At 37.0% G+C, this 72,089-nt stretch overlaps 1 protein-coding gene across 1 annotated transcript; it reads right to left on the bottom strand.

The window, feature by feature from the left end:
• Nucleotides 1-41,121: 41,121 nt before the first annotated feature.
• LOC107607115 (uncharacterized) lies at nt 41,122-41,835 on the bottom strand. Its single transcript, XM_016309097.1, has 3 exons — nt 41,413-41,835; nt 41,283-41,330; nt 41,122-41,145 (listed from the first exon to the last, which is right to left on the bottom strand). The coding sequence occupies exons 1-3, from the start codon at nt 41,833-41,835 to the stop codon at nt 41,122-41,124; spliced, it is 495 nt and encodes a 164-aa protein (XP_016164583.1).
• Between the last annotated feature and the right edge of the window lie 30,254 nt (nt 41,836-72,089).

Here is a 72,089-nt window from a genome sequence, read left to right as displayed (position 1 = left end):
GGATGCATTCCCCCACTTTATAGCCTCTAATATGTGTTTTCTGGGCTGCAAACTGGGTCAGAAACAGCCCAGAATTCGCTGGTTGCGAATTCAAACACGCTGATTTTCGTTATTACGATGCGGCCGCGTGGAGCACACGTTCACAACACCTAGCGTCAGGGAAACTATGGCATATTATATATCAAATCGAAGCTCCAGACGTTAGCTTTCCAACGCAACTGGAACCGCATCATTTGGACCTCTATAGCTAAAGTTATAGCCATTTGAGTGCGAAGAGGTCAGGCTGGACAGCTTTGTAGTTCCTTCAACTTCTTATATTCCTTCCACTTTTGCATGCTTTCTTTCCATCTCTGAGCCATTCCTGGCCTGTAATCTCTGAAATCACTTAACACACATTTCAAGGCATCTAATGGTAATAAGAGAGGATTAAACATAGAGAACTTAAGGCCAAAGAAGCATGTTTTCAATCAAAGCACATAATTAGGAAGGCAAATATAAAACCATGCAAATAGTATGAATAAGTGGGTAAAGAGTTGATAAAATCTACTAAATTAAGCACAAGATAAACCATAAAATAGTGGTTTATCAACCTCCCCAAACTTAAACATTAGCATGTCCTCATGCTAAGCTCAAGAGAAGCTATAAAGGAATGAAGAGGAAAGTAAGAATGTATGAAATGCAACCTATCTATATGAATCTAACTATACGCAGAATGTTTCTACCTACTCGGTTAAAAAGTACATAAATTCTCCAAGAATAAATATGAACTGGATTTCACTAATTCAAATCATAAAAATGAAGTACAAATAGACTTGTAAGAAGATAGCTCATGAAAGCAGAGAACATAGAATTAAGCACTGAACCCTCACTGGTAGTGTATATCACTCTAGTCTCTCAAGTGTATAGGGTAATTCACTCTACTCTTCTCTATTCATGCTTTCTAAAACTTTGTTCTTCATCTAACCAATCAACAAAAATTTAATGTACCAATGCAAACATCATGAGGTCTTTTCAAGGTTGTAATGGGGCTGAGGTAAAGGTAAGGGTACATGTATGGCCAAGTGAGCTATAATATAAATCTTTGACTAACCTAAACTCTCACCTAATATACATATACTCTATATACTGTTAAATTCATGTCTAGCTACCCATAATTCCCACTTTTGTATGATTCCCATACTCATGTACCAAATTTTTGATATTTCTTTACTTTTATCACATGTGCATTGATCTTTTTTTTTTATTATTAACTTAGCATTGGGGTAATTTTGTCCCCTTATTTATTTATTGAATTTTTTTTTTGGATTTTTTATAGAGAAATAAACATAACTTATCAATGCACATGGATTTTTCATTATTTTTCTATTTTGGTTTTTTTTTTTTTTTGAGTAGGTTCCCAAATTCTCAATATTCAAATAAATTAGAAACATGATACATTCCCTTATCAACCCATGTTCCCACAATTTCCCCACACTTAGTTGATGCACAATCTCTATCTTAAGCTAACCAAAGATTCAATTGGGGGTATTTAATTTATTTTTCTGCTTAAGGCTAGTGATGTGGTAAAATATAGAATAAATGGGATTAAAAGGCTCAAGGTGGCTAACAAAGGTGATGTAAAGGGTAGGCTTATTTGGGATAAGTGAGCTAAAATCAAATAATGGCCTCAATCATATGCAAACATGTATATACACTAAATAATGGACATATAGAATGAAACAAAGTAAAGATAACAATTATAGAGAAGTAAACACACAAGAATAAAAATTTATGGTTAAATAATGTAACCATGTAAATGAGCTCAAAATCTCACAGGTTGTGTGTTCTTTAGCTCAAAAACCATGTTCCAAATACAACTTCCAAACAAGTTTTAACATTAAAAATTTTTTTTCAATTTAAATTAGTGAAATTTTTCAAAAATAGAGTCCTAAAAAGAAATTTATTACTTTAACCAAGTAGTAACTAAATGCATAAAATCAAATAAACATGCAATCAAATATGCAAATGCAGCAATTAATAAAGAAATTAAAATATTGGTGTTGATAAGAAAATACTAACCCATGGAGATCGGTATCGACCTCCCCACACTTAAAGATTGCACCGTCCTTGGTGCATGCTAAGATGTGCAAGTGGACGGGTGGCTTCAACTGATGCTTTTCTCTATAGATGGTGCAGATTGACTTGCCTGTCTCCCCATGGAAACGTCTTCCGGTTCTCTTCCGAGTGGCCATCTTGAAAGAAAAAAAGGAAGAAAAGTAACCCAGAAATAAAGATAAGAAAATAAATGAAGTATGGGTGGGTTAATGCCAAATGATAAGGGTCTCATTTACATGGAAGCTTCAACATGTACGTGAGAAAATAATAGAAGCCATGGCATACCAGTGGTACAAAATTTGCAACAATGGGGGAGAGAGTGTGGGTAAGGAGAGATAATATAATCTCATGTCAATGTAAAAGTAATACAGGTATAAAAGATTGGCATTGATATAAATAATATTACCTATCCAAAATAAAATAAGTCACTAAGCACCCAAAATAATTCAAGAGAAGATGCAACAGTTAAATAAGAAAATTTAACACCAACGGTAAAATAATAAATTTAGAAAAGAAAAATAAAAATATGCACAAAATTAAAATGCAATGAATGAAATATGCAAATAAATTAAATGAAATAGAATGGAAGTGAAGAGGGATGAAGAAGAAGAAAGTAAGAAAAGGACGAAGAAAGAATAAGAAAAGATAGAAAAATTAGGATTAGAGAAGAAAAGATAAGAAAATTGGCACTAATCTGGATAGGTTGTGCGACGCTGGCGACGCGGTCGCGTGGGTGACGTGGTCGCGTGGTGCACAATAAGTTCAGGCGACGCGGACGCGTGGGTCACGCGATCGCGTGACCGGATTTGTGCGATTGGCCCGAGTGCAGCCTCGCGGTCGCACAACTCTCTATTTGAAACTTGGTATTGCCAAAATCCAGGGTGACGCGGTCGTGTGGTCGACGCGATCGCATGAGTGGCTATCATGGGGATATGACGCAGACGCGTGAGCCATGCATCCACGTGGTAAGGCGTGTGCGTCTAGCGCCAGTCTAGCATCACTCCAGCTCATCTTTCGGCCATGCACCCTTTTGACGTCGATTTTCAGGTCATGCGGCCGCGTGGGTGACACGGTCGCTTGGGAGGCCAATGTTCCCACCTGACGCGGACGCGTCAGCAACGCGGTTGCGTGGGGTCAAATTATGCTAAAGGCGCGCCTCCAGCCACGCTCACGCGTGACTTTCTATTCGTTTTCTTTTCTTCCCATTGCACTGGTGACGCGGACACGTCAGCGACGCTGCCGCGTCGCGTGCGTGCATTTTTTTTATCTGAAAAAAAATGCAGAATGCAATGTTAATATGAATGTGATGCAAAACTCTAGGTTCAGTATAATAAAATAAAATAAAACTCAAAAACAAATAAAACTAAATAAAAATGAAAAAGGAACGATCATACCATGGTGGGTTGTCTCCCACCTAGCACTTTTAGTTAAAGTCCTTAAGTTGGACACTTGGTGAGTTCCCTGTTATGGTGGCTTGTGCTTGAATTCATCCAGAAATCTCCACCAATGTTTGGAATGCCAACAGTCTCTGGGATCCCAAACAAGGCACGTAAAGCCTTTAAGCAGCTTCAAACAGATTCTTAGGCTCCCAAGGTGTTGGATGTCAGAACAGACTCCAGGATCCCAAACCTTGCTATTGCACCCGTCTTCTTGTTGATCATCATGATTCCATCCGGGTGGCAAGCAATCTGAATTCTCACTAAAGCGGCCAAACAACTTCCTAGACCCATTCAGTTGAGCTCTACACCAACCTCTGCGTTTAAACTTAAAGCTTCCAATCATAATGAACCTTGCAGGACAATTCTTACCACTGGCCATCTTCCTCTTACTCTTTATGCCACAAAGAGCTCTAAGTTGACCATCCGTCTCCAGTAGCCCATATTCAAGTGGAATTAGAAAGCTAAGGGATATGAATTTTACCCACTTGAATGTTGTGTTGGAAGGTAATGGCCTTGGGAGGGGCGTTTCTAATGAACTTGCAAGCTCCACTCCCTTGTGCTCTTTTCTGACAACTTCCACCTCTTTGCAAGCTTCTTTAATATCAACCTCTTCCTCTTGGTAGTTTTCTTCCAATTTAATCTCTTCTTCATTACTTACCAAGGACATGGGAGGTTGTGCTTCTTCTTCTTAAATCTCCATCTCTGGATTAACCTCTTCCAAGTCTTCAACTATGATATGCTTTGGAGGTTGTACAACCTCCTCAGCATCAAATGCAACCGTCTTGGAAGGAGGCTCTGTGACCTGACTTTCCCATGGAGGTTCAGCATCTCCTAAGTCTGTAACCACTTCTTCCTCTTCAATAATTACAGCTTCCTCCACTTGTTCCAGTACAAAGTTATGCTCCGTACTGTCCACTAGAGTTTCTAGTATCTCCTTCATGCTACGTTCTTCATTAGATTGTCCACATGAAGCCATGGGGTTCCTTGAGTGTCCGAACGTCGGGAAGCTAATTGATTTATCGCTTGATCCAGTTGGTGAAGGGTTGCATTAAATTTTTCCACTATTTCCTTGAGAAGATCCGTTGAATCTTGTTCCGCTTGGGTATCATAAGTAGGATCATAGTGCTCTTGGATTGATGGATATGTAGATGGTGTATACTGAGGTGGTGGTTCTATATATGGTTCATACGGTTCATAGGTTGGTTGGTATGGTGGTTGAGGGTTAGGGTCATATGGAGGTGAATGGCGGAAAGGGGCTTGTGAGTATGGCGGTCCAAAGTCATGTTGAGGAAAGAGTTTATAGGCATATGGTGGCGGTTGTTGATAGTCCATTGGAGGTGGTTGTTGTCATGAGGGTTGATCAAATCCTTGTGGCTCCTCCCATCTTTGATTGTTCCAACCTTGATGCCTGTTCTCATTGTAATTTCTTCTTCCTGCAACATAATTGTAACTAGAATCATAGCTAAAGGGGTGAGAGTTCATAGTAGCAAATAAAAATTAAAAACAAAAATAAAAACAAATTTAAATTAAAAGGTTATTTAAATTTTGAATTTGAAAATTAAATTTTGAAATTTGAATTTTAAATTTTGAAATTTGAAATTTTGAAATTTTGAATTTTAAATTTTTGAAATTTGAATTTTTTGAAATTTGAAATTTGAAAAATTTTTAGATTTGAATTTTGAAAATTTTTAAATTTGAATTTTGAAATTTGATTTTTGAAATAAGATAAGATAAGATTTTGAAAAAGATATGATTTTTGAAAAAGATTTCAATTTTGAAATTTAAAACTAAGATAAGATTTTAAAATCAAAATCTGAAATTTTTTTTTAATGGAAATTTCGAAAATTAAATAAAAATAAAGAGAAAAGATATTTTTGAATTAAATGAGGAAAGAGAAAAACAATAAAATGACACCAAACTTAAAATTTTTAGATCAAAACGAAGAAAACAACTAAGAACAACTTGAAGGTCAAGATGAACACGAAGAACAACTTGAAGATCAAGATGAACACCAAGAAAAAATTTTTTGAAAAATTTTTAATAACTAAATAAAAACCAATAACCTCTTAATTTATGAAAAACCAAAAATAAAAACAAAAATAAAAACAAATAAACAAGCAAAAAGTAAATATTTACAATAACCAATAATAAGGCACACGTTTGCAATTCCCCGGCAAAATCGACGTCAAAAGGGTGCATGGCCGAAAGATGAGCTAGAGTGATGCTGGACTGGCGCTAGACGCACAGACCTTACCACGCGAACACGTGCCCCACGTGTCCACGTCATATCCCAATATTGGTCAACCACGCGATCGCGTCCCCCACGCGACCGCGTCACCCTAAAATTTGGCAATATGAGCTTCAAACAGAAAGTTACGCGACCGCGTGGATGACGCGTCCGCGTCATTTCATTGAAGCGCTATCTGACCGCGTCACTCACGCGTCCGCGTCACAAGCGGCGCACAGAATATCCAGATCAGCCAATTTTCTTATCTTTTCTTCTCTAATCCTAATTCTTCTATCTTTTCTTCTTTCTTCTTTCTTACTTACTTCTTCTTCCTTTCTTTCCCTTCTCATTCCTTTTCACCTTCATTCTATTTTACTTAATTTATTTTCATATTTCATTCATTGCATTTTAATTTAGTGCATATTTTTCTTTTCTTTTCTAAAATCATTATTTTTCCCTTGGCGTTAATTTTCTTATTTAACTGCTGTATCTTCTCTTGAATTATTTTGGGTGCTTAGTGACTTATTTTATTTTGGATAGGTAATATTATTTATATCAATGCCAATCTTTTATACCTGTATTACTTTTACATTGACATGAATTTATATTATCTCTCCTTACCCACACTCTCTCCCCCATTGTTGCAAATTTTGTACCACTGGTATGCCATGGCTTCTATTATTTTCTCACGTACATGTTGAAGCTTCCATGTAAATGAGACCCTTATCATTTGGCATTAACCCACCCATACTTCATTTAGTTTTATATCTTTATTTCTGGGTTACTTTTCTTCCCTTTTTTCTTTCAGGATGGCCACCCGGAAGAGAACCGAAAGACGTTTCCATGGGGAGACAGGCAAGTCAATCTGCACAATCTATAGAGAAAAGCATCAGTTGAAGCCACCCGTCCACTTGCACATCTTAGCATGCACCAAGGACGGTGCAATCTTTAAGTGTGGGGAGGTCGATACCGATCTCCATGGGTTAGTATTTTCTTATCAACACCAATATTTTAATTTCTTTGTTAATTGCTGCATTTGCATATTTGATTGCATGTTTATTTGATTTTGTGCATTTAGTTACTACTTGGTTAAAGTAATAAATTTCTTTTTAGGACTATATTTTTGAAAAATTTCACTAATTTAAATTGAAAAAAAAAATTTTCTTTATGTTAAAACTTGTTTGGAAGTTGTATTTGGAACATGGTTTTTGAGCTAAAGAACACACAACCTGTGAGATTTTGAGCTCATTTACATGGTTACATTATTTAACCATAAATTTTTATTCTTGTGTGTTTACTTCTCTATAATTGTTATCTTTACTTTGTTTCATTCTATATGTCCATTATTTAGTGTATCTACATGTTTGCATATGATTGAGGCCATTATTTGATTTTAGCTCACTTATCCCAAATAAGCCTACCCTTTACATCACCTTTGTTAGCCACCTTGAGCCTTTTAATCCCATTTATTCTATATTTTACCACATCACTAGCCTTAAGCAGAAAAATAAATTAAATACCCCAATTGAATCTTTGGTTAGCTTAAGATAGATATTGTGCATCAACTAAGTGTGGGGAAATTGTGGGAACATGGGTTGATAAGGGAATGTATCATGTTTCTAATTTATTTGAATATTGGGAATTTGGGAACCTACTCAAAAAAAAAAAAAAAACCCAAAATAGAAAAATAATGAAAAATCCATGTGCATTGATAAGTTATGTTTATTTCTCTATTAAAAAATCCAAAAAAAAATTCAATAAATAAATAAGGGGACAAAATTACCCCAATGCTAAGTTAATAATAAAAAAAAAGATCAATGCACATGTGATAAAAGTAAAGAAATATCGAAAATTTGGTACATGAGTATGGGAATCATACAAAAGTGGGAATTATGGGTAGCTAGACATGAATTTAACAGTATATAGAGTATATGTATATTAAGTGAGAGTTTAGGTTAGTCAAAGATTCATATTATAGCTCACTTGGCCATACATGTACCCTTACCTTTACCTCAGCCCCATTACAACCTTGAAAAGACCTCATGATGTTTGCATTGGTACATTAAATTTTTGTTGATTGGTTAGATGAAGAACAAAGTTTTAGAAAGCATGAATAGAGAAGAGTAGAGTGAATTACCCTATACACTTGAGAGACTAGAGTGATATACACTACCAGTGAGGGTTCAGTGCTTAATTCTATGTTCTCTGCTTTCATGAGCTATCTTCTAACAAGTCTATTTGTACTTCATTTTTATGATTTGAATTAGTGAAATCCAGTTCATATTTATTCTTGGAGAATTTATGTACTTTTTAACCGAGTAGGTAGAAACATTCTGCATATAGTTAGATTCATATAGATAGGTTGTATTTCATACATTCTTACTTTCCTCTTCATTCCTTTATAGCTTCTCTTGAGCTTAGCATGAGGACATGCTAATGTTTAAGTTTGGGGAGGTTGATAAACCACTATTTTATGGTTTATCTTGTGCTTAATTTAGTGGATTTTATCAACTCTTTACCCACTTATTCATACTATTTGCATGGTTTTACATTTGCCTTCCTAATTATCTGCTTTGATTGAAAACATGCTTCTTTGGCCTTAAGTTCTCTATGTTTAATCCTCTCTTATTACCATTAGATGCCTTGAAATGTGTGTTAAGTAATTTCAGAGATTATAGGCTAGGAATGGCTCAGAGATAGAAAGAAAGCATGCAAAAGTGGAAGGAATACAAGAAGTTGAAGGAACTACAAAGCTGTCCAGCCTGACCTCTTCGCACTCAAACGGCTATAACTTTAGCTATAGAGGTCCAAATGATGCGGCTCCAGTTGCGTTGGAAAGCTAACGTCTGGAGTTTCGATTTGATATATAATATGCCATAGTTTCCCTGAGACTAGGTGTCGCGAACGCGTGCTCCACGCCGCCACATTGTAATAACGAAAATCAGCGTGTTTGAATTCGCAACCAGCGAATTCTGGGCTGTTTCTGACCCAGTTTGCAGCCCAGAAAACACATATTAGAGGCTATAAAGTGGGGGAATGCATCCATTCATAATCAGACTTTTCATAATTCACTTTTTATAGGATTTAGATGTAGTTTTTAGAGAGAGAGGTTCTCTCCTCTCTCTTAGGATTAGGATTTAGGATTTCTCTTAGTTTTAGGAGTGCCTCTCAATCCCAGGTTCAATGTTCTTTTACTTTATATTTATCTCTTACTTTCAGATACTTTGATGCTTATATTAGTTATGTTACCTATTTGGCTTATGCTACATTCATGTTATGATTTTCTTAATTAATATTATTTGAGGTATTTCAGATTTAATATTGCTTTGCTTTATTTATATTGATGCTTTTAATTTAATTTAGAATTTTACCTCTTGGCTTTGGTTGAGTCATTGGAGACACTTGAGTTATCAAACTCATTGTTGATTGAAAATTGGAATTCTTCAAGAGGAAGAGGTTGATATTAAAGAAGCTTGCAAAGAGGTGGAAGTTGTCAGAAAAGAGCACAAGGGAGTGGAGCTTGCAAGTTCATTAGAAACGCCCCTCCCAAGGCCATTACCTTCCAACACAACATTCAAGTGGGTAAAATTCATATCCCTTAGCTTTCTAATTCCACTTGAATATGGGCTACTGGAGACGGATGGTCAACTTAGAGCTCTTTGTGGCATAAAGAGTAAGAGGAAGATGGCCAGTGGTAAGAATTGTCCTGCAAGGTTCATTATGATTGGAAGCTTTAAGTTTAAACGCAGAGGTTGGTGTAGAGCTCAACTGAATGGGTCTAGGAAGTTGTTTGGCTGCTTTAGTGAGAATTCAGATTGCTTGCCACCCGGATGGAATCATGATGATCAACAAGAAGACGGGTGCAATAGCAAGGTTTGGGATCCTGGAGTCTGTTCTGACATCCAACACCCTGGGAGCCTAAGAATCTGTTTGAAGCTGCTTAAAGGCTTTACGTGCCTTGTTTGGGATCCCAGAGACTGTTGGCATTCCAAACATTGGTGGAGATTTCTGGATGAATTCAAGCACAAGCCACCATAACAGGGAACTCACCAAGTGTCCAACTTAAGGACTTTAACTAAAAGTGCTAGGTGGGAGACAACCCACCATGGTATGATCGTTCCTTTTTCATTTTTATTTAGTTTTATTTGTTTTTGAGTTTTATTTTATTTTATTATACTGAACCTAGAGTTTTGCATCACATTCATATTAACATTGCATTCTGCATTTTTTTTCAGATAAAAAAAATGCACGCACGCGACGCGGCAGCGTCGCTGACGTGTCCGCGTCACCAGTGCAATGGGAAGAAAAGAAAACGAATAGAAAGTCACGCGTGAGCGTGGCTGGAGGCGCGCCTTTAGCATAATTTGACCCCACGCAACCGCGTTGCTGACGCGTCCGCGTCAGGTGGGAACATTGGCCTCCCAAGCGACCGTGTCACCCACGCGACCGCATGACCTGAAAATCGACGTCAAAAGGGTGCATGGCCGAAAGATGAGCTGGAGTGATGCTAGACTGGCGCTAGACGCACACGCCTTACCACGTGGATGCATGGCTCACGCGTCTGCGTCATATCCCCATGATAGCCACTCATTCGATCGCGTCGACCACACGACCGCGTCACCCTGGATTTTGGCAATACCAAGTTTCGAACAGAGAGTTGTGCGACCGCGAGGCTGCACTCGGGCCAATCGCACAAATCCGGTCACGCGATCGCGTGACCCACGCGTCCGCGTCGCCTGAACTTATTGTGCACCACGCGACCACGTCACCCACGCGACCGCGTCGCCAGCGTCGCACAACCTATCCAGATTAGTGCCAATTTTCTTATCTTTTCTTCTCTAATCCTAATTTTTCTATCTTTTCTTATTCTTTCTTCGTCCTTTTCTTACTTTCTTCTTCTTCATCCCTCTTCACTTCCATTCTATTTCATTTAATTTATTTGCATATTTCATTCATTGCATTTTAATTTTGTGCATATTTTTATTTTTCTTTTCTAAATTTATTATTTTACCGTTGGTGTTAAATTTTCTTATTTAACTGTTGCATCTTCTCTTGAATTATTTTGGGTGCTTAGTGACTTATTTTATTTTGGATAGGTAATATTATTTATATCAATGCCAATCTTTTATACCTGTATTACTTTTACATTGACATGAATTTATATTATCTCTCCTTACCCACACTCTCTCCCCCATTGTTGCAAATTTTGTACCACTGGTATGCCATGGCTTCTATTATTTTCTCACGTACATGTTGAAGCTTCCATGTAAATGAGACCCTTATCATTTGGCATTAACCCACCCATACTTCATTTATTTTCTTATCTTTATTTCTGGGTTACTTTTCTTCCCTTTTTTCTTTCAAGATGGCCACTCGGAAGAGAACCGGAAGACGTTTCCATGGGGAGACAGGCAAGTCAATCTGCACCATCTATAGAGAAAAGCATCAGTTGAAGCCACCCGTCCACTTGCACATCTTAGCATGCACCAAGGACGATGCAATCTTTAAGTGTGGGGAGGTCGATACCGATCTCCATGGGTTAGTATTTTCTTATCAACACCAATATTTTAATTTCTTTATTAATTGCTGCATTTGCATATTTGATTGCATGTTTATTTGATTTTATGCATTTAGTTACTACTTGGTTAAAGTAATAAATTTCTTTTTAGGACTCTATTTTTGAAAAATTTCACTAATTTAAATTGAAAAAAAAATTTTAATGTTAAAACTTGTTTGGAAGTTGTATTTGGAACATGGTTTTTGAGCTAAAGAACACACAACCTGTGAGATTTTGAGCTCATTTACATGGTTACATTATTTAACCATAAATTTTTATTCTTGTGTGTTTACTTCTCTATAATTGTTATCTTTACTTTGTTTCATTCTATATGTCCATTATTTAGTGTATATACATGTTTGCATATGATTGAGGCCATTATTTGATTTTAGCTCACTTATCCCAAATAAGCCTACCCTTTACATCACCTTTGTTAGCCACCTTGAGCCTTTTAATCCCATTTATTCTATATTTTACCACATCACTAGCCTTAAGCAGAAAAATAAATTAAATACCCCAATTGAATCTTTGGTTAGCTTAAGATAGAGATTGTGCATCAACTAAGTGTGGGGAAATTGTGGGAACATGGGTTGATAAGGGAATGTATCATGTTTCTAATTTATTTGAATATTGAGAATTTGGGAACCTACTCAAAAAAAAAAAAAAAAAAAAACCAAAATAGAAAAATAATGAAAAATCCATGTGCATTGATAAGTTATGTTTATTTCTCTATAAAAAATCCAAAAAAAAAATTCAATAAATAAATAAGGGGACAAAATTACCCCAATGCTAAGTTAATAATAAAAAAAAAGATCAATACACATGTGATAAAAGTAAAGAAATATCAAAAATTTGGTACATGAGTATGGGAATCATACAAAAGTAGGAATTATGGGTAGCTAGACATGAATTTAACAGTATATAGAGTATATGTATATTAGGTGAGAGTTTAGGTTAGTCAAAGATTTATATTATAGCTCACTTGGCCATACATGTACCCTTACCTTTACCTCAGCCCCATTACAACCTTGAAAAGACCTCATGATGTTTGCATTGGTACATTAAATTTTTGTTGATTGGTTAGATGAAGAACAAAGTTTTAGAAAGCATGAATAGAGAAGAGTAGAGTGAATTACCCTATACACTTGAGAGACTAGAGTGATATACACTACCAGTGAGGGTTCAGTGCTTAATTCTATGTTCTCTGCTTTCATGAGCTATCTTCTTACAAGTCTATTTGTACTTCATTTTTATGATTTGAATTAGTGAAATCCAGTTCATATTTATTCTTGGAGAATTTATGTACTTTTTAACCGAGTAGGTAGAAACATTCTGCGTATAGTTAGATTCATATAGATAGGTTGCATTTCATACATTCTTACTTTCCTCTTCATTCCTTTATAGCTTCTCTTGAGCTTAGCATGAGGACATGCTAATGTTTAAGTTTGGGGAGGTTGATAAACCACTATTTTATGGTTTATCTTGTGCTTAATTTAGTAGATTTTATCAACTCTTTACCCACTTATTCATACTATTTGCATGGTTTTATATTTGCCTTCCTAATTATGTGCTTTGATTGAAAACATGCTTCTTTGGCCTTAAGTTCTCTATGTTTAATCCTCTCTTATTACCATTAGATGCCTTGAAATGTGTGTTAAGTGATTTCAGAGATTACAGGCCAGGAATGGCTCAGAGATGGAAAGAAAGCATGCAAAAGTGGAAGGAATATAAGAAGTTGAAGGAACTACAAAACCGTCCAGCCTGACCTCTTCGCACTCAAACGGCTATAACTTTAGCTATAGAGGTCCAAATGATGCGGCTCCAGTTGCGTTGGAAAGCTAACGTCTGGAGCTTCGATTTGATATATAATATGCCATAGTTTCCCTGAGACTAGGTGTCGCGAACGCGTGCTCCACGCCGCCACATTGTAATAACGAAAATCAGCGTGTTTGAATTCGCAACCAGCGAATTCTGGGCTGTTTCTGACCCAGTTTGCAGCCCAGAAAACACATATTAGAGGCTATAAAGTGGGGGAATGCATCCATTCATAATCAGACTTTTCATAATTCACTTTTTATAGGATTTAGATGTAGTTTTTAGAGAGAGAGGTTCTCTCCTCTCTCTTAGGATTAGGATTTAGGATTTCTCTTAGTTTTAGGAGTGCCTCTCAATCCCAAGTTCAATGTTCTTTTACTTTATATTTATCTCTTACTTTCAGATACTTTGATGCTTATATTAGTTATGTTACCTATTTGGCTTATGCTACATTCATGTTATGATTTTCTTAATTAATATTATTTGAGGTATTTCAGATTTAATATTGCTTTGCTTTATTTATATTGATGCTTTTAATTTAATTTAGAATTTTACCTCTTGGCTTTGGTTGAGTCATTGGAGACACTTGAGTTATCAAACTCATTGTTGATTGAAAATTGGAATTCTTCAAGAGGAAGAGGTTGATATTAAAGAAGCTTGCAAAGAGGTGGAAGTTGTCAGAAAAGAGCACAAGGGAGTGGAGCTTGCAAGTTCATTAGAAACGCCCCTCCCAAGGCCATTACCTTCCAACACAACATTCAAGTGGGTAAAATTCATATCCCTTAGCTTTCTAATTCCACTTGAATATGGGCTACTGGAGACGGATGGTCAACTTAAAGCTCTTTGTGGCATAAAGAGTAAGAGGAAGATGGCCAGTGGTAAGAATTGTCCTGCAAGGTTCATTATGATTGGAAGCTTTAAGTTTAAACGCAGAGGTTAGTGTAGAGCTCAACTGAATGGGTCTAGGAAGTTGTTTGGCCGCTTTAGTGAGAATTCAGATTGCTTGCCACCCGGATGGAATCATGATGATCAACAAGAAGACGGGTGCAATAGCAAGGTTTGGGATCCTGGAGTCTGTTCTGACATCCAACACCCTGGGAGCCTAAGAATCTGTTTGAAGCTGCTCAAAGGCTTTACGTGCCTTGTTTGGGATCCCAGAGACTGTTGGCATTCCAAATATTGGTGCAAATTTCTGGATGAATTTAAGCACAAGCCACCATAACAGGGAACTCACCAAATGTCCAACTTAAGGACTTTAACTAAAAGTGCTAGGTGGGAGACAACCCACCATGGTATGATCGTTCCTTTTTCAATTTTATTTAGTTTTATTTGTTTTTGAGTTTTATTTTATTTTATTATACTGAACCTAGAGTTTTGCATCACATTCATATTAACATTGCATTCTGCATTTTTTTTCAGATAAAAAAAAAACGCACGCACGCGACGCGGCAGCGTCGCTGACGCGTCCGCGTCACCAGTGCAATGGGAAGAAAAGAAAACGAACAGAAAGTCACGCGAGAGCGTGGCTGGAGGCGCGCCTTTAGCATAATTTGACCCCACGCAACCGCGTTGCTGACGCATCCGCGTCAGGTGGGAACATTGGCCTCCCACGCGACCGCGTCACCCACGCGACCGCGTCACCCACGCGGCCGCATGACCTGATAATCGACGTCAAAAGGGTGCATGGCCGAAAGATGAGCTGGAGTGATGCTAGACTGGCGCTAGACGCACACGCCTTACCACGTGGATGCATGGCTCATGCGTCTGCGTCATATCCCCATGATGGCCACTCACGCGATTGCGTCGACCACGCGACCGCGTCACCCTGGATTTTGGCAATACCAAGTTTCGAACAGAGAGTTGTGCGACCGCGAGGCTGCACTCGGGCCAATCGCACAAATCCGGTCACGCGATCGCGTGACCCACGCGTCCTCGTCGCCTGACCTTTTTGTGCACCACGCGACCGCGTCACCCACGCGACCGCGTCACCCACGCGACCGCGTCACCCACGCGACCGCGTCACCCACGCGACCGCGTCGCCAGCGTCGCACAACCTATCCAGATTAGTGCCAATTTTCTTATCTTTTCTTCGCTAATCCTAATTTTTCTATCTTTTCTTATTCTTTCTTCGTCCTTTTCTTACTTTCTTCTTCTTCATCCCTCTTCACTTCCATTCTATTTCATTTAATTTATTTGCATATTTCATTCATTGCATTTTAATTTTATGCATATTTTTATTTTTCTTTTCTAAATTTATTATTTTACTGTTGGTGTTAAATTTTCTTATTTAACTGTTGCATCTTCTCTTGAATTATTTTGGGTGCTTAGTGACTTATTTTATTTTGGATAGGTAATATTATTTATATCAATGCCAATCTTTTATACCTGTATTACTTTTACATTGACATGAATTTATATTATCTCTCCTTACCCACACTCTCTCCCCCATTGTTGCAAATTTTGTACCACTGGTATGCCATGGCTTCTATTATTTTCTCACGTACATGTTGAAGCTTCCATGTAAATGAGACCCTTATCATTTGGCATTAACCCACCCATACTTCATTTAGTTTTATATCTTTATTTCTGGGTTACTTTTCTTCCCTTTTTTCTTTCAGGATGGCCACCCGGAAGAGAACCGAAAGACGTTTCCATGGGGAGACAGGCAAGTCAATCTGCACAATCTATAGAGAAAAGCATCAGTTGAAGCCACCCGTCCACTTGCACATCTTAGCATGCACCAAGGACGGTGCAATCTTTAAGTGTGGGGAGGTCGATACCGATCTCCATGGGTTAGTATTTTCTTATCAACACCAATATTTTAATTTCTTTATTAATTGCTGCATTTGCATATTTGATTGCATGTTTATTTGATTTTGTGTATTTAGTTACTACTTGGTTAAAGTAATAAATTTCTTTTTAGGACTCTATTTTTGAAAAATTTCACTAATTTAAATTGAAAAAAAAAATTTTTAATGTTAAAACTTGTTTGAAAGTTGTATTTGGAACATGGTTTTTGAGCTAAAGAACACACAACCTGTGAGATTTTGAGCTCATTTACATGGTTACATTATTTAACCATAAATTTTTATTCTTGTGTGTTTACTTCTCTATAATTGTTATCTTTACTTTGTTTCATTCTATATGTCCATTATTTAGTGTATCTACATGTTTGCATATGATTGAGGCCATTATTTGATTTTAGCTCACTTATCCCAAATAAGCCTACCCTTTACATCACCTTTGTTAGCCACCTTGAGCCTTTTAATCCCATTTATTCTATATTTTACCACATCACTAGCCTTAAGCAGAAAAATAAATTAAATACCCCAATTGAATCTTTGGTTAGCTTAAGATAGAGATTGTGCATCAACTAAGTGTGGGAAAATTGTGCGAACATGGGTTGATAAGGGAATGTATCATGTTTCTAATTTATTTGAATATTGGGAATTTGGGAACCTACTCAAAAAAAAAAAAAAAAACCAAAATAGAAAAATAATAAAAAATCCATGTGCATTGATAAGTTATGTTTATTTCTCTATAAAAAAAATCCAAAAAAAATTTCAATAAATAAATAAGGGGACAAAATTACCCCAATGCTAAGTTAATAAAAAAAAAAGATCAATGCACATGTGATAAAAGTAAAGAAATATCGAAAATTTGGTACATGAGTATGGGAATCATACAAAAGTGGGAATTATGGGTAGCTAGACCTGAATTTAACAGTATATAGAGTATATGTATATTAGGTGAGAGTTTAGGTTAGTCAAAGATTCATATTATAGCTCACTTGGCCATACATGTACCCTTACCTTTACCTCAGCCCCATTACAACCTTGAAAAGACCTCATGATGTTTGCATTGGTACATTAAATTTTTGTTGATTGGTTAGATGAAGAAAAAAGTTTTAGAAAGCATGAATAGAGAAGAGTAGAGTGAATTACCCTATACACTTGAGAAACTAGAGTGATATACACTACCAGTGAGGGTTCAATGCTTAATTCTTTGTTCTCTGCTTTCATGAGCTATCTTCTTACAAGTCTATTTGTACTTCATTTTTATGATTTGAATTAGTGAAATCCAGTTCATATTTATTCTTGGAGAATTTATTTACTTTTTAACCAAGTAGGTAGAAATATTCTGCATATAGTTAGATTCATATAGATAGGTTGCATTTCATACATTGTTACTTTCCTCTTCATTCCTTTATAGCTTCTCTTGAGTTTAGCATGAGGACATGCTAATGTTTAAGTGTGGAGAGGTTGATAAACCACTATTTTATGGTTTATCTTGTGCTTAATTGAGTGGTTTTTATCAACTCTTTACCCACTTATTCATACTATTTGCACGGTTTTACATTTGCCTTCCTAATTATGTACTTTGATTGAAAACATGCTTCTTTGATATTATATTTGCTTATTATTAATCCTCTCTTATTACTATTAGATGCCTTGATATGTGTGTTAAGTGATTTCAGAGATTACAGGACAAGAATGGCTCAGAGGATGGAAAGGAAGCATGCAAAAGTGGAAGGAATACAAGAAGTTGGAGAAATTGCTAAGCTGTCCAGCCTGACCTCTTCGCACTAAAATAGCCATAACTTGAGCTACAGAGATCCAAATGATGCAGTTCCAGTTGTGTTGGAAAGCTAACGTCCGGGGCTTCGATTTGATATATAATTTGCCATAGCTGCTCCTAAGTTAGGCAACGCAAACGCGTGAATGACGCACCCATGTCGCATCTGCGAACTTCAATCCGCGCGGACGCGTGGACGACGCCTCCGCGTCACTTGCCCGCGACCTGAACGTAACAGAAATCGCTGGGAGCGATTTCTGGGCTGTTTTTGACCCAGTTTTCAGCCCAGAATACACAGATTAGAGGCTATAAAGTGGGAGAATGCATCCATTCATAATCAAGCTTTCATATTCACAATTTTAGGATTTAGATGTAGTTTTTAGAGAGAGAGGTTCTCTCCTCTCTCTTAGGATTAGGATTTAGGATTTCTCTTAGTTTTAGGAGTGCCTCTCAATCCCAGGTTCAATGTTCTTTTTATTTATTTTTCTAATTTAATTTATGAATTTTCATGCTAGATTTGATTTCTATTATTAATGCAATTGAGTTATTTTCAGATTTAATTCTGCTTTGCTTTATTTATATGAATACTTTTAATTAATTTAGATATTTTTCCTTTTGGCTTTGGTTAAATAATTGGTGACTCTTGAGTTATCCAACTTGAGGTGTTGATTGAAAATTGGAATTCTTCAAGAATTAATTCGAGATCTAATAACTTTAGCCTTTCTCAAGGAAAGACTAGGACTTGAGGATTCGAAATTAATTCATCCGCCCAACTTACCTTCATAGTTAGAGGTTAATAAGGTGGGGGAAGAATCCAATTCTCATCACAATCAATAAGGATAACTAGGAAAGGACTTCCAGTTCTTATACTTTGCCAAGAGTTTATTTTACAGTTATTTATTTATTTTACTTGTCGTTCAACATACTTCTTCCTTACTTCCAAAACCCCAATTTACAAACTCATAACCAATAATAAGAACATACCTCCCTGCAATTCCTTGAGAAGACGACCCGAGGTTTAAATACTCGGTTATCAATTTTAAAAGTGGTTTGTTACTTGTGACAACCAAAATGTTTGTAAGAAAGGTTGATTGCTTGGTTTAGTAACTATACTTACAACGAGTATTTATTATAACTTCTAAACCATCAATACTACTCCCATATGCAGCAATAGTGGGGTTAGCATATGACCCTAGAGTCCTTCTGGACTGTTCATTTCCACTTAGATCCATGACGGAGAAAGGGAGATGATGTGAATTGCAAGTAAAATATATTTTTATTATTATTTTGTTTTATTTAATTAAAAATATCTGAAAAATTAAAATAAAGTAAAATAATTAGAAAATAAAGTATAGATTTCGAAAATTAAAAGGAAAAGAAAATAAAAAGAAATTTGAATGTTGAATTGACTAATTAATTGAAAAGATTTGAAAATTTTTTAATATGATTTTTGAGTAAGATTTTGAATTTTGAAAAGATTTAATTTTTAAAATAAAAATCTGAGTTTTTAAAGGTGATTTTCGAAAAATCAATTAAAATAAGGAAAAAAATATTTTTGAATTCAATGAAGAAAGAGAAAAACAATAAAAAGACACAAAACTTAAAATTTTTAGATCCAATGCTTCTTATTTTCGAGAATTTTGGAGGAAAAACACCAAGGAACACCAAACTTAAAAATTTTAAGATCAAAATACAAAGAAGACTCAAGAACACCATGAAGACTCACAAGAACAACAAGAACAAAATTCAAAGATTCAAAAACATAAAAAAAAACACCAAACTTAAAACTTTTAGAAAACTAAAAATAACTTTTCAAAAATTAGAGAAAAATAACAAGAGAACACCAAACTTAAAAGTTTGGCACAAGATTTAATCAAAGAAAAATTATTTTTGAAAAAGTTTTAAAAGAAAAATTCCCAATTATCAGGAATATAAACACAACGCTCTAACCAATTGAGTTATAAATTTAAAGTGTTTTAATAGGGTATTTAATGTATAAATTTTTTTTTTTGAAAACTGATATTTTGGAAAAAGCACAAGAAAAACAAGAAAAATCACAAAACAAGAAAAACTAAAGATCAAACAAGGAAAATAAACAAGACAACTTGAAGATTAAGAAAGAACAATGAACATAAATTTGAAAATTTTAAAAGAAAATAAAATAAAATAAATGCAATTGACACCAAACTTAAAATATGAGACTAAACTCAAACAAGAAAACTCAATTATTAGTTTGTAAAAATTTTCGAAAGATTTAAAAAAAAGAGAAAATAAGAATTTAAAAAAAATTCAACCAAAAACAATGATAGAAGACTCTAAACCAAAAAGAAAAATTTTTTCTAATCTAAGCAACAAAATAAACCGTCAGTTGTCCAAACTCGAACAATCTCCGGCAACGGCGCCAAAAACTTGGTGGACGAATTGTAAATCACACTTTTCACAACTCGTACCACTAACCAACAAGTGCACTGGGTCGTCCAAGTAATACCTTACGTGAGTAAGGGTCGAATCCCACGGAGATTGTTGGCTTGAATCAATCTATGGTTATCTTGTAATTCTTAGTCAAGATATAAATTATAATTATCAAGTTGGATTGCAAAAAATAAAAGAACATGAATTAAATACTTGTTATGCAATAATGGAGAATATGTTGGAGTTTTGGAGATGCTTTGTCTTCTGAATCTCTGCTTTCCCCCTGTCTTCTTCTTCACGCACGCAAGGTTCCTCCTATGGCAAGTTGTGTGTTGGTGGATCACCGTTGTCAATGGCTACCATCCGTCCTCTCAGTGAAAATGGTCCAAATGCGCTGTCACCGCCCGGCTAATCATCTATCGGTTCTCACTCATGCTGGAATAGGATCCATTGATCCTTTTGCGTCTGTCACTACGCCCAACACTCACGAGTTTGAAGCTCGTCACAGTCATTCAATCCCTGAATCCTACTCGGAATACCACAGACAAGGTTTAGACTTTTCGGATTCTCAAGAATGCTGCCAATGGATTCTAGCTTATACCACGAAGACTCTGATTAAAGAATCCAAGAGATACTCATTCAATCTAATGTAGAATGGAGGTGGTTGTCAGGCACGCGTTCATAGGTTGAGAATGGTGATGAGTGTCACGGATCATCACATTCATCATATTGAAGTGCGAATGAACATCTTAGATAGAAACAAGCGTGTTTGAATGGAAAACAGAAATAATTGCATTAATTCATCGAGACACAGCAGAGCTCCTCACCCCCAACAATGGAGTTTAGAGACTCATGCCGTCAAAGAGTACAAATTTCAGATCTAAAAATGTCATGAGGTTCAAAATAAATCTCTAAAAGTTGTTTAAATACTAAACTAGTAACCTAGGTTTACAGAAAATGAGTAAACTAAGATAGATAGTGTAGAGATCCACTTCTGGGGCCCACTTGGTGTGTGTTGGGGCTGAGACTTGAGCTTTACACGTGCCTAGGCTATTTCTAGAGTTAAACGCCAGGTTGTAACCTGTTTCTGGCGTTTAACGCCAGAATGCAACATGGAACTGACGTTGAATGCCAGTTTACGTCATCTATCCTTGAGCAAAGTATGGACTATTATATATTGCTGGAAAGCCCTGGATGTCTACTTTCCAACGCAATTGAGAGCGCGCCAATTGGAATCCTGTAGCTCCAAAAAATCCATTCCGAGTGCAGGGAGGTCAGAATCCAACAGCATTAGCAGTCCTTTTTCAGCCTGAATCAGATTTTTGCTCAGCTCCCTCAATTTCGGCCAGAAAATACGTGAAATTACAGAAAAATACACAAACTCATAGTAAAGTCCAAAAATGTGATTTTTATTTAAAAACTAATTAAAATATAATAAAAAGTGACTAAAACATATTAAAAACTACCTACAAACAATGCCAAAAAGCGTATAAATTATCCGCTCATCAGTGTCCTCCTCCTCTCCCGGCTCTTGCCTTGATGTCTCATACTTAAAAAGAAGAGTAAATTATAGTTAGAATCATAGGACAAGTAGCACAAAAAGGTAGAGAAGGTGAAGCCAATAAGCATCTACTTGAGGAAGTTTGTATAGAGGTGTGGTATGATAAAAGACAATGTGTGTATTCTAAGTGTGCGCACACTTTAGAATATACACATTGGCCGGGTAGAGTGGTATCCACACAAACAAAAAGTAATAGCCTACATTCCTCAATTGAGTTACCTACGTTGCAAGTAAAGCATAAGGAAAACTTAAGGCACAAGCAACCCTAGGTAACCGCAAAAGTGAAGTGAGTATTTGATATTGGTTATTGAAATTGTGCAAGTGAAAGCGCAAAATTGGTATAGAATAGCACAATAAACAATAACCAATCCATTAATGAAAAGAAAACTCCTTATTAATCATGAAATATAAGGAAAAAGTCACAAGGTATAGGTACTTGTTTCAAAAAGTGATACACTTGATAGCAATCAAGTAAAGTCACTCAAACAAATGCCAAGCATTAACAAGGAGCAAGTACCGGTCATGTAATGAATGTGATATGAAAAACCATGATGAACAAGTAATTTCAATTCAAATCACTTAATCCAATGCACTTATATAATTTGTCCTAGTGGTACGGTCAAAACATGAGTTATCAAACCCACTAGGTATTTGGATATTAAAGCAAAGTATAAGTGCATTGTATTTAATCAAGAGGTAACACTATCATTAACAAACAACACTTGCAACTTATTCAATTAACAAACAACTAAAGTAACACTAATATAATTACTAAAATAAAAATGAGATGCAATGAAAACTAAGTAAAGCAAGTAGAAAATAAGGTAAAAGAAAGAGAAGAGATGGATGGAGGTGAAAAGAAGAGAAGAAGTAAAGACAAGAGAAGAAAAGATGTAAATTGGGAGAAAACAGGGATGTGCGTACGCACAGGTGGTTGTGCGCACGCATACTAGGCGGACAGGGGAGGGTGTGCGCTCGCACAAGGTGTGCGAGTGCTCTGAACAGAATGGGGATATGGAAGTGTGCGCACGCACAAGCCTGTGCACGCGCACAGAACACTCTCTTTTTTTTAGAATGGATCATGTGTGCATGCGCACACAGGTCTGTGCACACGCACAGAAGGAAAGATAGGGGGTGTTCACGCGCACAAGCCATGCCAACGCTCCCACTAGAGGGAGTGTATGGACGTGTCTGCGCACACAAATCTGTGCGCTCGCACAAGGGGCGCGAATAAGGGGTAGCGTGCGTACGCACAAAGGCGTGCGCACGCACAGGGCACAAAACATAGGGGGAAGCACACACACAAAGCGTGTTGGCAATGCGAACAGGGGGCAATATAAAGAGTGTGCGGGCGCACAGGCTTGTGCGTATGCACAGATGCCTTGTTTTGCAAAAAATATTTTTTTCCATTTCTAAGGTGTTATGCCTTAGCTCAATCAACCCCAAAACATTCAAAACATCACAAAATCATGATCCATTTGCAAATTAACATATCTAAGCTCAAATTAAACTAATCCTAAGCCAATCAAGATAGATAAAAGAAATGCATGAAATCAAGACTAATAACAAAGAAAAGGTTGGAAGAATGTTACCATGGTGGGGTGTCTCCCACCAAGCATTTTGGTTTATAGTCATTAAGTTGGACTTATTGAGGAGACTCTTGTTAGGGTGCCTTGTGTTTCCACTCCTCCTTGAACCTCCATCCATGCTTAGTGTTTGACTCTCCTCCGGGATCCCATATTCTAGGCATCCGCTCACCTTCTTGTTGATCTTTATGCTTCAAGCCGGATGGATAAGCTCCTAATTGACCCTTGTAACAACCCAACATTCTCCGAAAATTACCCAATTATGCTCTACACACCACTTGAACTCCGATTCTTGAATTAACCTTCTGGATGATCCTTGGAGTCCTTTGGCTACCAATACTCCTTTCTCCACCACTCACCAACCCAAGAAAGACCTTGAGTTGGCAGTCTGTCTCCAAGATAGCATATTGATGGGGGCCAATGAAGCTCATAGGTGAAATTGCCACCCACTCAATATGTTCTTGGACCGGAACTGCTTCCTCACCAACCTCTTCCTCCTCTTCCCCATCACTCACATCACAACAAGGGGGTTGTGAGTAGTCTACCTCCATGTCTTCCTCAAGCTCAATAGGGAGAGGCTCATTCGGGTCATTAAGGGGATTGATCACGGAGGGCAAAAAATCATCAATGATGGAATCCTCATCTTGATCAATCTCCCTCAATTCTCCCTTTCTCTCCTTCGGTTCAAATACTTCCCTTTCTCCCTCTTGTTTCACTTCATGCTCTACCCCTTCTTCTTTCTCTTGTGGCTCCATGCTCTCCTCTTCACTCCATTCTTTAGTTAATCCTTCACATTCTTCAAGAGAAGTGTCTTGATCGGATGAGCGAAGTAGGAGCAATTGGTTCACCGCCTTGGCTATGGTAGCCATGAATTGTCCTTATGTCTTTCGAAATCCTTCTTGCTCTTAGAAAAAGGCTTGAAGGTCTTGTTGGTCTTGGGCCAAGGGTGGAAAAGCTTCACATTGGGGTGAAAATTGAGATTCATAGTTTAGGGGAAATGTTGTATATGTGGGAGGAAGCTCATATTGGTAAGTGTCTTGAGGTGGTATGTAAGAATGTGGTTGTTGGTATGGTGTTTGAAAATATGGAGATGGAGGGTTATGTTGGGGTATGGGTCATAGGTATATGGTGGTGGATGTGCATCATCATAGTGAAATCCACCATATCCTTGGGATGGGTATGTGCATTGGAAAGGGTATGGCTCAATGTAATATAGAGAAGGTGGCTCCTTCCAAAATTGATGCTCCAATCCCATGATGCAATCGAAAATTGAAGTTATCAAGCCCTATAAAATAAGCACAACTAAACTCCAAACCAAGAGGGTGATAACTCATAGAGAAAATTGAAAATAAAAACTAAAGACATCAAGTAACAAAAGAAACAAAATCCTAATTAATAGCAAAAACAAGCAAACAACCCAAAAAGTATCTATTCACACTATTCACATATTTACAACAACCTAAATATAGCACTCATGACGCTAGCTCCCCGGCAACGGCACCAAAATTTGACAATGGCCGAATTGTAGGTTAGGATTTTCTCCAAATAAATCTTTCATTGCAAGTATAGCTCCAAACCAACAATTGGCCAATAATCAAATTATCATCCTAAAGATTGTCACAATTCAAAGCAATTATAAACCGAGAGTATTTAACTTCCGGGTCGTTCTTCCTAGGAACTAATGCCAAAGAGTGCACACAATTTTGGTTGTGGAAAGCAAGGGGTTTCCAATGATTGAAGCAAACTAAATAAAGGAATTAAAGAATGTAACAGCCCAGACCACCCGCTAGCACGATATTGTCCGCTTTGGCACACAAGGCCTCACGATTTTGCCTTTGACGATAGGGATGCTATCCGAAGCCCTCCACACTCACTCGTCAAAACGCGTCATGCTAGGGAGAGGTATCCACACCCTTATAAGGCATGCTTCGTTCCCCTCTCCAACCGATGTGGGCCTTACAATCCACCCCCCTAAGGGAGTCCAGCGCCCTCGCTGGCACATCGATCCGGGTTCTGGCTCTGATACCATCTGTAACAGCCTAAACCACCCGCTAGCATGATATTGTCCGCTTTGGCACACAAGGCCTCACGGTTTTGCCTTTGACGATAGGGATGATAGCCGAAGCCCCCCACACTCACTCGTCAAAACGCGTCATGCTAGGGAGAGGTATCCACACCCTTATAAGGCATGCTTCGTTCCCCTCTCCAACCGATGTGGGCCTTACAATCCACCCCCCTAAGGGAGTCCAGTGCCCTCGCTGGCACATGGATCCGGGTTCTGGCTCTGATACCATCTGTAACAGCCCAGACCACCCGCTAGCACGATATTGTCCGCTTTGGCACACAAGTTTGACCAATAGCTAAAATATTTCCTCAAATATTTTAGAAAGATAGTTAGGTGCACAATCCTAACCAAAAGCAATTCATAAAACTCGGGAGAGAAATCAAATGCTTGTTCAAAAATTTCCAAAGTCCATATTTAACAAGCGTGTATAAAAATTTTAGCAAGTACGAAAGAGGAAGTTAAGCTCTTTTTAGAAAAGAAATTCCGAGGTAAAAATTTGATTACAATTTGGTAAAGGAAATAAGTGGTGCGTTACAAACAAATCGGTTTCCACTAAACAAGGAAGTTCTCCAAAACCTCATTTAAAATAGCGCATGCCAACTTTAAATTAACTTTGTCAAAATTGAACGATGGTTTCAATCTCAATCAAGCAACAGAAAATAAATTCCATTTAGAATTTCTTCTAAGAGAATTCAAAACTTCCTTAAAAGGTTCAAAACAAGACTCCAAAAGTGTTCTTGAAATCACTATCTTGGAAGAATATTCAAGAAAATTAGGATGTACTTAAAAAGGAGTCAAGCCATACAAGAAAGGATCTTAAATCAAGGTAGTTCAAACAAGATTCACTAGGCATGAGTCATCAAACAAGCTTTCAATTGATCCAAAAGAATACAAAGGTCATAGGAAAAGACAACCCAATCATTAGTAATTTTCCAAAGATATATCTTTGATCAAAACTCTTGTAAAGACAATGAGAGGATAAACGATGCACTATTTTGAAACGATATCAAACTACTCACATAAGAGTGAGATTCACAAGAGAGGAAAAATCAAGATCAATGATAATGTTCACAAGGTGCAAAAGATTAGTTAAAAACAAAAATCAAGTATGACATTCATAGAGATGGAAAGCTTAAGAGAGAACTTAGTCCGTTCATAAGAAGAAAGCTATGAGTCCAACATTTCCAAAAGAACAACAATGGCATAAACCATGTAGTATGCTAAATCAGACTCAAATCAAAATGAATTAAGTAAAGTTTATCAAATGAAACTCAACCAGGATAAAAGCGAGAAATCCCCTTTCTTTCCAGAATTTTGAGAAATACCCCAAATTCATATTCAAATGAAGATGTGCATTGGAACTATAGTAAAATTACTAGAAGGTCAAATTGTAATTTAAAGTAAATGCAGTTCCATAAACCAGTAAAAGTATAGGCGGGGTATTGGAAATAAATAGTTGTTAAACTGTATAAGTAATCTCAAAGTTTCATATATAGAAAAGTATATACCAACTCAACAGCGATTTATAAAATCTCAAAATTGGCTGTGATCACTGTCAAGTAGGAGAAAAACCAAATCAACAATTTCTCAAAGAATGGACTCAGAATTCAGAGTTAAAAAGGCACAGCGCATTAAGACAAGTTCAAAGCTATATCAAGGAATATGGGAGTCAAGAAGATCACAAACAGAGAAAGACAGAGGCAACAAGGATTCCAAACAAGCATATGCAATTGAGATCAAACAAGAATGCATATGAATAGGGAAATAGAGTGGAAACATCAGATTACTTTTCAAAAGGAGTAGCAAACAAGGACTTCAAGTTAGGCTATAAAAGAACAGGTTGACTCGAACAAAATTCAACACACAACTGAATAGCCTTGAGAAATAGTTTCCAACTTCTCCAAAACCCGCGATTCGCTTTACTCAAAACTCGGATTTCATCTATGATAACCCATCAGTGCTTTCATATACATAATTCACTAGTATTAAGCCGGCCAAACTTAATACCAAGAATTATGCAATGCAAGACTAACGGCGTTCTGTAACAGCCCAGACCACCCGCTAGCACAATATTGTCCGCTTTGGCACACAAGGCCTCACGGTTTTGCCTTTGACGATAGGGATGATAGCCGAAGCCCCCCCACACTCACTCATCAAAATGCGTCATGCTAGGGAGAGGTATCCACACCCTTATAAGGCATGCTTCGTTCCCCTCTCCAACCGATGTGGGCCTTACAATCCACCCCCCTAAGGGAGCCCAGCGCCCTCGCTAGCACATCGATCCGTGTTCTGTCTCTGATACCATCTGTAACAGCCCAAACCACCCGCTAGCACGATATTGTCCGCTTTGGCACACAAGGCATCACGGTTTTACCTTTGACGATAGGGATGATAGCCGAAGCCCCCCACACTCACTCGTCAAAATGCGTCATGCTAGGGAGAGGTATCCACACCCTTATAAGGCATGCTTCGTTCCCCTCTCCAACCGATGTGGGCCTTACAAAGAACAAACCAAAATTGCAATTAATGAAGTAATAAAAGAACAAAAGAACTACGTATGTAATATAAACAAGTAATGCTATAAAGTGATGGAAAAGTGGTTCAAAACATAAAAGAAACCTTGACATGGGATGAGTTATGGAATCCCTTCCTTGCTCTAACCACAACTATGATAATTATCATGAGTTAATCTCGCTTAGTTAACCCCTAACATTGAGGAGTAAGTCAAGAAAGCATAATTGACCTTAATCCATAAGTCCTAACCAACTCACCAAACTAGTTGGTAAAAGGCTAGCTTTAATGGAAACAAGAATCAACTAACTCCCCAAGAATTACCACTAAATGTTGGACATTAAGGCTCTAGTAATCCATAGACTCATTTTTCCTAAGCCAAGGGGTGGAAATTCACCCCATAGCTAGGGTTGACATTTCATCAAATACCTAGTATGCATATTCACAAAACATGGCAAAGTTGGTAAATTAATGAAAGCTATGAACCATAAATGATAACAAACAACCAAAGCAACTCAACAAACATAAAATAAGCATCAAACATTAAATTCATGAACCAAAACTCAAAATTGCAAAGGAATTTAAACTATGCATATATTGACAAGAGAAATTGAAATAGATGCAAGTGTAGAACAAGTGATGTAATTAAAAGAGAAATTAAAGAAATACTTATAATGCAATTGCTAGAATCCAAAATTAAACTTGAAGTATAAAATGCTATAAACACTAATTAAAACCCTAAGAGAGAATTTCCTAATCTACACTACTCCTACTCCTACTATGTGTTTTCTACCCTACAAGTGAGCTCATTTTATTATGTGTTGATATGCCCTTAATATAGCCTCTCAAACCAGCCTTCAACACTTCAGAAATGGGCCTAGAGACCCCCAAAACCACGCAGTACGTGACTTTTTATGGAGCCATGCGCTGGGACCTATGCAGCCGCACAGATGTGTGCGTCCGCACACTTCGCTGAATTCCCACTTATGCATACGCACAGATGGTTGTGCGCATGCACACTTTGCTATGCTCTGGATTCGCTCTGCTTGGGTTCTTGTGCGCACGCACGCATGCTGATCTCCTTCTTGTGTGTACGCACAGGTGCTTGTGCGTACTTACACATGGCTGTGTGTTTCTCCTTTGTTTTCTTCATGTTTTCTCCCTTTTTGCATGCTTTTTTCCACTTCTACCAAACCATTCTTGCATCTAGGACCTGAAATCACTCCACAAACATATCACGGCATCGAATGGGATAAAAGTGGGATTAAATTGCTCAATTTAAGCCCAAAATAGCATGTTTTCACATTTAGGCAGAATCTAGAGAGAAAACACAAAAGCATGCTATTTAGGTGAATAAATGTGGGTTTATATGATGAAATCCATCTAAATCAAGCTAAAATATATTGGAAAATATGGACTCATCAGGAAGCATGAAGATCAAGAAGAAGGGGTGATGACAAACAAGGTTTTGGACCCCACCATACACCTCAACCATCATCAATCTTGGTGCCTTGTCACTTGTTCACATTTACTTGGAAGCTTGATACGCCTAGTTTGGGATCCCAGAGGCTATTAGGAGTGCAAACATTGGTGGGATTCAAGGAAGAGTTCAAGCATAAGCCACCCTAGCAAGGACCCCATCAAATGTCCAACTTAAGGAAAATAAATAAAAGTGCTAGGTGGGAGACAACCCACTATGGTATGATCTTCCTTTTCTATAATTTCTTTTATTTATTTTTTTACTTATTTTTGTTTCATTATGTGTCTGTGTTACTTTTCACATATGCATGTTTACCTTTGATCTGGAAAAAAAATGGGTCTCACGCGTGCGCATGGCCGACGCGCACGTGTCATATTGAGTGCTGCAACCTCTGGTACATAAACCAGAAAGTTGCGTTGGAACCATGCGGGTGGGGTGCTAGGCGCACAACCCAACCCACGCTTGCGCTTCGCTGACACGTACGTGTCATTTGCATTTTGGGCCACTGACGTGTAAGCTTGGACGACGCGCACGTGTCATATGATAATGCTGCCATCGCTAGTACATAAACCAGAGAGTTGTAATGGAATGCTGCCAGCTTTGTGCGTCTAGCACGAACACTAATAACGCATACGCGTGACCGATGCTTATGCGTGATCTCCTCTTTTCTACAATCCACGCGTATGCGTGAAGGACATGTACGCGTCAGTTTCTTCTTTTGCATCCCATGCGTGCGCATGAGTAACGCGTCCGCGTCGCATCCCGGCCCTGTTCCCTTCCCCATTTCTCTCTTCTCTCTTCTTTCTTAACTTCTTTCCTACTTCTTCTTTCTTTCTTCCTTTCTTCTTCCCCCCCCCTATTTCTTTTCTCTCTTCTCTCTTTTCAAAGTTTCCCTTCTCATTTTTATCATTCTTTCATTCTCTTTTGCTTATTGCATTCGCATACTTTTATTGATTGCATTTTAACTTTATACTTGTTCTTATTTTCTTTTCTAAGTTTGCTATTTTTTTCATTGGTGTTGCATTTTTCTATTCAACTGTTGAATTTTTTGCATTGTTTTGGTGCTTCGTAACTTGTTTCATATCGTTGGGTGATGATATTTATAGGTCAATGCTTAATCTTTTATGACACTTGTATTCCTTGTGCATTGATATGAGCTCATATTGTCTTTCATGACCCACCTTTTCCTATCTGAACTTGATGCTTCCAGGTATTCTTTTCATCTACTTATGCTTACACTTTACTCTTGCATCAAGTGTTTGTTGATATGCCATTTGCTTATATTGTTTTCTCACTTACATTTTGTAGCTACCATGTAGTGAGAACCCCACTTTTATTCGACATTAGCCCCCACCTATATTCTAATTGCTTTATTTCTGGGCTATTCTTCTTCCTTTTTCTCTCCTTTTAGGCTGGTCACCAAGAAGAAAAATGGAAAACTTCTAAATGGGGAGATGAACAAGTCCCTCCGCACAATCCTTTGAGAAAGCGCATTAGTTGTAGCAACCCGTCCACTTGCTCATCTTTGTAGCACCGAGGATGGTGCAATCTTTAAGTGTGGGGAGGTCGAGACCGACTTCTATAGGTAACTACTTTATTTCAACATCAATTCTTAATTTTCTTTGTTAGTGAGTTGTTGCATTGCATGATAGATTGCATGGTACTTAGAATTTGTGCACATTTTACCATTACATGGATGAAGTAATAATTTCTTTTCTAAGAAACTATTTAGGCATTTCACTAATTTGAATTAAAAATTTTTGAACTTGCTTGAAGAAATTTATTTTGGAACATGGTTTTAGAGCTCGAACACACAAACCCAGTAAGATTTTTGAGCCTATTTGATTGGTTGCATCTTATCAACCAATATTTTGTTTTGGTGTGTGTTGTTCTCTCTAAAATTGTGATCTTTGTCTTGCTTGATTCTATATTTCCATTATTTGATGTATGCATGCACTCATATGATTGAGGCATTTGTTTCACTATAGCTCACATATCCATATGGCCTTACCCTTTAATCATCCTTTGCAAACCAAAGTTGAGCCTATTTTACCCCATTTATTCTTTATTTTAGCACATCATTAACTCTAAGCGGAAAATAATAAATGTCCTTAATTTAAATCATTGGTTAGCTTAGACTAGTGAGAGTGCACATGAATTAAGTATGGGAAAATTGAGTTTGGCAACATTTGGTTTAGGAATTGGGTATTGTGTATTTTTGTGAAAATGTGAAAAAGATAGTTGAGCACATATTCTTGCATTCAATACCTTAATCATATGCATTGAGAAAAATAAGAAAAATAAAAAGAAAAGAAAAATGAAAAATAAAAGAAAAAAAAGAGAAAAAGACAATAATAAAAAGGGGACAAAATGCCCCAAAGTAAATGGTGGTAGCAATGCATATGTACTGTACTCAAACTTAGGATGCATGAATATGTGGCAAAAGATAGTTAATGGGTAGTTAGATCTTGTATTTTGATTACATAGATTGTTTTAAGTTAGGTGGGAAGTTTAGGTTAATCAAGGATTCAGATTTTAGTCCACTTAACCAAATACATTCCTACCTTGACCCTAACCCCATTACAGCCCCTGAAAAGACCTCTTGATATGTGTAGTCGTGCATTAAATTTATGTTGATTAGTAGAAGAAGAGAAAGCCTTAGAAAGCAAGATTAGTAGAGAATTGAGAGAATCGACCCTTAAACACTTGAGTGATTAGAGTGTATACACTTCTTGTGAGGGTTCGATGCTCGATTCTTTGTTTCCAGCTTTCACGAGCTTTCTTCTTGCAAGTCTATTTGTACTTCATTTCGAGATTTGAATTAGTGGAATTTAGTTCATATTTGTTCTTGGAAGATTGATTTACTTTTAACCAAGTAGGTAGAAGCATTTAGCATGTAGTTACATTCATATAGATAGGTTGCATTTCATAAATCCTACAATTCCTCTTCACCCCCTTTATAGCTTCTCTTGAACTTAGCATGAGGACATGCTAATGTTTAAGTATGGAGAGATTAATAAACCACTATTTTACGGTTTATTTTGTATTGAATTGAGTGGATTTTATCAACTGTTCTTATACTTATTCATATAAATTGCATGGTTTTATAAATCCTTCTAAATTTTTGCTATGATTGAAAACATGTTTCTTTGGCCTTAAAATTGCTAATTTTTAATCATTCTTTATTACCATTCGATGCTGTGATATGTGCATTAAGTGATTTCAGGTTTTATAAGGCAGGAATGGCTTAGAGGATGGAAAGGAAGCATGAAAAAGTGGAAGGAACACAAGAAATTGAAGTTTTGAGAAGCTGGCCTCGACGCGCATGCATAGATGACGCATACACGTGACCGGTGCAGCAGACAAATGATGCGTACGCATGACAAGCGTCACGTGCCTTAGTTACGAGAAAATACTGGGGGCGATTTTTGGGCTGCCTTTGGCCTAGTTTCAAGCCCGAAAATGAAGATTAGAGGCTGTAGAGTGGGATGAATCAATCATTCATTCACACTTCATTCATACACTTTAGGTCTTAGATGTAGAATTCTAGAGAGAGAGGCTCTCTCCTCTCTCTAGGTTTAGGGTTTCTTTTAGTTTTATGTCTTCTCAAATTCAGAATTTTATCTCGCTTTAATTTAGTTTCTCTTCTACCTTTTATTATTCTAGCATCTTAGTTTATATTCTCTTATTGATTTCTTTATTTTTCCAATTTAATTTATGAACTCTTATTAGATGCAACGTCTTTTAACGCAATTTGAGGTATTTCATATTTATTACTTCTTCTTTAATTGTTGGTTATTGATTCTGTGCATTGGTTAGTCTTAGATTTTACATTCTCTTATTAATTTTCTATGCCTTTATTTTGTACTTTCCAAGTGTTTGATGAAATGCTTGGTTGGATTTAAATTAAATTTTTATGCTCTTAACTTGGATTGAATAATTAGAGACTCTTGAGTTATCAAAATTCTTTTGTTGATTGGTAATTGAAGATTGCCGGTTAGCTTGAAATTCACTAAATCTAGTCTCTCCCTATGAGTTGACTAGGACTTGTGAACTCAAGTTGATTGTATGCACTTGACTTTCCTTCATTGGTTGGAGGTTAACTAAGTGAAGTCAATTTACATTTACCATCACAATCGACAATGATAATAAGGATAGGACTTCTAATTCTCTTTCCTTGCTAAGAGCTTTCTTAGTTATTACTTTATTTTCTTGCTATTTTACGTTCTTGTCTCTTAATTCAAAAACTCCAAAAATATACTTTTCTAAAACCAATAATAAGTACACTTCCCTACAATTCTTTGAGAAACAACCCGAGGTTTGAATACTTCAGTTTATTTTTATTAGGGTTTGTACTTGTGACAACCTAATTAAACGTTGATTGAGGTTTAATTGTCGGTTTAGATCTATACTTGCAACGAAGTTATTTTGAGAAATTCTTTACCGATATTTTTCCTCCGTCAGTATTGCCAAGCACTCATGAGTCCACCGTTACTGCAGATATGGCCATTCTTGTTTGGTGTATCCTAATGGAGAAACCTCTCAACATTCCTCGACTCATCCGACAAGCTATGGGTCAAGTTCAAACAGTGGACAACCTCCCTTTTCCCGCTTTGGTTACGAACTTGGTGTCTATGGCTGGGGTTTCCTATGAGGCTACGGATGTCAAGACCATGATTCCAAGGGACGACAAAATTGTCCCGAATGGAAAATATATTAGACCTCCAATGGTACCCACGAGCTTGGATATGGCTTCACACTCAGATATTCTGGCAACTTCGACAGCGCCACATGCACCACAACAGTCCGCCTACCAATTGTTGATCGAGCTTACTGAGAAGGTAGACCGGCAAGGCCGGGGAATTGAGCAGATTGAGCGACGCAACAAACGCCGCTACAACTACTTGAAGAAACTCATTGGTTCTATTAACCCACCTACGGAGGAGCCAGACACTCCAGAGTGTACTTCCGATCATAGCATGGAAAGCAATCAAGAAATGGATAGTGGAAGTGACGATTCTAACCCCGCGTTGCTCATCACTGATGGCACGGAGGACCGTGCCAAGCTTTAAGTGTGGGGAGGTCAGTAGTTGACTTCTGAAGGTAACAACTCTCTTCTCCAACACCTATGTCTTAAATTTCGTTTTGTAGTTAGTTGTTGCACTGCATTATAGTTAGAGTTTGTACATATTCTACCATTTCTTTCCTGTTAGGACTACTTGGTTGAAGTGATGATTTTCTTTTCAGGAAACTGTTTTAGGGCATTTCAATAATTTGAATTAAAATTTTTGTTGAACTTGCTTGAAGAAATTTAATATGGAACATGATTTTAGAGCTCGAACACACAAACCTAGTGAGATTTTTTAACCTATTTGATTGGTTTCATCTTATCAACTAATATTTTGTTTTTGTGTGTGTTGTTCTCTCTAAGATTGTGATCTTTGTCTTGCTTGATTCTATATTTCCATTGTTTGATGTATGAATACACTTATGTGATTGAGGCCTTTGTTTCATTAAGCTTACATACCCATATGGCCTTACCCTTTCAACATCCTTTGCAAACCAATGTTGAGCCTAGTTATTCCATTTATTTTTTATTTTAGCACATCACTAACTCTAAGCGAAAAATAATAAATGTCCTTAATTTGAATCTTTGGTTAGCTTAGACTAGTGAGAGTGTACATGATTTAAGTGTGGGAAAACTGGGTTTGGGAACATTTGGTTTGGGAATTGTGTATTATATATTCTTAGATGACAATGTGGAAATAGTTTGGGCACTTGTTCATGTATCCAACACTTTAATCATATGCATTAACTCCATGTGTATATATATATATATATATATATATATTCTCTACCATATCAAAAAAAAAGAGAGAGAGAAAGCAATGAAAAGGGCACAAAATGCCTCAAGGTAAGTAATGATAACAATGCATATAATTTGTACTAAAAAATATCGAGGTGCATGAATTTGTGAAAAGATACTCAATGGGTAGATAGGTTTTGCATGTTAATTACATGGAGTGTCTTAGGTTAGGTGGAAAGTTTAGATTAATCAAGGATTCAGATTTTAGTCCACTTAACCAAATATATTCCTACCTTAACCCTAACCCCATTACAACCCTTGAAAAGACCTCTTGATATGTGTACTCATGCATTAAATTTTTGTTGATTGGTAGAAGCAGAGCAAGCCTTAGAAAGCAGGATTAGTAGAGAACCGAGAGAATCGACCCTCAAATACTAGAGTGATTAGAGTGTATACACTTCCAGTGAGGGTTCGATGCTCAATTCTTTATTCCCGGCTTTCACGAACTTTCTTCTTGCAAGTCTATTTGTACTTCATTTTATGATTTGAATTAGTGTAATTCTTTAATCATCATACTATTTCAGCCCTACTTGTTCATATATTCTTGGAGGTTGATTTACTTTTAACCAAGTAGGTAGAAGCATTTAGCATGTAGTTGCATTCATATAGATAAGTTGCATTGCATAAGTCCTACCATTTTCCCTTCACTCTTATGGTTTTCTTGAGCTTAGTATGAGGACATGCTAACGTTTAAGTGTGGGGAGATTTGATGAACCACTATTTTATGACTTATTTTGGATCGAATCGAGTGGCTTTTATCAACTTTACTCACACTTATCCATATAATTTGTATGCTTTTAAGTTCCTTTCCGAATGTTGTGCTATGATTGAAAATACGCTTTCTAGGCCTTTAAATTACTAATTTTTAATCCTCTCGTATTACCATATTTGATGTCATGATGCGTTTGTTGAGTGATCTCAGGGTTATACGGATGGAATGGCATGAAGGATGAAGAGAAAGCATGTTAAAGTGGAAGGAACACAAGAAATGGAAGATTTGAGAAGCTGGTCTCGACGCGTACGCGTGGCTGAAGCGTGCGTGTGACCAGGAGTCTCGTCCACCGATGCGTACGCATGGCTGAAGCATACACGTGACCTTGTACAAAGTTCCATGATGCGTACGCGTATGCGTGACAAGGGTCACGTGCTGCAATAAAGGGAGTACGCTGGGGGCGATTTCTGGGATGATTTTGGCCCAGTTTCAAGCCCAAAAATGAAGACAATACGCTTGGAATAGAGCTGGGATAGACACACCTACACTTTCACTTTAGTTTTTTTTTCAATTAGTTTTTGAAATTCTGGAGAGAGGAACTCTTACTTCTCTCTAGGGTTTTGGGTTTTTAGTTGATTCTCAATCGGATCTTGAGAGAAACTATTGCTACCTTTACTTTTAGTCATTTTTCTTATAGTTTTCTTCTTTAAATTCCTTTAGTACTCTTTCCAATTTGGTTACTTGAATTCATGTTTGGATCTTGTTACTCTTGAATTTTGTTAATGCATTGAGTTATTCGCATAACCATTGTTATTGCTTGTTTTGTTGTTGTTCATTATTGTTAGTGGTAATTTGAATTGAGTTATTTTCTCGCTTTTATCATGTCTTTTATCTTTACCCACCAAGTGTTTGAGGAAATGTAATCCATGATCATGGAGTAGATTTCCTTGCTTGGTTTGGGGTTGAGTAATTGGAGCCACTTGAATTGTTATACTTAAGTGTTGATTGGTAATTGACGATTGCTAATTAGCCTGAACCTCACCAACTCGAGTCCTTCTCTATGAAGTGATTAGGACATGTGAGCAAAGGTTAATTGTGTTCACTTGACTTTCTTTCAATTGTTAGAGAATAACTAAGTGAAAGCAATGAGCCTTTACCATCACACTTGGGAAAGTCAATGAGGATATAAATTCCAATTCTCGCCCCTAACCAAGACCTATTATATTGATTAATTATCAACTCTTGCTAGTTATCTATTGCTCTAATTTCTAGTTATTTATTTTTATTGTTCTCAACTTCGAAAATCTCCAGAAAATCCTAACTAATAATGTGCATCTTGTGTCAACTCCTAGGAAAAATGACTCGAGATTCTACTCCCGGTTATTGATTTTATTTTTGGCACACATTTTAACTTTGACTAGCGAAAATCTCGTCGGTTGAGACTATACTTTGCGACGTTAATATGAGAAACCCTTTTTGGTAATTCTTGACTGAAATTTATCCGCTCTTCAGCCACTGATGAATAAGGAGTGAGGAAGATACAGTCCTTCAAAAAACTAGCTAGAAAGGGACAAATTGGGAGGAAGGTACTAGGAGTTAAAAGGAGAATGAAAGACTCTATAAAGGGTATAGAAACAAAGAAGATTTGTCAACTTGAGATGATTGTTGCTGAATTGGGGAAGGGTTCCACCCAAGAGGCACCCAAAGATCGAGTGAACTTCCAATCCGGTCCCTGATGCGAGTCATTCGTTGGTTCAGAAATTTTCAAAAAGAATTGCGTTGCAAGTATAACTCTAATCCAACAAATGATCAAATCAAAGTTTAATTTTGTTTGTCACGAATGCAAACCAATAAAAACCGAGAGAATTAGATCTCGGGTCGTGTCTTAAAAGGAATTGCAGTAAGGTATCGGTTATGAGAATAAGGGGTTTGAAGAGCGTGGACAAGAAAATAAATTGCAAGAAAGTAAAGATATCTGTAACACCCTTACTACCAGAATGTCACGCTTCTGGCTGCGCCACTCTGATAGAGAGAAGTATTATGACGACTTTCATATATATTTAATAACTCAAAACCGTATCGCTGTTTTCTTTTAAAAACCGAAATTACTTTTTATTTCAATCAAACTTGCATATGTAACTAAAATCAATCACAATCCTTATATATACACACACACACACACACACACACACACACACACAAAACTCCTTATACGAATAGCTTGCAAATATACATACATACATATCATTAAAACCCCTATGCCTCTTACAAAATACAATAATAACAAGGGCGAGGAAAAAATAATAAATATGCTCGTACAGCAATATCATATAAGCAAAAACATAAAGATCTCTTCACAAGCTTCTCCGTCTATTTCCTAAAAAAGGAAATTCTGTAGGGGTGAGAACATCGTTCTCGAAAGGATTGTCATAAGAGGATATTCAAAAGAAAACTGTCATAAGAGGATATTCAAAAGAAAATTGTCATAAGAGGATATTCAAGAATTGTCATAAGAGGATATTCAAAAGAAAACTATTTTTCAATTACAGTGATCATTGCTCGTCTTATAAATCTTTTTGAAAATCAATTGTTAATCATCCAAACCCTTTTTGAAAATCATTAGTTAATTACCAAAAATTCGAGTTCCTATTTGAATTTATAAAAACTCCAATTAAACACAATATCTCTTAACCTTTCACTACATGCACCAAAGAAGTAATTTCATCAAATTTACACTGACCCATCCAATCATGGCCTCTGTCCCAAACATAACCAAATTACAGCCTTCGGCCCAACACAAAATCAAATCACACTCCAACCACCATAATCCGAACTAACAGTCACAACCACAAGTAATGCAGTTCAAATACAATCAAGAGCAATTACATCAAGTATAGCAAGTAGCAGTTAACCAGAATTATTCACATAGGCAAACCAAGTACAAATGTACAATATACACACCCAAACAATATCACATAAATGCATATGATGCATGCCTGTCCAACTGACTGTGATATCACATTGTCAGTTATAATTTGCCAACCCGACACATTCTTTTGGATGTAGCCTCTCTGAAATGTCAGGCTGCGTTTGGTTTGTGTATTTATTAAGACATAGACATTGAGACATAGACACTTGAGACATAGACATAAAATATTTGTATTTGTGTATGGTGTTTGGATATAATAGACATGACATTAGAAGAGTATCTAATATTGTGTTTGTTTTAAAGAACAAGACACTACATAATTAGTAAAAGACCATTTTCTCCTATAATTTAAAATAAAAATCAAATAATTAAAAAGAAAAAACTACTTCATGAACTTGCAAATTCCTTCGAGGGTTTCTCCTCCCTCACCCATACCCCCAAAAATCTCTCTTCTAGCCTCCTCATTCTTTGCCGTTGGGTGGATCTTTTCTGGGCGCATCTTTGTGTGGTTCTTCTTCTTCAAGGTGAATCTCTGTGCGATTTTTATTCTTCTTCTCCTCCTTCTTCTTCTTCCTCTTCTCATTCTTCTCCTCCTTCTTCTTCTCAGTTGTTGGGTCATTATTTGCAGGTCCATTTAGTCAGTGTTGCTCACAGAGTATTGCTCATCAATGGAGAGTGTCGTGTGTTGATATCTGGTTTTATTCATTACCGTCAAAATACTCCAGAGGTGCCACTCTCTTTCTCTATATTCATATTAATATTTCTTTGTTATTTTTTACAGAGCATATGATGAGTTTTTGGTGCCATGAAAGTGAATTAGTGACAAAATTAATAATTTCTCATTGCTTCTCAAAGTGTAATGGATATAAAATTATCCTGATAAGGATTGAAAACTTGAAATGCTATTGCATCTTGTATGACCCATTTAGAGTGGATACCACAAAATATAATAAGATTTTTCTATGATTAGCTGAAGTTCATTACAAATAATGTTTAAAATTAATTAACCTCACCACGCATAGGACTTGTTTAAGCATATAATTCTTATTTTATATATACGTGAGTGTGATCCTTGCCACTACCCCATTCTTGAAGATTGATACAGTCCCAGAAGTATTCCAAGGAACCATTAATCGAGAATCTGGCAAGGTAACCAATTTAATTTCATAGGAGATTGCAATCTTTGAACTCTAGAATTTTATATATATGGCAAAGTGATTCTTACATCAATTGTGGGAATTGAGCTTAAATTCTTACAATCATCTTTGTAATAAGCTAGGTTGATTTGAATTCAATGCCAAGTTCTTGTTTTCTATTGGGAGTATCTACAAGGCTCCACCACTAATGGTGAAGACATCCTTGAGATCTGAAGAATCAAAAGGTGACATAAAAAGTGGAAAATGGAAGAGATTGGATGAAGAGGGGAATTGCAGGCTGGTTGGTGTGGCAAAAATTGATCCAATTGATGATTCTCTCATGAATTTCTTCCTTGCCCTTCCAACTGAGTGCCTTGCTGACCTCAATGCTGTGATCTCAGTTTCTGCCTCATCTTAAAGAAGAGATCATCATCACACTTTGGACATTGTTGAAACCTATTTTAATTTATTTCGTAATCCAAGTTGGAAATATTGAGTAAAGGCTTAAGTGAATTCATCATACTATTAGTAAAGAAATTGCTTTATCTTTATAAAGTACTAAAGAGGAGTGAACTTTATCTTCATCTTTTGTTATTGGATTCTTTAGTTGTGAACTGTTCAATTTATTGTATTACATTTATCCCATTTCAAATAAGCATGACTTCAACAATGCATAAGGAGCAAACAAAGAAAGAAAATATCAAGGAATAAAACTACAAGAGGAGAAGTCAAAGTGCTAGTATCTTATGATGGCTATTGGGAATATTAATAGATTTTGAGAGTTGTATTTTTTTTGTTTTTTTTTCGTGATATTTGGCTTTGTATCTTTACAATGAATCATGACAAACAATAGCATAAGAGTAAACTTGCTTTAGCTTTAGCAAATAAACAATTGATTGCTGGGTCCTGCTTGTGTAATGAAATTATATGAATTGAAAATTCAAGAAAAGTTATTTTTTTATGTTTACTTTGGTTTGTTCTGTTTCTTTTTTTTCCTAATAGTATTTGGAGTTATATCTTGTATGATTTGCACAATTATGTAAGTGCAGAAATTAAGAATTCAGGTTATAAACATCAACACATGATTAAGAAAACACAAGTTGTAAGCAAGACGTGATTCCAAATCTGCAGAAGTGCATAAATTTTTGAGACAATATTACACAATACAATTAATATTCACCTGATAAATAGATTAAGTGCAGAAGATTAACATAGATAATGCATAATTTAATAGAATTTTGCAGTTTTGCGCAAATACTAAGTGCAAAGTTGCACACATTCCCTGATAAATAACTTAAGTGCAGGAACCTAACATACATAATGCAAAATTCTATGTAGAATTCCATCTAATGCTCCTAGACAATCCTATCAAGTGTAAAAAAAAAAACAGTTATTACACGCAGAGTAAACTTGACCAATAAAAATTGGAGCAACATACACGACCTACCTTGAACCATTTCCATCTAGGATCTATACGATCTTCCAGTACAGGGTTTGCTTTTGCAAATAAGATACTTTGGACACGCAAAACCGAGCACAATGCCTTGTGAAAATACCTACTAATAGTTTCACCAGACCTATAGAACCTGACTTGTACGCTGCGATTTTTGGTATGGTGAGCTAATATGATTAAGAAAGTAGCTACTTGCTCGCCTATGCCAAGATGACCATCTTTGTCTAATCCACCTTGAATTTGTAGCAATTCACATAAAGTTGCAAATGCATTCAAACTCATTCTTAACTCCCATATGCAATTTCTATCTCCACCCTCCCCAATGATATTATATAATGCATCTCGCCTTAATGGCAGTGTGTTCACTCTTCGATCAACTGAATAATGACCCCGCCTTATGATAAACCCCAATTTCATGGTTTATCTTGTGCTTATTTTAGGGGATTTATTCACCTTTTCCCATATTTATTCAATGAAATAGCATGGTTTTGTAATTCTCCCTTAATTTATACTTAAATGTAAAAACATGCTTTTTAGGCCCTTAAATTGGTGATTTTAATTCACCTTAATTTCATTCGATGCCTTGATATGTTTGTTGAGTAATTTCAGGTTCATAACAAGTATTGAATGGAAGAAATGAGGGAAGAAGCATACAAAGTGGAGAATACATGAGGAAACAAGAATTGAGACTGCATCGATGGGCGTGCACGCGTACAAAGCGCGCGCGTGCAAAATTGATTTCGCATAGGGACACGCACGCGTATATGACGCATCCGCGCGGATGAAGAAATAGCCAATCGACGCGCACGCGCACATGGCCTGTACGCGCCGATATCAACACGTGACTCACTTAAAGGCAAAACGCTGGGGGAAATTTCTGAGCTCACCAGGCCCAATTCCAACTTGTTTCTGAGTGTATTTCATGCAGAATTGAAGTCCAAGCAAGGGAGGAGAAATTAGTTGTAGGATTAGCATCATGTAGGTTAGTTTCTAGAGAGAGAAGCTCTCTCTTCTCTCTAGAATTAGGGTTCCTAGGACATTCTCATCTTAGATCTAGGTTTAACTTCATGTTTCCATCTTATGTCATTTATGATTTCCTGTTCTTACTACTTGATTCTCTTAGTTTTCATGTTAATTTCTCTTTTATATCTCTTTTGTGATGATGAACTCATGTTGGATTTGAGTTATTTTTAATGCAATTTAATGTTAGATGTTCTTTAATTGTTGACTTGAGTTGTGAATTTACTTTTCTTGCAATTGGTGGTTGAAAGATTTTATTGTTCTTATACTTTTACCATGCTTTTCATTTCTACCCACCAAGTGTTTGACAAAATGCTTGGTTGGGCTTTAGAGTAGACTTTGAGCATTCTAGGCTTGAAAAGAGTAATTAGGTAATCTTGAGTCATTAATACCCAATATGGATTGGTGATCTAGAGTTGTTAGTTAATATTATTTCCATTGACTCTAATCTCTTGCTAAATTAATTAGTGAGTTGATTGGGACATTTGGAATGAGATTAGCTAGTCTTGTTTGACTTTCTCTCATGGAAGATAACTTACACCTTCTTCCAATGTTTGAGATAACGAAGTAAGATAGATTCTTGTTAATTATTGTTACTAGTGACTAGGATGGAAAGCCTATGATCTCAATCCTTGCCATGAATGTCTCTCTTTAGTACTTGCTCTCTTTAATTGCTTGTTTGATTCACTTTTCTTGCCATTTACTTTTCTTGCCCTTTTATAAACAAAACCCCTTTGCCCCTTCATAGCCAATAATTGACCACTTCATTGTAATTTCTCGTGAGACGATCCGGAGTCTAAATACTTCGGTAAATTCTTATTGGGGTTTTTATTTGTGACAAAACCAAAAATATAATTTGATGTGAGAGTTGTTTGTTGGTTTGGAGTTATACTTGCAATGTAAATATTTTGTGAAATTCCTTACCGACAACGATTCTTGCTATCAAATTAATGGCGCCGTTGCTGGGGAATGCAATGGTGCTATGTTATTGGCTATTGTATATATTGTGAATAGCTTGGTTTTTGGTTTGTTTGTTGGCTTTTGCTAGTTGTAGGATTTTGTTTTCTTTGTTTCTTATTAGTTTTGTTCTTGTCTTCTCTTATCACCATGAATTCTCATCCATTTAGCTATGAGTGTAGTTCAAACTATGTTGTAGGAAATGGAAGCTTCAATGAGGATGTGCATCAAGGATTTGGAAATCAAAGGTGGGAGGAGCCCCAAAGTTTATGGACGACCTTCTCGGCAACAACCTCCTCCAAACTCTTATGGGTATAATCCTAATCCTAATGCCTACCAATCCAATGTGTGTGATGATCCTTATTGTGATTGTCAACCACAATCATCATATGAATATGATTTCCCCCCTCAACATAATTTTGAACCACCTCACTCACAAGCCTTCTACCACCATTTACCTCCATATGACCCTAACCAATACCCACCATACCAACCACCATATGAACCGCATCTAGAACCACCACCTTTCCAATACCAATACTCCCATGGACCACAAATTCCATATGCACCACCTCAAGAATTTCACCAATATGAACCACCTTCAAATTACAACAATCTTCCCTCAAACAATGAACCCTCTCTTTCACCATCATCTCCCGATGAAGCCTCCATGATGGAATTGAGAGATCTTGAATCTCATATCTTAAGGCAACAAGAGGAGGATGAAAAGAAATTTGTGGAGTTAAGAGCAAAAATGGCTATCATGGTAGAAACCATTAGTAACATGGTCTCATCCTGTCTAAGCCTATGCGATCAAGGCACTCCCATTATAGAATGTGGAGAAGCAATCAAAGAGCTTGGCGAGGGAGTGAACTTGAAGCTCCATGGAGAGGAGGAGGAGTTAAAACAGCAAGTACAATAAGAGGAGAGTGATGTTGAGGAAGTAGATAGAGAGTCAAAGGAATTTGATCAAGAAGTGGATTCTATCATTAGTGATTTTTTGTCCACATTGATCAATCCCCTTGATGATCTTATTGAGCCTTCTTCCAGTGAATAAGAAAGCAATGTTGAGGAGGATGTGCAACTTTCAAGGCAATTTGTGAATGAAGAATTGGAAGAAGTGTCCCAAGCAACAAGTCCCCCTATATATGATGATTCCGCATCAACATATGACCCTCACGAGCTTGAAGAGTCTTTCCCCACTATGCTTAGAATTGATAATGAGGTAGACTTCACTAACCCTCCTATTTATGATAAAAGTGATGGGGGAAGAGATAGAAGCTTGGCGAGAGGCAAAGCTTGAAAAATCTTACCAAGTGGTGGAAACCTCTAGAAGAGGATGGATGGGAGTGGAGCGTGCTTTGTCAAGACCTTTAGGAACTCCTCCACCTAGGTTGTCATCTAATCTTTCAATTGAGTGGGTAAAACTTCTAACTCTCAGCTTTATTATCCCACTTGAGTATGGTTTGCTTGAGACGGATGGCCAACTTAGGGCGCTTTGTGGAATTAAGCGAAAGAGGAGGATGCTTAGTGGTTGGCGTTATAAGTCTAGGCTCATTATGGTTGGAAGCTTAGAATTGAAGAGCTTGGATTGGTGTCGTGCTCATTTAAATGGGTCTAGGAAGGTAGTTTGGTGCTTTCTTGAGAATTCAGCTTTCTTGTCACTGGATGGAATCAAGGCGATTGATAAACCCATATTTTATGATATACTTTGTGCCTAATTTAAGTGATTTATTCAATCCTTCACTCACTTATTCATATAAATTGCATGGTTTTACTTTTCCTTCCTTATTATGTGATGAATGTGAAAAACATGTTTCCTATGCTTTAAAAGTAATTATTTTAATTTCCCTTTATTATCATTCGATGCCGTGATTCGTGTGTTGAGTAGTTTCAGATCTTCTAAGGCAGGAATGACTTAAAGGATGGAAAGGAAACATAAAAAATTGGAAGGAAAGCATAAAACAGAGTTTCTGAAGAAACTGGCAGTGACGCGATCGCATGGACGACGCGGCCGCATGCCAGCACGAAATAGCAGTGACGCGACCGCGTGATTGATGCGATCGCGCGCCTTGAGCGAAACGCATATGATGCGGACGCATTATTGAAACGACCGCGTGACAAGGAAAACTCTAATTGATGCGACCGTGTGACCCACGCGGACGCGTGACAGAGGCCACGCACCAGAAATTACAGAAAATGCTCCCAGCAATTTCTGAAGCCCTTTTTGGCCCAAATCCATGTCCAGAAGGCATAGATCAGAGGTTATGAAGTGGGGGAATGCATCCGTTCAAGGAGAGTCTCCAATTAGTTAGTATTGATGAATTAGATGTAGTTTTGGGAGAAAGAGGTTCTCTCCTCTCTCTTTTAGGATTTAGAATTAGGATTTCTTTTGCTTTCAGGATTATCTCTTTTTATCAGGTTCAACATTCCTTTTTATTTATCTTCTCAATTTAGTTTATGAATTCTTCTATGTTACAGATTGTTCTTTGAATTAATGTTATTTGAGGTATTTCAGTTTATTATTGCTCTCTTTTATTTATGTTACTGTTGCTTCCCATCTGAAGACATTTTTATTCCGGTAGATTTACTTTTCCCCTTTGGTTTTGGTTAAGAAATCAGTAACTCAGGAGTTATCGAACTCAACATGATCGATAGTTGTTATCTTTGCTAATTGAACTGAACTTCAATAATCCCAATCTTTCCTTAGGGATTAACTAGAATTTGAAGATTAACATAATTAGTCACTTGACCTTTCTTTACTTTAAGTAAAGGCTAACTAAGTGGAATAAAGATTCAATCTTCATCATCATTGATAAGGATAACTAGGATAGAACTTCTAATTTCTCATACCTTGCCAAAAGTTTATTTTACAGTTATTTATTTATTTTACCTGTCATTTAACATACTAGTTCCTTACTTTCAAAACCCCAATTTACAATCTTCATAACCAATAATAAGAACATACTTCCCTGCAGTTCCTTGAGAAGACGACCCGAGGTTTAAATACTTCGGTTATCAATTTATTTAGGGGTTCGTTACTTGTGACAACCAAAATGTTTGTAAGAAAGGACTTTTGTTGGTTTAGGAGCTATACTTGCAACGGGAGTTTATTCTGAATTCTAGACCACGCAAAAGTTCTCTCTTCAGTGATCAACTAGAAGATGGGTGCAAAGATAAGATATGAGATCCTGGATCACATTACGAAAATCAATTTTGGGAGCTCATATCCTGGAGCGAACCTCACCAAAGCTTGGTGAAAATGCTTGAAACTTCTGACGACCAATTGAAGGACAAGCACTCTTAGAGGTTCAAGGATGAATACAGGCATAAACCACCTTGACAAGGAGTCCTCCAATTGTCCAACTTAAGGACTTAAACCAAAAGTGCTTGGTGGGAGACACCCCACCATGGTAAACTCTTTCCATTCTCTTGTAGATATAATGAATGAATGAATTGGGTTCCATTGTATATAGTTTCTTTACTTCGTGGTATACTTTTTTTTTCTTGCTAAGTTGTTTACACATTCTATGCCTTAATAATGGATGATTCTTTGAATTTGAGATTTTGCTTGGATTGCAAGTTTTCTCAAGTTGTTTGAAAAATCCTCAAAAATTCAAAAATATGTTTGATTTTGCATTTTAGCTGGATTTTTGAGCCTTAGAGAAGGCTAGGAGGATTTCGAGCTCTTCTGGGTGTTTCTTAAAAAAAAAAGAGAGAGAGAGAGAAAGAGAGAAAGCCACGCGCAAGCGCACAGTGCGCGCGCGCGTCAGTTGAGCATTTAAGCCTTTTGGGCCAACTCTGTGCCTTAACCCACACGGACGCACGTTGTGCGCGTCCGCTTCCCTTTCGCGTTGCTCTACCTACGCGTGGGCGCACCTGGCGCCTCCGCGCCCCATCATCCATCAACTCATCCACGCGCAAGCGCACAGTGTGCGCGCGCGTCGATGCAGTTTCGCATCACCTAGGCCAAAGACCCGAGAGTTGTGCCAACTCTGGGCCACTTTTGTGCCTGCTCACCCGCGCGGACGCGCACCGTACGCGTCCGTGCCCATGCCCACACAACCCATCTACACGACAGCGCGTATGACGTATCCGCGCCCCTTCCTTATTCTCCCACCAGGCGAACGCGCACGGTGCGCGCACGCGTGGATTCAAAATCTCATTTAACCAGGGATGCAAAAGCCCTAGCGCAGTCGCACCCCAACCCTCTTTTCTTCTCTAACGTTCCATTCCCTCTTCTCTCCCTCCATAACCAGCGCTGTAACCACCTCCGACGACACCATCGCCGTCGCCAGCGCCCTCATCTCTCTTCACTCCTCTCTTTCTCACTCTCACTGCTTCGCCCCTGCTCTATCCCCCCTCACCCCCTTTTTTCTCACTCCATCCTCTTCTCTCTCTCTCACCCGTTCTCACTCCCTACTCCACCGCCATCGACAGTCGCGACTCCATTGTCGCCGGTAAGCCTCCACCGTGACCACTAACCCTCAGCCGGTCACACTTCTCCTCTATTTTTCTCTCTCCATCAACCGTCTGCTCTGTTCAGTTTCTGCTTCCCAGGTCTCTACTTTCCCCTATTCTGTTTCCTTTACTGTTTTCTGTTAATTTTGTTAATTAGCTTAGTTTAATTAGAATTGCATGTTAGTTGATTAGGTAGTTAGAGAACCTGATCTGGATAGTAGATTTAGGTTTGTTCTGAATAATGATGATGATTGAAAGTGTCGCCGTTCTATTGATTTACATGCTCTGTTTGTTGCTGTATAATTTGTTCCTAGGCTAATGTGGCTTGATTGATGCTGTTGCATACTGATTTATTGCTGCCTTATCCTACCTGAGTCTTGTTTTAATTTGAGTCCAATCACTGGATTCAGCTAGGAGCATTTGTGTGGATTCATGTTGCTTACTTGTGCAGTGAGGATTTTTAATGAATTCCTGTTTCATTCTGTTTCGGTGCTATGTTTGAGCCAGTATTTCTGTACATTGTTTACGGAAAGAATGTTATTTATTGCTGGCTGGTTTAGTTTAAATTGCTTTTTCATGTTTTGCTGCTGAAAGATTGGCTTATTTGTTCAATTCCTATGAACTCACATATGGCTTTTGTGTTTCTAATTGTTAATGAATTCATATGGAGTCTGAATTGATTATTTGAATTTGGGTATTAGCCAATTTACTGCTGAAATACTGCCGGATTTTTCCTAACCATCTTTCATGAATAACATTGTTTTAATTGGTGCAACAAGCTTCTATTTGACAAAATTATGTGTCAATAGAATTTTATTTGCTGAATGGTTTTTGGAAGCTCCTCAAGAATAAGTTTTGGTCATGCTTATCATATTCTTTGCTTATTTATAATGCTGAATGGCTTATATGCATTGAATAGTTTGAATGGATTTTCAGATTGACCATCACTTGTAACTCTTTTAAGATTTTGTGCCTCTTTTGCATAAGCACACAAGTTTGAAGGTTTTTATCTATGTGGCTGATTGGATTCATTCTACTCATACATAATTCACATAAGTCACATAGATCATGAGATTCTCCATTCTTATTTCAACTTGTGACTTTTATGCCTTGTTGGATTTGGTGCTGAACACTTCTTGGTTAACTTGTTTTTCAATGATTTGATTTCACCAACACCAATTCATACAACCCTAGTGATTTTACAATTGATTGATGACTTGTTTTCATATTGATTGCTTTTTAGAAATATCATATTTCATCATCAATGACTATATGCATTTCATGGTTGTGAGTATGCTTGCACTCCTATTTTGTACACTTCTTTTAATTGAGCCGATAACCGTCATATCACTGATTTTTGAACTAATTTCTAATTCTAACTTAATTAACCAATTGATTTCTTCCTTTTGTTTCCAACATAACTCCTTTAATCATTCTTTTGAATATGGCGTTTCTTAGGCTCAATGAATAAGTATTGTGCAATTATGGTTTGAATTCTTGGTTTGTGACCTGGTTTGAATTCTGAGTTTTGTTACTTGCATTCCAAGAATTCTCTTTTCTTTACTCACTTCATGAATATGTTCTACCTTGAGTGCTTTATATCTACCTGGCTAATTGCTTATATCATATCATAACTATTTTTCAGGATGTCAGACAAAGGGAAAGCTATAGCTACTACTTCAAAGAAGAGAAAGCGCTCCAAAACCTCTACCCCTGCACCTTATGCTAATTATGCTAAGAATTCGCTGAATGAGGTGGACAAAGAAAATCAGCTACTCCCATCTACTGACCCAATCAAGTTCCCCAACCTCTACTGTGAGCTTCGCTTCCCCAATACCGGAAGACGAACCTGAACATTGAAAAGAAACTAGTCCTTCCTAATGATGTGAGACGCGCCATCAACATTCGTATTCTGGAGTTGGGCTTGGACTTTGTTGACAGAGATTTGGGGAGGATAAACACTTCGTGGGTGAGGGATTTCTGCTACAACTTCTTCCGTGCAAATCTGGATTCAGTGCACTTACGGGGTAGGGAGGTTATGATTACTGAGCCTGCCATTGGAAAGGCACCGCTCTGTAGATCTGATACTGCTGACACATGTGCCTACCAGCAAGCAGAGGTAGCCATCCACTCTATGACCTTTGACTATGAGGCGCTGAAGTGCGTGATTGCCACACCATACGCCCCTTGGGTGATGGATTCTGGGAACAAGAAGCCCAAGGGGATGCTTTTCACTTATCTGTCGAGAGAGGCTAAGACTTGGCAGCATATATTCGCCCATTATGTCTTGCCCACCACTCACTTCTCAGATATTCCAATGGATATGCTGATTCTGATCGGCTGTGTCATGGAGGAGAAGGAGGTGTATTTTCCCCGGCTGATCAGGCAGAGCATGTGGCACACGCATATCCGTGGCCTATTGCCATATCCTACACTGGTCACCAGCATGGTTGAGCTAGCTGATATCCCGTGGGAGGATGATGATGTGACACCACCACCCCCAGATGACGACGACAAGGAGGTTACTATTCCGTGGGATGGATGGGTGCACGAGAAGCCCCCGGCCAGACGCCGTTCTCGAGCCAGAGTAGTGGTGGAGGCAGCTCAGCCTTCATCATCAGCAGCAGCAGCAGCACCCTTGCCACCACCGCCAGCACCTGAGCCGACATACCTATTGATACAGCGCCTATTTCGCTTCATGGAGCGCAGCGAGCGTCGTATCATGTGACGTCTCGACCGCATAGACTAGGTGTTCATATCACAAGGCATTGAGCTACCTCCGCTCCCAGACTCTCCCACCTCCGACGAGTAGGATCAGGAGGAGGAGCATGGTGAGGAGCCGACTCATCAGGATGTACCCCCAGAGACACAGGTTACTACAGAGGTTCAGCAGCCTCCTGAGGTTCAGCAGGACCCTCCTGAGGAACTACAGCCTGAGCCATAGCCACAGCCCGGCGCGACTGTTGACCCCCATCCCGAGCTTCAGCAGTAGCATCGAGGACGATGCTTAATTCTAAAGTATGGGGAGGTTACCGTTCGTGACCGGTGGATAGCATTTGAGTGGTGAACTTTCAGATATTTATCTCTAGTTTACTTTATTTTATTTTATTGTGGATATCCTTATTTTGGTTGTTGCACACTTTGCACACTTTTATTATATGTATATGTATTGCATTTTGGCTTTTGATTGTGATTAGAGAAATATTTTGGATTGTTAAAACCCAGTTAACCCTTTTTATATAAGAATTATGTTTTAATTGAAAAAGGAGTAAACTAGGAAAATTTAAAAAAAAAAAATTCTGAGTCACAACATTGCATTAGAATAAGTTTAGTCAATATGATGAAAATTTTCAAGAACTCCATTTCTAGAGCACCACTCCAATTGGTTGAAAATCTTTTTTAGAACTTGCTTGATTAATACACTTTGTGGATCATGTTTTGAGCAAAGAACACAAGCATGAGAGTTTTGAGCCTAATTGTGTGGTTACATCATACAACCACTTATTTTTATTCTTGTGTGCATTATTCTCTTTCTATGATTATAATCTTTGATTTGTTTGATTTTTTATGTCCATTATTTTGTGTATACATGCATTTATATGATTGAGGCCATTGTTTTAATTAGCTCACTTACCCAAATAAGCCTACCTTTTATCTTCCATTGTTAGCCAATTTTGAGCCTATGCTTAACCCTTTTGTTCTTAATTGTAGCACATTACAAGATTAAGTGAAAAATAATAAATTTCCTTAATTTGGATCTTTGATTAGCTTAGGCTAGTGAGGGTGTTCATTATGTAATTTTGGAAAAAGTTGGGTACATTGGGTAGAGATAAAAAGGTATTTTTATATTTTTGTTGAAAATTTTGGGAATTGGGTATGTACTCATGTATTAATCATGTATAAATCATATGCATTGATGCTCTTGTACATATTTTAGATAAAAAAAAAAAAAGAAAAGCAATAAAAAGGGGATAAAAAGCCCCAAAGTTCAAGGTTTAATAATAATCAATGCATATGTGTGGTAATCAAAAGAGAATGCATGAGTGTGTGAAAAAGTGAAGAATGGGTAGTTAGGTTTGTTTAGAATTATATAGGTTGTCATAGGTTAGGTGGGAAGTTTAAGTTAATCAAAGATTCAAATTTCTAGCTCACTTGACCATATGCATCCTACCTTGATCCTAACTCCATTACAACCCATGGGAAAGCCCTCATGATATTTGTATGAATGCATAAAGTAATTGTTGATTATTAGATGAAAAATAAATCTTGGAAAGCATGATTAGGGGAGAATTGACTGAATTAACCCCATACACTTGAGTGCCTAGAGCAGATACACATCCAGTAAGGGTTCGATCGCTCAATTACATGTTTCCACCCATGATCAACTTTTCTTGCAAGTTTGTGAAATTTCTTAATGATTCAATTCAATTGTGGGTTTGCCTTGATTGCTATTGTCTTAGCCCTTGTGCTTGCATGTATATTCTTGGAGATTGATTCATTTTGACTAAGTCATTGCATTCATATAGATAGATTGCATCTAGTTAGCTTGCATTGAATAAATATTGATACTCCTTTGCTTCTTTCTTGATTTTAGCATGAGGACATGCTTAGTTTAAGTGTGGGGAGATTTGATAAACCCCGATTTCATGGTTTATCTTGTGCTTATTTTAGGGGATTTATTCACCTTTTCCCACATTTATTCAATGAAATAGCATGGTTTTGTAATTCTCCCTTAATTTATGCTTAAATGTAAAAACATGCTTTTTAGGCCCTTAAATTGGTGATTTTAATTCACCTTAATTCTATTCGATGCCTTGATGTGTTTGTTGAGTAATTTCAGGTTCATAAGGCATGTATTGAATGGAAGAAATGAGGGAAAAAGCATACAAAGTGGAGAATACATGAGGAAACAAGAATTGAGAATGCATCGATGGGCGTGCACACGTACAAGGCGCGTGCGTGCAAAAGTGATTTCACATAGGGACGTGCACGCGTACATGACGCGTCCGCGCGGATGAAGAAATAGCCAATCGACGCGCACGCGCACATGGCGCGTACGCACCGATATCAGCACGTGACTCACTTAAAGGCAAAACGCTGGGGGCAATTTTTGAGCTCACTAGGCCCAATTCCAACTTGTTTCTGAGTGTATTTCATGCAGAATTGAAGTCCAAGCAAGGGAGGAGCAATTAGTTGTAGGATTAGCATCATGTAGGTTAGTTTCTAGAGAGAGAAGCTCCCTCTTCTCTCTAGAATTAGGGTTCCTAGGACATTCTCATCTTAGATCTAGGTTTAACTTCATGTTTCCATCTTATTTCATTTATGATTTCTTGTTCTTACTACTTGATTCTTTTAGTTTTCATGTTAATTTCTCTTTTATGTCTCTTTTGTGATGATGAACTCATGTTGGATTTGAGTTACTTGTAATGCAATTTAATGTTAGATGTTCTTTAATTGTTGACTTAAGTTGTGAATTTACTTTTCTTGCAGTTGGTGATTGAAAGATTTTATTGTTCTTACACTTTTACCATGCTTTCCATTTCTACCCACCAAGTGTTTGACAAAATGCTTGGTTGAGCTTTAGAGTAGACTTTGAGCATTCTAGGCTTGAAAAGAGTAATTAGGTAATCTTGAGTCATTAATACCCAATCTGGATTGGTGATCTAGAGTTGTTAGTTAATATTATTTCCATTGACTCTAATCTCTTGCTAAATTAATTAGTGAGTTGATTGGGACATTTGGAATGAGATTAGCTAGTCTTGTTTGACTTTCTCTTATAGAAGATAACTTACTCCTTCTTCCAATGTTTGAGATAACGAAGTAAGATAGATTCTTGTTAATTATTGTTACTAGTGACTAGGATGGAAAGCCTATGATCTCAATCCTTGCGATGAATGTCTCTCTTTAGTACTTGCTCTCTTTAATTGCTTGTTTGATTTACTTTTCTTGTCATTTACTTTTCTTGCCCTTTTATAAACAAAACCCCTTTGCCCCTTCATAGCCAATAATTGACCACTTCATTGTAATTCCTCGTGAGATGACCCGGAGTCTAAATACTTTTGTAAATTCTTATTGGGGTTTGTATTTGTGACAAAACCAAAAATATAATTTGATGTGAGAGTTGTTTGTTGGTTTGGAGCTATACTTGCAACGTAAATATTTTGTGAAATTCCTTACCGACAATGATTCTTGCTATCACCTTCTATTCCTAATATACATATATAAAGTGACTAAAAAAAGCAACATTAGCGTGTCAAATTGCATTCTCATAATCCAATAATATCTAACACATAGCTTAATTTGTTCAAAACGATCCATCATCACTTCCTAAGAAACAATAACATGTAAATACATAAATGAAGAATTCTAATAATTTGTACGAATAGGAAAAACACTCAATTAAACTAAAAATAGGAAAAACACTCATTACATAAGTATATGCTCACATAATCAAGTTCAAAGCATACTAATAGATTTCAAACCTAAGTAACCTACCAACTGGCTTAGATGCCATGAACAAAATAGAGAAGATATGATTGAAATCTAATTAAATACATATCAATAAAACTGTCAACTGAAAAATAATTAAGAGTTTTAATATGTAATTTGTTATTAATTAAATTAAAGAAAATAATGCTTTGAGACATGTGATTGATAACTTTCTAAGATAAAATTGACTCTAACTACTATCACAATGAAACAACATCTAGACTTGTAAATTAATATGTCAAAAAAGAGACAATGTACGGCAGTGGTACAGCTTCGATGATGCAGAACAAAAAAGAGATTTCATGGAGTTAACGGCAATTTTTTTGTTTACTGATGAGAGAACTTTTGCGTGGTCTAGAAATTTGCAGATATATCCTCGTTGCAAGTATAGTTTCTAAACCTTCAAAAGTCCTTTCATACAAACATTTAGTTTGTCACAAGTAACAAACCCCTTTAAAAATTGTTAACCGAGTATTCAAACCTCGGGTCGTCTTCTCAAGGAACTGCAAGGAGGTATGTTCTTATTATTGGTTATGGAGGTTGTAATCGGGGTTTAGAAGGTGAGAAGCAAGTGATTTAAATGACAAGTAAAGTAGATGCAATTGAAATAAATAAATACTGTAAAGCAACTTTTGGTAAGGTAAGAGAAATTAGAAGTCCAACTTAATTATCTCTCTCAACAATAACGAAAGTTTAATCTAAATTCCACTTAGTTAACCTTTACTAAAGCAAAGGAAAGTCAAGGGACTAATTAGTTTGACCTTCGAATCCTATTTATTTCCTAAGAAAAAGTGGGGATTATTGAAGTTCAGTTCAATTAGCAAGATAGCGATTATCAGTTATGTTGAGTTTGATAATGTTGAGTTACTGATTTCTTAACCAAGACCAAAAGAAAGAAAGTAAAATTGTTGGAATAAAATATCCTTAGATGGAAAGCAATGGTAACACAAATTAAAGAGAAAGCAATCAATAACTGAAATACCTCAAATAATCATTAACTCAAATCATAACATGGAAGGGTTCATAAGTCAAGTTGGCAACATTTATAGGTACGAATAAAAGCATTAAAGTAAAAGTAGCATAGAAACATAAATTAAAGTAAATACTAAACCTGGATCGAGAGTCACTCTTAAAAACTAAGAGAAGTCCTAAATCCTAATCCTAATCCTAAGAGAGAGAGGAGAAAACCTCTCTCAAACTAAATCTAAATCATGGAAAGTAGTAAAAATGCGAGCTCTTCCTGAATGGATGCGTTCCCCCACTTCATAACCTCTCGTCTATGCCTTCTGGACTTGGATTTGGGCCAAAAAGGGCTTCAGAATTCGCTATGAGCGTTTTCTGCAATTTCTGGTGCGTGGCCTCTGTCACGCATCCGTGTGGGTCACGCGATCGCGTCATTCGGAGCTTTTCTTGCCACGCGGTCGCGTCAGTCATGCGACCGTGTCATGTGCGTTCTGCTTAAGGCGCACGGTCGCGTCAGTCATGCGGCCGCGTCACTGCTGATTCATGCTTGGCACGCGATCGCTTCATCCATGCGATCGCGTGGATGCCAGTTTCTTCAGAAGCTCCGTTTTGTGCTTTCCTTCCATTTTTGTATGTTTCCTTTTCCATTCTTTAAGTCATTCTGCCTTAGAAAATCTGAAACTACTCAACACACTAATCACGGCTTCGAATGGAAATAAAGGTAATTAAAATAATTAATTTTAAAGCTTAGGAAACATGTTTTTCACATACATCACATAATAAGGAAGGGAAAGTAAAACCATGCAATTAATATGAATAAGCGGGTGAAAGATTGAATAAATCACTCAAACTAAGCACAAAATATATCATAAAATATGGGTTTATCCTTTACACTATAATATTTACACATAAAAATTATTTAAATTTTGGATTCATCTGAGTTTGTGGAGCATTTTTAATAGAAATGCACCCCCAAAAAAATTTAAAAAATTCATGCCAATGAATACTTCAATAGCTATGAATGAATGGAATTTGGCCCACATGTAAACCAACAAATGAATGGAATTTGACCACATGCAAATCAAGAAAAAGGGGTGAACATGATAAACAGTACTGTCCACCTGAGAAAGAGAAATAATTGAACTTTCACCAATTAAGAAACAATAATTAAAAACTCGAATTTGGAAATTCAATTTTGCATTAACTCCTAACAAACTCAACAAGAACCAAATCATCCACCACGAAACAATATTCTCAACAGCACAGCACATTCACAGTCAGAAATTTAAAAAGTCAAAACACCATAATCTTCTTAATTACACCATAGAGGTAACCTATTATCTCTAATCCAACTCAAAGAATCAAATAAAATCAAATCAAGCAAGTCCCAGTCTTCTAACCCAATTAATCAATTCAAAGCCCTATATTCCACACATCAGATTCCACCCCACCCAAAAAAACAAATAAAAAAACCTACACAACAATTGAAGCTAGAAAATTATAAAGACGCAAGCAAAATTTGCAAATCAAAGAAGCTAAAACAGTGCGTTAGAAGGAAAATTGGAAGAATAGCAACTTACAGATTCAGAACTTTGAAGAGAACAGAATAGAGCTTATGTTGTTCCTCCCTCTCTCTCGCTCTCTGTGCCACTGTCAGTATACAGAAGAAATTATCACTGGTTAGGGTTTGAAACAAACAGAGGAGACATTTGGAATTTCAGAAAATGAACGAGGATAAAATTGTCTGAAAAAGTGATATAGATCCGTGTCCATCACCCAGAATCCGTGTCTCACCATTTTACTGAGACATGAAATACATGTATTTTGTGTATGTTTGTGTGTAAGCATGTCCTTCTTATTTTTGTGTCTCACAATCCAAACAATACACACGTCCCACTGTATCAATGTCTTGGCAAGACATGGACATCAAACAAACGGGGTGGATATAGTGCCTGACACACTATCATTCTGAGGATATAGTGACTGGCATACTCTTGCGGCAGAGAAGGTTATGTGAGCGGGATATTACCCCAGTCCTCACATGTTTCAAGGATATAGTGCCTGGCACACTATCGTTCTGAGGATATAGTACCTAGCCCACTTTCAACTTCATTCTCGAGTTCCACAAGTTTCCAAAGACCCAAAATCATCTTTCTTCACCAATCGAATTCAAATTCTATAAATTCACCAAAACCTCTATAAATGAAATTCTTTAATCAGGCTTAAAACATAGTTCTTTTCATAGGAAACTAAGCTCAAAACATAATCATTTTCTAAATAAATCAAACTAAAAACAAATTCTATTTTTGAATAAATCGAATTCAAATCATATTTCCTTTCTTATTAAATCAAAACCAAATAATATAATTCTTGGATCAAATTTTCTTTTAAATAATGATTCAAACAAAGTATCAGAGTTCTATAGAAATTTCGGTAGCATCTCCTCTAAAATACGGACTTTGCCACTTTTCAAGGGTCCCAACCAAGCCATTTCTCAACCTCTTTTCAACTGATTTCCAAATTCAAAACCAATTCCGATATCTTCAATTAATTCCAATTTCTCAAAACCTTTTTTCCATAAATGTAACTCCCTACCACACAGAGCTTTATGCTTAAGTCGTAAAACAGAGGTGGTGTGATATTACGACCTTTAAAAATAAAGTATATATAGGTATAATAATTGAAAGGAATAATATTTAAGGAGCCTTGAAGGATAGTTAAAACAAAAACATGAAATTAAAAAGCACAACACTCCAAAATAACATTACTTGCATACGAAGAAAGCATAGGTACATGAACATACATACATAAACAAGCAGAGTAGAGAGTCAAGGATTACAAAATATTCAAGCTCTGAACTCAACCTGCAAAGCAAAGGCTGGCCGGAGAATATTTACATATATACATATCAAATTCTGTGTCGCAAAATACACAAAAAAAACTCCTAGCTCTCCATAAACCCTCTATGATGTGCAAAAGGTAAAACATATATATAAGAAGAGTTCTATACATATAGATAGGTCTAAACAGAACAAAATATCATATCCCACTTCACTGCAGAGAACTCCAGATGCCTAGCGAGATGCCTCTCGACCTGCATCTGAAAAACACAAATAGGTTTTCAACATGGTAATGGTGTTGCATGTATAAGATATAAGGTCCCAGGAAAGCCAGAGGCAATCCTAGGACTCCGACACTCAGATTATAAAACTCAAAGACTTAAAACGGAAACCATAAACAGGGATGGTTCTCTAGGGTTCTTAAACTTAACCAAATTCTAACTAAAACCCTCTATCCTCCGCCTTCCCCTAATCCTACAAACACCGATGGAACTGCCATTGTCACTCCTCCTCCAGACAAAGGACATCTCAATTGCATAAACAAACAATGCATACAAGGAAAGCTAAGGTAGTTTACAAATACAGCAGACAGAACATGTAGCAGTTAAACATGAATATCAAATAGGCACACCCAAGAATGCAAACCAAAGCAAACAGATAAATGCATATTATGTATGCCTGTCCTATGACTGATGAGTCTCATCTGTTAGTTATCAAGCCAACCCGATATGTCCGACTGCTAAACCCTGGACAGTCTCTCGTACGCGCACCCCAAGAGTCTATGCATAGCTTTTTCCCATTCATAAAAAAAATTCTACTCATTGGGGGAACCTTTCTGGGGATTTATAAGTGCTCGGTCACCCTTGCGACGTAAGGTCAACAGAGTATCGAGTCTCAACCTGGAGCACATGGTGGCAAGCCACTGTTCTTTACCCAGGGAAACTCGTATCTCAGATAAAAGAAGTGCATAAGCCTCATTGCCATTCATATTCATTCATAATTATTTCATAATCATTAATTATAACCATAACATCACATATGCATCATATCTCTGCACTTCTCATACATAATTCATCATATTTCAAGGCCATAACATCACATATACATCATATCCCTGTACTTCTCATACATAATTCATCATATTTCAAGCTTACTTCTTCTCCAAGTTATCACCCCTTCCTAACTTCACCTCATCACTAAGCATACAACTAAGGTTAGGGGCTAAAAGAGTAAAAATAGAGGTTTAGTGGTTCAAAATTAGGTTTTAAAACATAAAATTCACTTTGCTGAAAATAGAGGTTTCCTGTACGTAGGCATGTCTCGCGTACGCAGGGATTTCAACCTGAAAGCATTGCCGCGTCGCATTCCAACACTTGCGTACGCAACCCCTCAAAATTTCAGGTCTCGCGTACGCATACACCTGCTCACATACGATCGACACCAAACCCAAAAGGAATGGCTGCGTCGCGTGCGGGTTCACGTACGCGAATGCGGCAAGGTAAGCAAAAATATTTTAAGCGCTGCAGAATTTCACTTTTACACACCGAACTTCCGATGCGCATACCTTTTTCGTTTTAAAATATTTTTCAACCGTTCTTCGAATGGTGTAAGGTTCACGGACCTAATTTTTATATGAAATAAATTTGAAAGGTTTTTGGGATCCGGAAGCTGAGTTATGGCTTGCCAAATTTTAGTCAAAAATCAAGTTTTTTACAAAATCTTCCAAACCTCTATCTTACCAAATTTCTTTTATAAAAATCCAAATCCTACATCTCCAAAAGACTTCAACACATCGAACACAGCTCCACATTTCATCCCAACTAACCATACATCAATTTAAATAGTTTCATTCCAAAATTCTCAATTATACCAACACAATCATCAACATTCACATACCCACATACAATATTCTTATCTATCACCATCAAAATCATTATTCATCAATCTTTCTTACCAAACCAACTACATTCATATTATAAATCATTCAATCTATCACGCCTCATCAACGCAACACACATTATTAACTAAACTACCAATCAAGCTCTAAAATTCGTAATTCAACTTATCCTAGGTTGTCTAGCCTAAGTTTTCACGAAACCGTACATATTATATACGAGAAACCAAAACCATACCTTGGTCGTATAGCTAAAGACAACCCGACTAAGCAAGTTCACAAGCTCCACCACCAAAATTCAACATTCAATGTTCCCAATCAAGCTTCCATCTCATCAATTATGCTCCAATTTACATGTATACACTATCTATTGCATATCATAGTATCCATACATACACACTTAATACCCAAACACATATAACCAAGAAATCCAATAGGGTTTGAGAGTTCTCACCTCACCAATAGAGAATTGGGTCAAAATTCGGCAAGCTCACTAAGCTAGCTTGATCCTAAAAATTAAAACCAACAAAATCTCAACATCTAATCCATGGAATTTTCAAAAATTAGGGAAGGAAGAACTAAGACTGATATTGAGACTTTCTCATCTAATTAAGTACTGGACTCTTTAGACCTCGACGCTGCGGATGCGTGGCCGCAAACAATGCGGCAATCGGAGCTCGGAGTGAGAAGTTATGTGGATTTGAATCCAATTCAAGGGTTTGAGTTTCTTCCCCTTGTTCTTCCATCCAGCAATGTGTTTCTCTTGATTTGGGGAGAAATGAGCTGAAGCTCATTGCTGGCCTTAGGCTCAATACGGGCTCGGTTTGGCCCGTTCAGCCTAATCTTGAGCCAAATTCTTTAAAATTAGTGTCAAAATTCTTATTTTAATTAGCTCTATATCATTAAACTATAAAATTCTATTTTCTAATTTCTTTGATTAATATTCAATTTATTGGTCAATTATTCGTTAATTACGCGATATTTATAATAAATCATTATTTCAACAACTCCAACTCAACTCAAGAAAATAAAAAAAAAACCCAGAATTTCGAACAACCAATCCAGTAGTTCACAATAATCCAGTAAATCACAATAAATCAACCTCAATTATCAATACGCGTCCAAACACTCAATAATCAATATATCACAAATCAGAAACCAATTTAATCAATCAATAAGTTAATCATTTATCCAAAATAACTTAGTTCAATCCATAGACTCACATAATCACCAAAAAAATATATTATTTGCATTAATATCGATTTATAACAATTCTTGAGAAGAAAAATAAGTTTAAGGAAAGCGCCCCTACCTCGATCGCGACTCAACTATGTGACAAAACTCTGTTTTCTCTTGGCCCTGAACGGCGGCAGCCGCAACCTCAACTCTAAACCACTATCACAGCAACCACAGCAACTATAATCACAACATTTAATAACCGAAATTCAAACTTATAGCAATTAACGTCACAAAACCTTAGTGACATATATCAAAATAGCGATAAAGAGTTTTCATAGCCAAACTACTCACAGCACAAAGAAATGAACCAAGAACGAGGCAGTTATAGATCCGGTGGTGATTCCAGCGACACCCACGCCATACCCGATGAACAAAATGGCAGCAGAGCAGCTCCAACAGCCACAGGCAGCTCAGAGGCAACCTCCATCTACAACAATTGCTACTGCAGTGACACCACCCATCCCCACAGTCATCTCCTCTCTTCTCGGTGTCCAGCTCAGTCGCGGACTCCCTCATCGGCGGCGACAGACACGACAACAGCGATGGGCTGCAACAACTCGACGACGGCTCCAAGGCAGACCAGCAACAATGGCAATGCGGCAGGGTGCAATGGCGCAGGGCGCGGCTCTCCCTTCTCTCTCCTCTTCTCCCTGTGCTCTCTCTCTCTCTTCTTTGTGCAACACGACGACTGCCCTCTCGACAGCACAGCGGCGGCAGTGACGACTGGAAGCAACAGCGGGCGAGACGCGATAGCATGGAACGTCGGTGATAACTCCCCAGTTCGCGCTCCTCCACCCCTCAGTGGCGTCAACGGCGACGGCTCAGCAACTCCGGCGCATCTCCCTCTTCTCTTCTTCTTCTCCCTACCGAAGCTCTCTCTCTCCCTCCTTCTTTCTTTATTCCTTTCTTTCATTCTTTCTTCCTTTCTTTCTTTTTTTCTTTTCGCAGCTGCTGCTGCTGTGTGTTGTTGGTCTGCTACGGCTAGGGTTTAGGGTAAATGGGAAAAATTGTGTGTTAATTAGGGTTAGGATTGTGTATGGAATTGGAAATTTTGGGTTTAATTAGAGTAGGATAATTTTTAATAAAATTAGGATATAGAGAGTATTAATTTAAAATCTAATTTAATTTTTAAAATTACTTTAAAATATTATTTGTTGTATCAAAATACTAATTGGTTTTCAATCAAATACTCTAATTGAAAATATAAGATGATATAATTAATTTTCTTTATTCCTAAAACATAAAGTATTCAATTATAAAAAATATTAATTATTTAACCCAAATCATATAAAATTTTTATTATTTTACAACTAATAAACTTTATAATTTAAATATGAAAAATTCTCCAACAATTATAAAATTAGATAAAAATTCTAATTAATTATCAAAATTTGGTTTAATTAGCTTTAATAGAATAATTTCTGAAATTAAAATCTTTAATGAGTAAATAAATTAAAATGGACTCATAAAATTTCTGGGTCTTACATTCTACCCACCTTATAAAAATTTTCGTTCTCGAAAATTGATACAAAACAAAAGAGATTTCATAACAGTTCACTTTTGAACACATTTAAGGAAAAAAAAAACAAAAAGATCTCAGCATATATATACATATAGTTTTCAAATGCCAGGAATTTCATAGGTAATAAAGATATAAGGATATAAGTGTGATGCAAAAATAGAAGGTACAAGATAGGCTTGATACAAAAGACTACAAAATAGGCTGGCATTAAAACGTGCTTAACATTCGCACACTTACAAACTCCACCTTTTATGCCCACAAAACCTGTCTTAAAGAACTAACATGTCGTTGCCATTTCTAACAGTCGCACGTGACACTAAAAGAAATCTCAAGGTATTCAAAAAGATACAAAACCTCAGAGAAAGGACAAGCAACAAGGACAAGATTCACAAAGATTTCTACGATTCACTTTGATATATCAAACAAGTCCAAAGTTATATCAAAAAATACATGAGTCAAGAAAAAGAGTTTAAACAACACAAGGCAGATATCCAAGGAATTTAAGCAAACATATGCAGTTAAGATCAACGAGAATGCATATGAGTAAAAACATAAGGTTGGAAAAGATTCGAATTACTTCCCAAGAAAGAAATCTCATACAAGAACTTCAAGACAAACCACAAAAGAATAGATACGTAATCGAATACCCTCGCGACACAACTTTCAACATTTTTCAAACCCCGTAATAAGCGTTTTCTATTACTTCTATTTCGTCTACGATAACCCGCTAGTGCTCTTATGTACATAAATCATCAGTGTTAAACTGGTCAAACTTAATACCATGAAGTATGCAATGATAGACTAACGACATTAGTTAATAGACCGTCATGTACTAAAGCTTTAACTCTCGTCATCAGGACAAGACCTGCAACATGACAGAACACTCAGAGTATGCAACTAAAGCATAGTCAGTCCATTCCTCAGGCTCTACAGGAAAGACTGTTCTGATATCATAATGTAACACCCTTACTACTGGAATGTCACGCTTCCGGCTGCGCCACTCTGATAGCGAGAAGTATTACAATGATTTTTATATATATTTGATAATAAAACATGAGCCCTTAACTCAAAACCATATCGCTTTTTCTTTTAGAAATTGAAATTACTTTTTATTTTAATCAAACATGCATATGTAACTGAAATCAATCACAATCCTCATATATATATATATATATATACAAAACTCTTTATACAAAATAGCTTGCAAATATACATACATACATATCATTAAAACCCTATCCCTCTTACAAAATACAATAATAATAAGGGCGAAGGAAAAGTAATAACTAAGCTCGTACAACAATATCATATAAGACAAAACGTAAAGATCTCTTCACAAGCTTCTCTGTCCATTTTAAAAAAAGAAAAATTCTGTAGGGGATGAGAACATTGTCCTCGAAAGGGTTCTCAGTGAGAGTTTTTAAGAATTGTCATAAAAGGATATTCAAAAGAATTTTTTTTTCAATTACAGTGATCATTACTCGTCTTATAAATCTTTTCAAAATCTAACTATTAATCATCCAAACTCTTTTAGAAAACCATTAGTTAATTACCAAAAATTTGAGTTCTTATTTGAATTTATAAAAACTCCAATTAAACACAATATCTCTTAACCTTTCACTACATGTACCAAACCAGTAACTTCATCAAACTTACACTGACCCATTCAATCACGGCATCCAGCCTAAATATAACCAAATCACGGCCTTCGGCCTAACACAAAATCAAATCACACTCCAACCACCATAATTCGAACTAACAATCACAACCACAAGTAATACAATTCAAACACAATCAAGAGCAATTACATCAAGTATAGCAATTAGCAGTTAAACAGAATTATTCACATAAGCAAACCAAGTACAATATACACACCCAAACAGTGTCACATAAATGCATATGATGCATGTCTGTCCTAGTGGCTGTGATATCACATTGTTAGTTATAATTTGCCAACCCGTCACATTCTTTCGGATGTAGCCTCTCTGCCACGTCAGGAATATAGTGCCATGCACACTATCGATCTGTGGATATAGTGCCTGACACGCTATCGTTCCGAGGATATAGTGCCTATCACACTCTTGCAACAGAGAAGGTTATGTGAGCAGGATACTACCCCAACCCTCACATGTTCCGAGGATATAGTTCCAGGCACACTTTTAACTTCATTCTCGAGTTCCACAATTTTTTAAAGACACAAAATCATCTTTCTTCACCAATCGGATTCAAATTCTATAAATTCTCAAAACCTCTATAAATGAAATTCTTTAATCAAACTTAAAACATAGTTCTTTTCATAGGAAATCGAGCTCAAAACATAATCATTTTCTAAATGAATCAAACTAAAAACAAATTTTGTTTTTGAATACATTGTATTCAAATCATAATTCCTTTCTTAATAAATCAAAACCAAATAACACAATTATTCGATCAAATTTTCTTTTAAATAACGCTTCAAACAAAGTATTAGAGTTCTATAGAAATTTCGGCAGCATCTTCTCTAAAATACGGACTTTGCCACCTTTCAAAGATCCCAACTAAACCATTTCTCAAACTCTTTTCAACTCATTCTCAAATTCAAAACCAATTCCGATATCTTCAATCAATTCCAATTTCTCAAAACATATTTTCGATAAATCATTATTTCAACAACTCCGACTCAACTCAAGAAAATCAATAAAAACCCATAATTTCGAACAACCAATCTAGTAGTGCACAATAATCCAGTAAATCACAATAAATCAACCTCAATTATCAATACGCATCCAAATGCTCAATAATCATTATATCACAAATCAGAAACCAATTTAATCAATCAATAAATCAATCATTTATCCAGAACAACTCAATTCAATCCATAAGACTCACATAATCACCAAAAATATATTATTTGCATTAATATCGATTTATAACAATTTTTTAGAATAAAAATGAGTTTAAGTAAAGCGCCCAACCTCGATCGTAACTCAAGTACACGACAAAACTCTGTTTTCTCTCAGCCCACAATGGCGGCAGCCGCAACCTCAACTCCAAACCACTTTCGTAGCAACCACAGAAACTCTAATCGCAACATATAATATCCAAAACTCAAACTTATAGCAATTAATGTCGCAAAACCTCAGTGACAGATTCGGTGGTGATTCCGGCGATACCCGTGCCATACTCGGTGACCAAGACAGCGGTGGAGCAGCTCCAACAGCCATAGGCAGCTCAGCGACAACCTCCATCCGCAACAACAACCACTGCAGTGACAACACCCTTCTCCATCATCACCTCATCTCTTCCCGGTGTCCAACTCAGCCGCGGACTCCCTCATCGGCGGTGACAGACGCGACAATGGCGATAGGTTGCAGCAACTCAACGGCGGCTCCAAGGCAGACCAGGGGCGACGGCGACGTATCAAGGTGTGACGGCGTAGGGTACGACTCTTCCCTCTCTCTTCTCTGCTTCACATGCTCTCTTTCTCTCTCTTCTTTGTGCAACACAGTGGCTTCCCTTTTGACGATACAGCCGCGGCAGTGATGATTGGAAGCAACGGACAGCTCCCTAGCTCGTGCTCCTCCTCCTCTCGGTGGCGTCAACGGCGATGGCTCAGTGGCTCTGGTGCGTCTCCTTCTTCTATTCTTCTTCTCCCTTTCATAGCACTCTCTCTCCCTCTTTCTTTCTTTCTTTCTTTCTTCCATTCTTCCATTCTTTCTTCCTTCCTTTCTTTCTTTCTTTCTTTCTTTTTGCAGCTGCTGCTACTGTGTGTTGTTAGTGTGCTACAACAGGGGTTTGGGGTGAAAGGGGAAAATTGTGTGTTAATTAGGGTTAGGGTTTATGTATGGAATTGGGGATTTGGGTTTAATTAGAGTAGGATAATTTTTAAACAAATGAGGATATAGAGAGTATTAATTTGAAAATTTAATCCTTAAAATTATTTTAAAATATTATTTGTTGTATTAAAATAATAATTAGTTTTCAATTAGATACTCTAATTATAAATATAAGATATTATAATTATTTTTTTATTCCTAAAACATAAAGTATTCAATATAAAAATATTAATTATTTAACCCAAATCATATAAAATTCTTATTATTTTACAACTACTAAACTTTATAATTTAAATATGAGAATTCTCCAATAATTATAAAATTAGATAAAAATTCTAATTTAATTGTCAAAATTAAATCTGATTAGCTTTAATAAAATAATTTCTGAAATTAAAGTCTTTAATGAGTAAATAAATTAAAATAGAATCATAAAATTTCTGGGTCTTACAATAACAACTAAAGGAAGATAAATGCTAAAAAGACTTTCCTGACAAGAATTGAGAGTCAAGGTTTCCTAACCAAGTCATTGACCACAAACATGGTGATTACCTAGAGTTAATCTTACTTTGTCATCCCTAATATCGAGAGAAAGTCAAATAGGCATAGTTAGTCTTAATCCATAGGTCTTACTCATTAATGGAAACAAGAACAACTAACAACTTAAAATCATCAATCAATATTGGACATCAACGACTTATGTCAATAACCACGACATGACAATTACAAGAGCAAACCCAATTAGTCAACCTCTGATGGTGAGATAAGTCAACCGGGCTTAATTAATCTCAATTTATAGGTCTTACTCGTTAATGGAAATGAGATTAATTAAACTCTCTAAATCATCAATCAATTCAGACATTAGTGATTCAAGGTCACCTCAAATACTCAATTCCAGGCCAAGAGTGTAAAAACCAACTCTAAATCTAAACCAAGCATTTTATAAAACACTTGGGGTACATAAAAGAAAAGCATCATAAATTGCAAGAATTAATAAAATCTAAGACTAAAAATTGCAAGAAAATAATGATAGGAACTCAATTAAACAACAAGAAAACATAAAATATCAAAATGCATTAAAGAAAATCAAATTTAATAAGAGAGTTCATAAAACTAAAAGTGGCGAAATAGAGAAATTAACAAGTAAAACTAAACAAACTAAGATGCTAGAACAATAAAAAGTAAGGAAAACTAAATTAAGACAAGATGAAAACCTAAATCTAGAAAGAAATTAAACTAAAAATTCTAAAATCTTAGAGAGAATAGAGAGTTGTATCAAATACTTCAGAAATGAGTTGGATTGGGCCAAAGAAAGCCCTGAAATCGCGACCTACGTGTTTACTTAAGTAAATCACATGTTGGCAGTCATGGATACGCATGAGGCATTGATAAACCTCATTTTTAGGATTTATCTTGTGCTTAATTGAGTGGATTTTATCCACTATTCTCACACTTATTCATAAAATTCGCATATTTTACATTTTCCTTCCTAATTTTGGGCTATGAATGAAAACATGCTTCTTTGGCCTTAAATTTGCTATGTTTAATCCTCTCTTATTACCATCTGATATCGTGATATGTTTGTTAAGTGCTTTCAGGGTTTATAGGGCAGGAATGGCTTAGAGGATGGAAAGGAAGCATGCAAAAGTGGAAGGAACACAAGAAATTGAACGAATTGCTAAGCTGTCAAGCCTAACCTCTTCGTACTAAATCGATCATAACTTGAGATACAGAGGTTCGAATGAGGCAGTTTCAGTTGCGTTGGAAAGCTAACATCTGGAGCTTCAAAATGATATACAATTTGCCATAGTTACCATGCAGTTAGGCGACACGCATGCGTGGATCACGCGTACGCGTGACCTTGCGAAAGTTCAGCGACGCGTACGCGTGACAGAGCGACATGCTGGACGTATCAGAAATTGCTGGGGGAGATTTCTGAGCTGTTTTTGGCCCAGTTTCAAGCCCGAAAACAGTGATTAGAGACTGCAGAGTGAAGGAATCGAGGATACAACATTCATTCACATAATTTTAGGTTTTAGATGTAGTTTTCTAGAGAGAGAGGCTCTCTCCTCTCTCTAAGTTTTAGGATTCTTAGGTTTAGCTATTTTCAATTTTAGATTTCTACTTTACTTTAATTTAGTTTCTCTTCTACTCTTATTTATTCTAGCACTTTAGTTTCTTTTCTCTTGGTGATTTATTTATTTATCCACTTTAGTTTATGAATTCTCATATTAGATTTGATTTTCTATTTAATGCAATTTGAGGTATTTCATATTTATGATTGCTTTCTTCAATTTGTGTTATTGATGCTTGCAATTGGTTGTTTGGATCTTATTATCTCTTATTGCTTTTCTATGCTTTATGTTGTGCCCACCAAGTGTTTGATGAAATGCTTAGTTGGATTTTAAATTAGCTTTTTATGTTCTTAGCTGAGATTGAGTAATTAGATACTCTTGAATTGTCAAAGTCTCTTGTTGGTTGGTAATTGAGAAGTTGCTGGTTGATTTGAATTCCACTAACTCTAGTCTTTCCTTAGGAGTTGACTAGGACTTGTGAACTCAAGTTGATTTTCTCACTTGACTTACCTTCAATTGTTAGAGGTTAACTAAGTGATAGTAAAAGGAAGTTACCATCACAATTGACTATGATAATAGGGATAGGAATTCTAATTATCAATCCTTGCTAAGACCTTTATTTATTATTAGTTTATTTCCTTGTTATTTACATTCCTTGTTCCACATTTCAAAAACCCAAAAAGATACAATCCCATAACCAATAGTAACATACTTCCCTGCAATTCCTTGAGAGACGACCCGAGGTTTAATACTTCGGTTATTTTTATTGGGTTTGCTTAAGTGACAAACATGATTGAGGTTTAATTGTTGGTTTAGATCTATACTTACAACACGCTTATTTTGTGAAATTCTTTACTAACGATTTTTCCCCATCAATTTTTGGCGCCGTTGCCGGGGAATTGCAAACGTGTGCCTTATTATTGGTTATTGTGAATATTGTGAATAATTTCATTTTTTCGTTTCTTTGTTAGTTGTTTCTAGTTTTAGGAGTTTGTTCTCATTATTTTCTTATTAGTTTTGTTTTTACTTTCTTTTGTTACTATGAATTCCCATCCCTTTGGCTATGATTTTGGTCACAATTATGTTGTAGGGAATGAAAGCTACAATGAGAACATGCATCAAGGTTGGAACACTCAAAGGTGGGAGGAGCCTCAAGCATATGCTCAACCTTCTTGGCAATAACCTCCCACGGTTCCTTATAGGTATAATTCCACTCCTTATGCATATCAATCTAATGGATGTGGTAGTCCTTATTGTACATGTCAATAACCACCACCACATGCCTATGAACCACCTCCTCAACATAGTTGTGAACAACTATACTCACTAGGCCCTTTTCACCAAATTCCCTCCTATGACCCTCATCCATCATAAGATCAACCACCCTCAACTCATCCTTGTGACCATTATGTTAGAAAATCCTTAGAGCCACCACAATTTCAACATCAATACCCCCAAGGACCACACAATTCATATACACAACCTCCATATTTTTACTAAGAAGAACCACCTTCCTATCATGAACCCTTTCTCCAAAAAAATGAACCCTCCTATCCACCCCAAGCCCCAATGGATGATTCTCTCACTTTGCTACTTCAAGGACAAAGAGAAATGCAAAAGGAGGTACTAGAGTTCACGATCGCCTTAAATGAGGTGGTAAATTGATTAGCCTCCCAATGGTTGAACAATCAAAGCACTCCCATGGCTACATGTGGAGAGCCAAATGAAGAGTATAGTATGAAGGAGAGATTGGAAACTCCGGTGGAAAAGGAGGAATGTTACTTTGTGTTAGAATAATTGGAGGAACCTATGCTTGTTAAGGAAGAGGAAGAAGTGGTTGAAGACTTAGGAGATGCGGAACCTCCATGGGAATCTATAATCATAGAAAATCCTTCCAAGAAAATTGAAGTTGATGTTGAGGAGGAAAGTGTACATCCTCCAAATCATATTCCATATGAAGACTTTGACAGGATAGAGTAAGAATTGAGTTCCCATGGTGATGAAGATCATGCATCAAACCTTCTTAGTGGTGAAGAATCCTTTGAACTTGAAGAACCTTCTTCCGGTGAATTTGAAAATGTTGAAGAGGTAGATTTCTCTCACCCTCCCATTTATGATTTAAGTGATGGAGAAGAGTTAGATGAAATTGATGAACAAAGGATTGAATTTGAAGAAGTTTGTAGAGAGGTGAAAGTAATCAAGGAAGAATACAAGGGAGTGAAGCTTGCAAGATCATTGGAGACCTCTCCCCCTAAGTCACCATCATCCTTCACAACATTCAAGTGGGTAAAATTCATATCTCTTAGCTTTCTCATTCCACTTGAATATGGTTTGCTTGAGATGGATGGTCAACTTAGGAATATTTGTGGCTTTAAGAGTAAAAGAGAGAGGGTCAGTGGTCGGAAACGACAACCGAAGCTCATTATGGTTGGACCATCAAGGTTGAATTGTAAAGGTTGGAGTCATGCTACATTGAATGGGTCTAGGAAGTTGTTTGGAAACTTTATTGAGAATTCGTCTTGCTTACCACCCAAGTGGAAAAATGATGATCAACAAGAAGACGGGTGCAAAAGCAAGGTTTGGGACCCCGGAATTCATTCTAGCAATCCACACTCTTGGGGCCTTGTCACTTACTTTAACTTGCTTGAAGGCTTTATGCACCTAGTTTGGGACCCCGGGGGCTATTGGAATTACAAACATTGGTGGAAATTCAAGGAAAAGTTCAAGCACAAGCCACCATGACAAGGAGCTCACCAAATGTCCAACTTAAGGACTTTAACTAAAAGTGCTAGGTGGGAGATAACCTACCATGGTATGATCTTTCTTTTTATTAGTTTTATTTCTTTTCTGTCAGTGTTAATTTCCTATTATGCATGTTTACCCTTATTTTGCTTTATATTTCATTAAAAAAAAATTTTGAGTCCGAATCGACGCGCATGCGTCGCATGGGGGTTCGCTCCTTATCTTAAATGAATAGAGAGTTACGCGGGAGCTGTGCAGGAGGGATGCCTGGCACACAAGCCAACCCACGCATACGCGTGTCCCACGCGTACGCGTCCCCTGCGTTTTTGCCAATCCACGCGTAAACGTCAGCGACGCGTACGCGTGGACTTTCCAATCGGCGTAAAAGGGTGCTTGAACAGAGAGTTGTGATGCCATGGCGCTGGAGTCACGCGAGTAGTCACGCGTACGCATGACCGACACTCACGCGTTTGTGTTCATTTTCAGCTACCCACGTGTACGCGTGGGAGACACTTACGCGTCGCATGGTCATTTCAGTTTTAACGCGTATGCGTGATGCATGTGCGCGCGTCGCACCCTGTTTTTTATTTCTTACTTCTTTCTTCTCTCCTTTCTCCTTCTTCCCTTCTCCTTTCATACTTTCTTCTTCCTCATTCC

This window comes from Arachis ipaensis, chromosome B7, assembly GCF_059453495.1.
Source record: "Arachis ipaensis isolate K30076 ecotype BB chromosome B7, ASM5945349v1, whole genome shotgun sequence".
Taxonomy (NCBI): domain Eukaryota; kingdom Viridiplantae; phylum Streptophyta; class Magnoliopsida; order Fabales; family Fabaceae; genus Arachis; species Arachis ipaensis.
This window is presented reverse-complemented; position numbering and strand designations above follow the sequence as displayed.

Coding starts and splice junctions, on each gene's coding strand:
- LOC107607115 (XM_016309097.1), bottom strand. CDS start 41,835: ATGAAATTGGGGTTTATCATAAGGCGGGGTCATTATTCAGTTGATCGA. Junction 41,331..41,412: donor CTAGATGGAAATGGTTCAAG/GTAGGTCGTGTA, acceptor TACACTTGATAG/GATTGTCTAGGAGCATTAGA. Junction 41,146..41,282: donor TACATAGAATTTTGCATTAT/GTATGTTAGGTT, acceptor TCTATTTATCAG/GTGAATATTAATTGTATTGT.